The sequence below is a fragment of the Neltuma alba genome, unplaced genomic scaffold (genome assembly GCF_004799145.2).
Source record: "Neltuma alba isolate B1F8T4 unplaced genomic scaffold, ASM479914v2 tig00007415_pilon, whole genome shotgun sequence".
Taxonomy (NCBI): domain Eukaryota; kingdom Viridiplantae; phylum Streptophyta; class Magnoliopsida; order Fabales; family Fabaceae; genus Neltuma; species Neltuma alba.
Genome location: NW_021634777.1, coordinates 155249 through 222213, shown reverse-complemented (window position 1 = coordinate 222213; position 66965 = coordinate 155249). Strand labels below are relative to the sequence as shown.

General features: G+C 32.4%; 3 protein-coding genes across 3 annotated transcripts in view; 2 read left to right on the top strand and 1 right to left on the bottom strand.

Annotated features, from left to right (window-relative positions):
- The first annotated feature begins 18192 nt into the window (after positions 1–18192).
- Positions 18193–28766, top strand: LOC114752511 (trypsin inhibitor DE-3-like). The gene is made up of 2 exons (XM_028941242.1): positions 18193–18829; positions 28718–28766. The coding sequence occupies exon 1, from the start codon at positions 18193–18195 to the stop codon at positions 18790–18792; it is 600 nt and encodes a 199-aa protein (XP_028797075.1). The 3' UTR covers positions 18793–18829; positions 28718–28766.
- LOC114752505 (trypsin inhibitor 1B-like) lies at positions 23603–40059 on the top strand. The gene is made up of 3 exons (XM_028941237.1): positions 23603–23607; positions 38301–38381; positions 39467–40059. The coding sequence occupies exon 3, from the start codon at positions 39559–39561 to the stop codon at positions 39895–39897; it is 339 nt and encodes a 112-aa protein (XP_028797070.1). The 5' UTR covers positions 23603–23607; positions 38301–38381; positions 39467–39558; the 3' UTR covers positions 39898–40059.
- A 20766-nt stretch (positions 40060–60825) lies between these two features.
- The window catches only part of LOC114752506 (berberine bridge enzyme-like 8), a 7114-nt gene continuing 974 nt past the window's right edge, over positions 60826–66965 (bottom strand). Inside the window, exons 2-3 of the mRNA XM_028941238.1 lie at positions 62474–63435; positions 60826–61241 (exon numbers count right to left, since the gene is read on the bottom strand). Coding sequence (XP_028797071.1) covers positions 60939–61241; positions 62474–63379 — 1209 coding nt within the window. The 5' untranslated portion in view covers positions 63380–63435 and the 3' untranslated portion in view covers positions 60826–60938. The remainder of the gene's footprint in view (positions 61242–62473; positions 63436–66965) is intronic.

The following is a 66965-nucleotide window of genomic DNA, read 5'->3' as shown; positions in this document are numbered from 1 at the left end:
CATACATCACATACAATGCCTGGTGGCCTGTATTCGATGGCCTTCGTTCTTCGTATCTGTTACCAGAGTCTTTGTATTCAACAGCAGCAAACTTGAAACGCCTGTTCTCGTCTCTTACAGCCACGATTTCCATGTTTACTCTGACGCGATTACCATCACACAAGCAATCATCCATGGTGATAATCACCTTGTCATGGTTTGCTCTTCAGTAAAAGGTGCAAGATCCTGATGGGTATGAATACCCTTTTGCACTGTAAATGAGAGCACACTGCTCGCAGAATTCTTCATTTGACCATCTGTATTACTCAGAATCATAAATAATTGGGACTCCGTGAGTGCCCATGTTCTTGCCTTCACCTCCAAACCAACCTACTCAAAGCCAAAAGGTGGTTATAGGACCAGAGATTTGGGAGGCTTCTCGGATCATAGGCTCTGCTCAGTATAATGTATATGGTGGCTTTTATAAAGTGGCGTAAGTGGGCAAGATTAGCTTTTCAAAGGGAGAAATGAATTCTACCAAATAATTAATTGTCATGAATTTGAAATATTCGAATACTGGAGCTATATATTTACAGAATAACGGGACCGAATATGCTCATCTGTTGGTAATTAAAATAACCAAAATGGTATTCTGGTCTTTTACATTGGTAAGAAATAACACCAGTCTCTTGAAATTTTTCCATGGTTAACAAAATTAGCACACTCAAATGAGTATTAAATTTGCTCACTACCTCCGATCCTTAATGTAAAACCTAATTTAACTCAATTTAGTCATAAATATAAGACTTTAATCCATGTGTCTATCATATTTATCTCTTTTTCTAAAGTAGTCTTTATAGTAATTACACATATTAAATGTTCCATCAAATAGTAGTTCTAGTTAATATATATGATTAGCAATGGGATCTTAAAAAAAATATCCCTTTATTACAAATAACTAAATTAATTAAATTTTTTAATCTACTCAAATTAGTCAATTAACTCTTATATTAAGTACCGAAGGTAGTACAAGGGACTTGCTTATTACTTTCTCTATTTTGAACAAATTATCTTCTGACTGATTATGGTCCCCTTCAACCAATTTTCCTTCTATATGCTATTCGTTGATATTATTCACACGCACATTTTGAAAACACAGGCGAAGCTGCACGAGCTCTCCACATAACCATGGCGTGAAGGTGAAGTCGTGAGCTTAAAAAGGGAAGAAGCGTGGGCCGTGAGGCGAGGTTTCCTTTCAGGCGCGAAGGGAGGAGGACCTGGCTTCTTCTTTTTCCTTCCAGGCAGCGGGCAGTCCTCTCCCCCAACATCTACACCGTTTTGGGGGTAAAATGATGATGGGACCCCTTTTTTTTTTTTTTCCAAAGAGCATCAATAGCTTGAAGTGTTATTCCAATAGCATCTAATATTTTAAAATAGTTTTAATGTACTTAACATCCTAAAATATTTTTCTAATAGAGTTGTTGAACTAATTTTTAATGCAATTTTATCCTTAATGTATTTTCAGTACCAATAAATACCCTAAACTTAAGATGCCAAATGTTACTAAAAAAATATTTTAAGCTCTAAATGTATGAAAAGTTACTTTAAGATATTAGACGCTACTGAAAAATATTTTAGAAGCGTCTGGCTTCCCTCTTTTTCCTTTCAGGTCTGTTAGTCATCCGCCACCCCACAACTACACCATTTTTTTTGGGTAAAACGGGGGATAGTGGGCACTTTTGTTTTCCTTCTAAAGAGTATGTAGGAGCTTATTAAAGTATATTTTTAGTGGTAACCAATATATTAAAATAATTGTTAGTACATTTGGCACTTAAAAATATTTTTTTAATGTCATCCAGTATAGCTAATAGTCTAAAATATTTTTTCAATAGTACTTAGTATCTAGCAGTTAGCACCTTAAAATATTTTTCAGTAACATCTAGTATCTTGAACTAATTTTTGGTACATTTAGCAACAAAAATATTTTTTAGTAACACTCAATAATTTATGTTTAGAGTGCTCATTGCTACTAAAAAAAATAAACTAAGAATAAAATTGCACTCAAAATTAGTTTAATAATTCTGTTGGAAAAATATTTTAGAATGCTAAACTCATCAAAAATTATTTTAGAATATTAGATGTTACTGGAATAATATTTCAAGCTATTAGATGCTCCTAAAAAACAAGTGTCGCCGTCCCCATTTTACCCCAAAACGATGTAGCTTTGGGGTCTGCCTGTGAAAGGAAAAGGAGGGAAGCTAGATCTGAAGGGAGGAAGCCCTTTTTGAGATGGAGGGTATTCTTAAGCAGTCCCGATGAACACTTAATGCTCGTTCTTTAAACGGCGCCGCTGCACCAATTTCTTTTATGTTTTTTCAATTTACTTCTTTTAGAAAGGACAAAATGTCATTACTTATAATTAATTAGTTCAAACACCACAACTTCAGAGCTCGATGGGCTCAAACTTTTGCTGTTAATAAATCGCTTTACAATGCACCAAATGTTAAGATCAGACGGCTGTAGATTTTGGTGCTTAGACCTTGATAGCACCCATAGGATGGCTCCACGTGGACACTTCAGATAAGAGGAATGATCAGCATGATGTTTTCTCCTCCACAGTAACACAACCCACATGTGATTTTCATGTAAAAGGAAACCCAAACAGTAAGCTTCCATGGATTTTTGTTTCACTTTCTGGAGAATAATGGTCCAATATTGAAGACATGAAGCTGTAATTTCATCGGTCGTGTGACATCTAGTCTTTGACTGAGAGGAACCATTCATGCTATAGAAGGCCATATCAGTAAACTAAAACTAAAACTAGCTTCCTACCATATTTTACAAAAAATAAAGTAAAATAAAAAATTCAAATGTATTAAATAGAAAGAAAACTATTCTAATAACGATGAGCTAACATCGTGGTAAAAAAAAAAAAAACGATGAGCTAACATCTAATACAGATTAAAAAATTTTATTAAGTAATTATATACAGTACTCCTCAAACTTTAAACCAATTGCCTATAACTCTTAACAATTTTTAGTCTCTCAAATTTATTATCATTTAATTTTAGTCACTCAAGTTTCAAATTATAGGTTTTAATTTTTTTAAGTTTCTTTCCATTTAAGATATTAGTCTCTATAAATTAATAAAATATGGACTATTTTCCTTTTTAAGAACCAAAACCTATAATTTGAAATTCAAAAAAATAAAACTAAAATTTATACAAATTTGATGGGCCAAAAATTATAACAACCATACATTTAATCTCATTAAAATGTTATATCAAGTTAGTGAGCACGTATTGGTAGCATGGACTTGCCTTCATTTCCCATACCAAAACTTGTCATTATACATTACGTGTTTATTAGGAGATTTTTTTAGTGATTACATTCTTTTATCAGAACCTTAACGTGATCTTTCCACATATTCTTTTATTATGTAATCCCGTAAGTTGCCATTCATGTAAATCTGTTCAACTTAAAATATTAACTGGATCTTTTTTTTTTCCCCATAATATTTGTTTACACTTTAGTACCCTTAATTTTTAATAATTACACTTTGGTTCCTGTACACTTTGCCTCTTCTTTTGCTAACTTGAACCTTTGCTATTTTACATCTAGGTCCCTACTACCTTTCATTTTAGCCTTTGGAGTTTGGACTATTCAGGATCCGTTTGGATTAGCGATTGGAAAAGTAGCTCATTATCAGTTTCGCTTATAGAAAAGCGAAGTTGGGTAAAAGTTAAATTGGACAAGCTGAATTGTGTTTGGATTGGAGTTTAGAAAAATTAATTTGCAAAAGTGAGATTGGTAAAAGGTTGTTTAGATTATGGTTGAGTAAAAGTAAGTTTGGTTATAAAATAGCCAAAATAGGTATGAGTTTTAATAAATAATGAAATATGATTAAAAAAATGATTTTACATATTATAATGAATTTAAAATAATTTAACATGAAAAAGTGCAATTTGATGAGTGAACTAAATTTTAAAACTTTAGAGAAATCATAAAAAATATTTTAAAGATAAAGTGAAACATGATTAATTATTTTTTTGAACTAATTTTAGCTAATTAATTATTCTTACGTTAAGAGACTAAGAGTTAGTGGATGGAAATTTTTCTTTACTTTTCCAAATTTTTGAACGTCCGTTCTTCAAGTTTCATCCAAAAATAAAAATTAGACTATTAGAGGCACCCAACTAAGCATATGAATTGAAGCGCCAGGAAGATCTTTTTGCTCATTAACGAAGGTGGCGTTATTCTTTTCCAATTACATCTCACCACGTGTCCTAGTATAATTGGCAAAATGAGGTCAACGGAGCCAACACTAAGCTCCAAAATAAGCTCCTCCTCATAGCTTATTTCCAACCCACGGTAAACCAGCTTATTTTCCAATAAGCCCAATATATTTTAAGCCCTCCCAAACATCATCAAACTTTCCAACCGGGCTTCTGTCCAAAACAAGTGGTTTATGGGCCAATTTAAGCCTTACAATGCAGACACTCAGAGTCTTCAATTATTTTAAGCATTTCTTAGATTTATACTCAACTGGGTTTATCAGTATACTTAATTCATAAGCCTAAAATCGAATATACGAAATTTAATAGTAAAATATAGTATCTTTAAAATAGAGAAAAGGGCCATAGCAACTCAACGGTGCCCTAATATATAGGGCATAATTATTGTTCAATTATACTATGTTTTATTGCCCACAGAGCACAGTGCAGTGGTATATCTTGTTATCTTTAATTCTAAATATAAGATCTAGCTTATAATATAAATTAATTATAAACTGGGTGTTATATTTAGGATCAAAGGTGGTACTTCATTTGGACCCATATGCAACATTGAGTACCTAATCCACATACATTCAGTTCTTTTGACCTAATATTGAATATTTTAATTAACAATTTGTGAAAATATGCTATAATTAATTAAGTAATAATAAATTTTATCAGTCATTTATCCTGTTTTGTTAGTCATTCAGTCATCTAGATTCCAGAGACTAGAATTATATTAGGATATTATCTAGGATTATATTTGAATATTATGTTATGATATCTGCTAAGGATAAATGAGATATTAGAATTCGATTGGATTAGATAATATTTTAGAGTTAATTTATTAGCTTATAGTTTGTCTATATAAGACTTATTTGTACTCCTCTTATTTAAGTATTAATAATATTCTGAGTTCCTTATTTTCCTCAACTTTCAATCCTTTAAATCCTAAAAAATTTGATCCATTAACATTTTTATAAACATTTATAAGTGAAAATAAATTAAAGATGTTTGCTAGAACTTCTCATTTCAGGTGGTCAAAAAAAAAATCTCTTTTCAAGATCACTGCAATTTTTTAAATTCATCGATGAATGTTCAAAAATTGAGATTCAAATGAAAATAAAAATAGTTTCATATTAAAAAATTTGGTTAAATGATCAGCTCATAATAGACGAAAATATATTTATCTATTATGCATATCAGCATATATAAAATATTAAAAAAAATTTTTTTGCAACGAGATAGAAGATTTTTGGGTTTGAAAGTGACACTACTACAAAGTACTTGATTAGCGCCCCTTTTGTAGCATTTAAAAAGAAAATACTACAGCTAGTACTCAATAATATATTCAAAAGAAAGATATATTCTGTAGCACTTATTTAAATAAGTGATACAGTATGTACGATACTTGCTGTGGCACTCTCTCAAGAAAGCGCTACAGCAGTCCATTTACCTTTTAAAAAAATTAAAAAAAATCTTCTGTAGTGTTTTTTTAGAAAGCGCTACAGGAGGTACAGGACTTTTTGTATCGCTTTCTTTTAGAAAGTGCTACAAAAAATTATTTTCTTTTGAAAAAAAATTTAATTCGTGGAACTTTTTGTAACGCTTTCTGAAGAAAGCATTATAGAAGGCCTTCAATCTTTTTTAAAAAAGGGAAAAAAAGTAAGGGATTTTTTTTAAAAAAATTATGAAAAACCTGCCGTAGCGTTTTATAACAAAAACACTATATAAGTCCTTTTTTTATTTTTTCTATTTAAGTTAAAATAAAAACTAAAAGCATTGTTTTTAAAAATTATGAGAATTCCCTGCTAATGATATTTCTCCTTTTTTTTTTCATTTTCACAATTTAAGTGAAAAAAACCAAAATTATTTTTTTAAAAAAATTAATAAAATCCCCTATTCTGGCATTTGTTTATGGCATTCCCCCCCTTTTTTCATTTTCCCAATTTAAATTTAAAGAAAAAGCTAATGACATGTTTCCGTTCATTTTTTTTCCATTTTTCATTGATAAGTTTAAAAAAAAGCTAACAGCATATTTTAAAAAAATTTTAAAAAAGAAAAAAATATAAGGTACTTTTTTGAAAAATAATGAAAAACCTTACAGAAAACGCTACAGAAGCCACCTTTCTATAACATTTTAAAATAAAATGTTACAGAAAACCCCTTTTTAAAATTTTAATTTAGGTTAAAAAAGTGCTAAATGTTATTTTTAAAAATTATAAAAATCCTCTGCTAATGATATTTTCCTCCTTTTTGTTTTCATTTTCACAATTTAAAGAAGAAAGCTAAAAGTAATTTTTTTGTAAAGTTATAAAAATTCCCTGCTAATAACATATTTCCCTCCTTTTTTTCACTTTCCATTGATAAGTTTTTTTAAAAAAAGGTAACACATTTTTTTTAAAAAAATTATATAAATTACCTGCTATAGCATTTTGATTATAACATTTCCCTTCTTTCTTTTTCATTTTCCCTAATTTAATTTTGAAAAAAAAAGCTTAAAGCATTTTTTTAAATTATAAAATCCCCTGCTAATGACATTTCCCTCCTTGGTTTTTTCATTTTCCCTTGTTAAGTTTTTTTAAAAAAGCTAAATTCAATTTTTTTAAAAAATTAAAAAATATTTTCTATAGCGTTTTAAATTAAAACGCTATTAAAAATGCAGGTTTGAATTTTTTAAAAAAATTCCCTGCTATATAGAAGATTAGATGCTGTAGCGTTTTGTGTGCAAAACGCTATAGCAGTTCCCATGATACATGTAGTGATCAAGTTCATGGCGTAAGTGGTGCTTCAAATGAGTTTGGCACAAGTATATGTGATGAAGATGATGGTCTTGAAGAAATGCTAAATGCAATTGAAGAGGGTCTTCGTGATTATCCTAATTTATTTGAGTGGTTGAAAAGTGATGCAGAAAAACCATTATATGCTAGATGCACAAAATACACAAGATTGCTAGCGGTATTAAAATTATATAACTTGAAAGCGCGTCATGGATGGAGTGATTTGAGTTTTACTGTATTGCTTACACTTTTGCAAGACATGCTTCTAGAAAAAAAATGAACTTCCTACCAAAACATATGAAGCTAAGAAAATTTTTTGCTCTACTGGGATGGGTTATGAAAAGATTTACGTATGTCCTAATGACTGCATTTTATTCCGAAATTAGTATGAATCATTAGAGAAGTGCCCTGCATGTAATGCATTATGATATGGGAAGAAAGGCAAAAATCCTTTAAAGGTTCTTTGGTATTTTCCCATTATTCCAAGATTTTGGTACATGTACAGTAATGCAAAAATTGCTAAGTAGTTGACATGGCATGCAAATGAGAGGATTGAAGACACAAGTTTAGGCACCTTGCAGATTCTTCATAATAGAAAAAAAATTGATTATAAGTACCCTAACTTTGGGGAAGAAGAAAGGAACCTACGACATTGCATTGGCAACCGATGGAATTAATCCTCACGGTGTTCAAAGTAGTACTCTTAGCACATAGCCTGTGATATTGATGATATATAACCTTCTACCATGCTTAATCATGAAACATAAGTTTATGATGCTGTCCATGTTGATTTCTGGGTCGAGACAACCTAGGAATAATATAGATGTATACTTGGCTCCTTTGATTGATGACTTAAAGTTGATGTGGGAAACTGGGATGAATGTGCATGATGGGCATATGGAGGAAAGTTTTAATTTAAGAGCCATGCTGTTTGGCATAATTAATGATTTTCCCGCTTATGGTAATCTATCCGGGTACAGTAGTAAAGAATATTATGCATACCTTATATGTGCAGATAACACTCATTCAATGCGATTAGATCATTGTAAGAAAAAATATCTACATGGGATATCGTAGATTCTTACCTTCAAAACATTGTTGGAAGTGGAAAAAGGCTTTCAACGGGGACCCAGAAGAAGGTAGTCCACCAAAGATGTTGACTGGTGAGCAGGTCTTTGAGAAGGCGAAAGACTTGGATAGCAATTTTGGCAAGTATTCTGCAAAACATGTTACCACAATTGCTTGGAAGAAAAAGTCAATTTTCTTTGAACTTTCATATTAGAAGTTTTTGCATGTGAGACATTCTCTTGATGTGATGCATATAAAAAAAAATCTTTGTGATAGTTTAATTGGCACGTTGCTCAATATGCAAGGAAAAAGTAAGGATAGTGTCATTGCGAGGTTGGATTTGGTTACCTTGGGAATAAGAGAAGAGTTAGCACCAGTTGAGAGTGGATACCGTATTTATTTACCTCTTGCAGCTTACACGCTTTCAAGTAAGGAAAAAAATGCCTTTTATGAGTTTCTATATGAAATTAAAGTTCTAGAAGGCTACTTCTCAAATGTAAAGAACCTTGTATCAATGAAAGAGTTAAAGTTAAAGAACCTTAAGTCTCATGATTGTCGTGTGCTCATACAGAATTTCTTACCAATTGGTATACGGTTTACCCAAAAAAGTGTGAAACACTATTACTAAACTCTGCATGTTTTTCAAGTTGATTTGCAGTAAAGTAGTTGATTCAACAAAGTTGCGAGACTTACAAAGACAAATTATTTGTACTTTGTGTGAACTTGAAATGTATTTTCCACCTTCATTTTTGACATTGTGGTTCCTCTAACCGTGCACTTGGTTAAAGATGTTCAAATGTGCGGTCCAGTTTATTTGAGATAGATGCATCGAATTGAGTGTTTTCTGAAAGTTTTAAAAGGGTATGTCAAAAATAAATATCTACCAGAGGGTTGTATTGTAGAATGGTATATGGTTGAGAAGGCAAGTGACTTATGTGCTAATTATCTTTCCAATATTGAATCTATAGGGATCTCGAAGTCTCATCATGATAGGCAGAGATCAGGAAAGGAACAAGTAGGAGTCATGTGATAAGCATATCAGTGATTGAATGGGAGCAAGCTCACTTATGTATATTGCATAACATTAACGAGGTTAAACTATTTGTTGAAGAACACAAGAATATTCTATGAGGTATGATTGGTGATAGAAATGAAAATTTGATAACAAAATAACACAATCAACATTTTGCTAATTGGTTGAAAAGACGTATCACTGATGAGTTGGATAAGAATTCTAAATCAGTTTTTGAAAAACTGATATGGTTATCAAAAGGACCGAGCTTTCATGTATTATCTTACACTGGTTATGTAATCAACGGGTACACATTCTATACACAAGACTAGGATGCACATAGCACAATGCAAAATAGTGGTGTAACGCTTGTTGCTAGGTTGTGGCATATATCTAGTGCCAAAGACATAAATCCTGTCTATGCACAAGTGTCATATTTTGGTGTCATTGAACGCATATGGGAGTTAGATTATTTGATATTCAGGATCCTTGTTTTCAAATGCAAGTAGGTTAATAACAACAATGGATTATAGATAGATGAATTAGGGTTTATTCAGATGGACTTTTCCAAAGTTGGGTATAAAGATGATCCTTTCATTTTAGCCTTTCAAACAGAACAAGTGTTTTTCATTCCAGATCCTGCTAAGAAGGATTGGGTCATTGTACTTCTATCAAACAAAAATCACAAAAAAGATGGTATTGAAGGTAATAAATACATGAATATAGATGAGGATGAATAAGAAGATAAGGATGATCATATGTTTGAGACATTAGGATCAAAAGATTTTGATGTTGATGAAGATGAAGATGAGAGTGAATCCTTATATGTTAGACATGATCATAAAGAGGGAAATTGCGTCAATGTATCAATTCAAAGTACTAGAAGATTCAAGAGAAACACAATTTTAAATCAAACAAGAAAGAGAAGAAGAACATGAGTTTGTTAAATTTATTTGTATGTTTCATTTTATTTTGAAATTATTTTACTTACTTTTCTCAACTTTCTTATTATTAACTAATGTTTTGTCTGCTTCAATTATTTTGTAGGAAAATGGATTTTCCAACTAAAGATGATGTCGATATTCCTGAGGAGAATGAGGATAATGCCCCAAGTTCCTTTGCATATTAAAAGAGAGAGATATGAGCATGATGTAGCCCATGGTAGGATCATTATGGCTAAGTTGATATGTTGAGAAATAAGGGAATCAAGTTGTCAATTGAGTGGAATTCTAAGGGGCAACCAATTGGAGTCAATCGTAACAAATTTACTAGTTTCATTGGTACTACAGCTCAAGATAAAGTCCCTTGTACATTTGACAATTGGAGAAGAGTCCTGAAACAATATAAGAACTTAGTTTGGAATGAAGTGGCAGTAAAATATTAATTACTCTGACATTTTTATTATTTTTCTCATAAGATCACACTTTAACAAATTAAATATGGTTTTTTCTTGCAATCCTGTTTTGATATTGATAAGACTCGAGAGACGTATGTGCTAATGAAAGCTGGCACTCTTCTAAGAAATTTTCGTGTTGATCTAGTCAAATACTACATGAGAGATGATGATGAGAATATCATCCCAACAGCATCGAGTTTATGTGATGGTATCATCAATTAAGAACAATGGGATATATTTTCGGAGTCACATACAACTGAGCAACTTTAGGTAATAACAGACTTTTTCAACTATAATTTATATGTAATTAACATATGTTAATATTAATAATTTTCATCTAAACAGGAATTAAGTGACAAAAATCAGTCCTGAGCAATAAACATGAAATATCGCTATAGACAAGGACGAATAGCACATGAACAAATGGAGGAAAAATTGGTATATGCATTAATAATTGCTTCATATGTATAACATTTGTTAGAATAATTTTGAACTTCAAATAATTATAATTTGTAGATAAAGGAATCAAACTTAGATGCTACACAATTATCACAACATATGTTGTGGCTGGCTGGTTGTACTAACAAGAAAGGTAAAATTGTTCATGACGAAGTTAGAAGGGTTGCAGAGTATTGTGTAAGTATTAAATGTTCCATTAAATAGTTTTTATTTAAATGATTCTATTTTATAAGAAATAATTTTATCATTTTTTTTGTGCTAGCAATCAATCACACAAGAATCACTAGATGAAGCCTAACATATTGGAGGTGATGATTTGCTTAGTAGAGTATTAAATGTCCCTAAAGTTCCTGGTCATGTTCGGGGTGTTGGTTTTGAAGTTACACCAACATCTTATTTTGGACCCCAAAAGCACTGCAACAGAAATGAGATTTCACAACTAAAAGAGGAAATAAATTCTTTCAAGCAGCAAATGCAGAAACAATTTTTTGAACAAACTCGTGTATTGCGACAAAAAAATATGGAATTAATAGAGCAGTTGCAGAGCTACATACAACATAGGCTGGGACCAAGTATTCGCACATGTGATAGCCTACGCGTAAAGGACAGTTGTACTTTAGTTCCTAAAATCCCTCTTCCTCCGGTAAATTTTCTCAAGTTTTTTTCTCTACTTAATTTTTAATTTCTTTATAATTTCTTCTTTATTGACTTTATTTTTTTTTTGTAGGGAAACTCAAATTACAAGTTGTATTCAGGTCAATCTTTTAAGTATGCAGTTACTGTGGGTATTGTCTACAACAATGGTAATAAAATTCTACACAATTCACTATTGCCTCAAAATACACTCCATATAAGGATTGATGTTTGCACCAGTGAAGATGCTCAATTACCATTTCCTACTCCAGGTGAGCAAATAATGGTGAAAGATGTTGTGGGTGCTTATGTTGTATGGCCTATAGGTCTCATTAAGCCATTTCAAAAGATAATAAATTTACTTTTTTTTTATAAACTTTTCATATATCTTACTAGAAATTTTTGACTTAGTTTGATGATTTCTACTTGATATATTTGATGTTATCGATTAGCATGTGCTGAATCACATACTTCATCGTAGATGGGTTGGTGCTACGACTATTAACATATGGATTAGGTATTTCATCATTCTTATTATTTATCATTTAATGTTATTAGTTTTAATCTAATTATTTGTTTTTATATGAAGGCACTTGTGTCATGACGTATTGATGGACACTGAGAGATCAGTACAATTCTCATTTATCAATCTCTGTATGATAGGCCACGATACCTAAAAAAAAAAGACATTGATTTTCAATCTAACATGGTTAAAGAGTATTTCTCAGCAAAAGCAACTCGTAATATGTTGTTTCTAGCATTGTTCAATACGAGGTAAGTTATTGGATGTACTCTTATGAGTTATGATATTTGTTAATCATTTTGTTACTTTTGATTTAATTAAACAATCTTTAAAAAATTTTAGGCAACATTGGATACTGATTGTGATCAATCCAACGGCATCTTTGGATTCCCTTATTTACTATGTGGATCTTTTAGAGTATATGATCAACCAAGAGACCGTCCTGATATAATGTGGTTGTTTAATAGGTAAGTGTCTTTCCATGCTTGTGTACATGTGTATATTTGTATGATTGAATAACTAATTTAATCTCAACTTCATTTTATTAGCGCGTTGATTGGCTATCGAAGTTCTGTTGGATTGAGTTATTCTACAGATGCTGACACCTCAAAAAGCTACGTGTGGAAGAAAATTCAGGTATTTATTTCAATTTTTAAGTTTTGAAAATAAATTATTTGCATTCATAAATTGATGTAACTATTTGACAATATTGTTGCAGTGCCCTTTCCAACCCAATAATAATGATTGTGGTTATTATATTATGATATTCATGAAGAAAATTATTACTCATGATCACATTTTTATTCCTGAGAATGTAAGTAGTTTCATTTTCACTTTATATTGTTTATTAACTTTAATTATTGTCTAATACTTAATTTTTAGTTATTTTAATTGGCTATCTAAATTATTGAGCAGTATTATAAAGATGTACGTTACACAAACTACACTAACAACCAAGTAAATGAAATCATTGAAGAGTAGTGTAGATATGTGTTTGAACAATTCTTTATATGAAGTAGGTGGCTGCTTCTCTTTTATGATTTGGCTTTAGTTGTAGAATTAGAATTATATTCATTTTGTTTACCACTATTGTCAATATATATAGTGGTAATGTTTTGAGAATTTTATTGTATATATTTGATCTTTAAATTTTGCTTGCAGTTGAGAAATGTTAAATTCTATAAATGTGGTTTTGGAAACACTATATAATACTAATTAATTTTTTTTTAACAAAAAACACTTTTGTAAGCAAGCGCTATAGTAAGTAGAACTTTCTGTAGCGCTTTGTTAAGGAAGCGCTACAGAAGGTGGCAAAACTCTTGTAGCACTTCCTTTTTTTTTTTTTTTTTGTGAAAAACACTTTTGTAGCGCTTTCTTAAGCTAACGCTATAATAAGTAGAACCTTTTGCACCGCTTTGTTAAGGAAGCGCTACAGAAGATAGCAAAACTCCTACAACGCTTCCTGGAAGAAGTGCTCCAGGAGTGCCTTGAACTCCTGTAGCGCTTTCTCAGGAAAGCACTACAAGAAGTATATAACCTATAGCGCTTTCTCAGGAAAGCGTTACAGGAGGTCCCCTCCTATAGCATTTTGAAAGCGCTATAGCTTATATCCACACCCTTCCGTAGCAGGTGTTAATGTAGTATTTCGAAAATACTACAAAAATGAAAAAATAAGTGCTATAGTTAGTATTTTTTGTAGTAATGTGACTATATTTAGTAGAAAGATGAAGAATTATTTAAAGTTTTTATAAATCATGGTCAAAAAAATTTAAAAGCTTTTAAATTTTATAAATTTATAAAAGTTTTTATAAATTCACTGGTTTCGCTTTGTTTAGCAGCTAAAATTGATGGAGTATGAGATAAGGAATAATTAGAATTGAATTAGATTAATTATGCTATCCGTTAGGGATTTGAAGATACTCATATATTAAAATTAAGATTTATTATATCAACAAAAATTTCTTGTCATTTGTAAATTAAGTATCATAAAATAAAGTATTGTTACCAAACTTAATTTGGGATTAGTAATTTCCAGTTTCTTTTTTTTTAATCATTCTCCTTTTGTTTAATTCTTGCAATTAGTAAACTTTCGAAGAAAAGGAAATTTCTTTTGAAAATTTTGAACTTTCACAAAAAAAAAAAATCCCCGTGAGAATAACACATACTTATGACCCTATCTCCAAAGAACAATGCATTCAATATTATAAATCTGCAAAAAGAAAAAAAAGATTAAACAACCAAATATGTGATAATTGATCCAAAGTTTCAAACCCTCAATGCTTATAATTAGAGAGATATTGCAAATCGCAGATCGTCAATACAATATTGCGTGATTTATTTTAAATTTTAAATATGCAAATGGGTGCATTTTTAAATTAACATGCCCATGCATTAAACTAAATAAATCACGTCATAAACTGACCACATTAGTTAAAATGTTCTTATTAACAAACGATTTTGGCATCCAGTGAACAATAATTGAGTACCAACTTACTAAAGGCTCGACCATGAAACGTGGTTGAATTTAAAAAATATAAAAAGATATAAACAATTCAAATAAAATCTCGCTATAACATTTAGACGACGTGTGATCAGGTCAAAATATAAGCATATCTACAGAGAAGGCGACATGAAAGTTAATTAAAAGGAAAAACTGTTGCAAATCTCAATTATTATGTTTGTCATCTTCTGGACAGGACCTAATCAGCAATTACATTTCTTGATTCTCCCCTTCATCACGACAATTATATCATTCTTAATTTTATATTATTCTCGTACAGCTATTAATAACGCAAATGTATAGATCGCTTTGCTTATAATAAATTCTTGGCGTATATGATTTTGGATTAAGTAGCATTTAAATCATGAAGTATTCTTTTAGTAACACTTAAAATTTTAAATTAATTTTTATATATGTAATGACTTAAAATATTTTTGAATGGCATTCTATATTCTAAAATAGTTTTTTGTGTATCTGCTATCTTAAAATATTTTTTAACAGTGCTCAATATCTTAATTATATTTAAGATGTTTATTGTTGCTTAGAAAAATATTTTGAAAATAAACTTTTACCGAAAATCATTTTAACAAACTAGATACAACTTACAAAATATTTTAGGATGTTAAATGTATCAAAATTAGTTTGGATGTTTCAGTGTGTTTAGAAAAATAATTCCTCGTGATGGATCTAATCTAACTTTATAAATTTTTATGATTTATTTTTCTAGCATTGATATTTTCACAATGTGTCATCATAAATTATTGTACGGACCTGCTGGCCAGTACGTAGAAGTTACAAATTCACTAGATGTAACTCGGCATCCTTTCAATTTCATCAGAGATCGAAGGGACCGCGAGGTATAACTTGAAACATGCATATCAGTGAGAGCAGATTAATTTATTTATCCTATTAATTCTCACATACGTACTTGATAAAATATTTATTACTCCTATCCTAATCTACATTAGTAATTAAACAAAAAGCTACGATGAAGGTGATATCTTCCTTAACTGTAGTCATACTTTTAATCATGATTCATGAAATATAAAGTACGTATGGGGGGGTTTTATTTCAGTTTACATAAGCTCCAAACAAACAATACTCATCTATATTGGGTGTAACCTTTAAGTTATATTACTATCCTGCATGCTATCTTTTATATAAGTAATAATTTTTTAAGTATGAGATTACATCTATTTTTTCGTATTCTCTTTATAGAGAATTATAAAGAGGTCCCGAGAAAGAATTTAATTATCAAAAAGTTCTAATGACAAGTAAACCTATTATTATTCCCTACTCTGGACTCTTCCATCACTCGTCAAAAGGCAATTAAATATGTTCTTTGGAACCTGATTATAATCCTCCTTTTATTTTTCTCATTTACTTTTTCACTCACTCTCATAAATAAGGGTATCAAAAAACATATTTCTTACATATTTGTTTGCCTTTAATTAATTTTAATAATTGATTTACATGATTTAGTTATTATATTCAGGATAGGATAGAGCAAGGAATTTTTTTATTCTTCGTGAAAATTTCTCTCTAATTAACATAAAACGTCCTGGGTTTTCCTATTTCACGGCCCTTCATTATTATATGAACCACAACTGTTTGATTTTGGGGGGAAAAAAAAACTCCCAATCACTGCTTTTGCGAGCAAGAAACATGGAATGGAAAGACCACTATCACTAATAAAAGCTTCAGTCAGGTTCACATGTTAAAATACACGTATGTGCACTTGTAAATTAATATATAAATAATTATAAATTTTTGCATCAGAGTATAAATTAGATTTGTAATTTTTCATATGGATATTTGTTATTGTTAGTTGTTATACAATGCATATGTGCACTTATAAATTCACCTATGAAATCACTATTTAATAAAAGGCTTTCGGCGACAACTTTGAGATGTTACAAAAAAAGTCACTGTTAAAAGTCAACTTTCAATAGCAACACTAGAAAGTCACCGCTAAAAGTTGACTTTATGTAGTGACTTTATTTGTTGCAGTTGAAAATCGTCAGTGGTGACAAAAAAGTTGCCCCTGAAAGTACATCTTTTAGCAGTGGCACAAAAAGTCGCCTTTGAATGTGAGACCTTTAGTGGCAACATATTCTATCACCACTGAAGGACTCACTTTCAGCAGCGACTTTCTAGGATTGTTGTTGAAAGTTGACTTTTAGTTGCGACCATTAGTGTTACCGCTAAAACTCTTTGGGTTCTCCATTCAACCTCAAACTTTTAGCTATGACTTTCTAATGTTGCTGCTAAAAGTATAATATGATAATATATATTTTATTTTACAATAACAATTAGCAAATCTAGTCAACTCAACGGCAAGAAGATTGGACATGAATGAAGGGATGACAAGTTTGAACCTTGAAGAAGACACATTTAAGCTGAAAATATTTCAACGGTGACGTGGCAGTGAGTGGTGATGTGGTAACAATGTGGGATTTGACTAGTGATGGCGTGGTGCCGATAAAGCCAGTTTTTCTCCAGCATCACTTTCAGCGGTGACTTTTGGCTGTGACAGTTTGTTGCCATTGAAAATTCTTTTTAGCAGTGATAAAAATGTGACCGCCAAAAGCACCTTTTAGCGGTGACAAATGTCATTGTTCAAACTTACAAAAGTCACCATTGAAATCGTCTTTTAGCAGTGGCTGCTAAGCCAATGACTTTTTAGCAGCGACATTTTGTTGCTGTTGGAAATCAATTTTTTTTGTAGTGAATATAAACACTTGTTATTTTGCTATTGTTAGTTATTAAAATGCATATTTATTACGAACACTTATCTTTAAGATTTTTGTTGATTCTGATAGGATAGGATATGCTGAAAGTAATTTATAAATAAAATAAATACATGAATGCTTTGTTCCTTTTGGAAATAAATTGAAAGGATCAACTTTGGCCTTAATTTATTTGAACCAACGTGTGGAACTGGTAATTGTCATTGAAGTACATAAATTCAACCTCCTTGCATGGTAGCAATCCAGCTTTTAACCGTTGTGGTTGATTGATGGGAGAATCACGATAAGGTCTCAAAGAAAAAATATATTCATAAAAAGTTCCATAACAACTGAATAGAAAACGATGACAGGTTTCAATTGCTCACTTATCATTAGGGCTTATTAATAATTATCTTCCTTCTTTGTACCTCACACTAATTCTCCGTTGATTAATTCCCAAGTCAAGATCCTCATAGTTGAGGAATGCTGCTCTAGACTTCTTTGACACACAGCCATTCATGTGAGGATATTACAAAATATGTCAATAATAAAATTAAAGGAAAAGCACTATGGCAAATAATCTCAGTTATTATTATACATGTCATCTTCTGCCGAGGACCTAACATTTATACTATACTATTTCTTAATTAATTCTCCTCTTCATCATGACAATTATGTTATTCTCGTATGATTATTACTAACACATAATTTTATATTATTTTCTTACAATTATTGCACCATTATTGAATACCTAAAATGCCACTCATCAGGATTGAATGAGTTCTATAAATAGAAGCCCTCATCTTCTCGTTTCCTCACCACCACCAAGCAATATAACAATGAAGACTACCTTGTTTGCCCTCTTCCTCTTCTTCTTTGCCTTAGTTTCGGCCAAACCAGCTTTTGTTGACACTGATGGCAACAACATTATAAATGGAGGCTATTACTATATCCTCCCTGTTGTCTGGGGACCAGGTGGTGGCGTTGACATAGCCTCCACAAGCAACGAAACCTGTCCTCTTAGCGTTGTTCAAACTTCATCTGAACTCTTCAACGGTTCGCCTATCAGAATTTCTTCTCCCCACAAAATCGCTGAGCTCGAAACAAACTATATCTTGGACCTCACCGTGGTTGCGCCACCTAGTTGCGCAGACACTCCGGCGACGTTGACGGTTGTGAGTGAAGACGATGCGACAGCGAAGGTGAAACTCGCTGGGTATGGAAACGCAGTAAGTGGTTGGTTTAAAGTTCAAGCACTTAATGGATTTTGGATGAAGAAAGGGGTTTGGATCTATAAGATTGAGTTCTGTCCCACAGTTGGAAATAGTTGTGGAGATGTTGGGATTTCTTACGATGATAAGGGAAACAGGCTTTTGGCAATAAGTCATAATAACCCTTTCATGGTTGTGTTTGGCAAAGCTGAATCATCTGCTGAGTGAAAAGCCTATTGCAGTGTTGAAGCCACCGCTGAATGTAAGTCACTACAAAAATCTGGACTTTCAGCGACCACTTTCAGCGGCGACAAAGGGAGTCGCCACTGAAAATATGACTTGCAGCGGCGACAATAGTTGTCGCCGCTGAAAGTAGGCCTTTCTGCGGTGACAAGTATGTCGCCGCCAAAAGTGAGAGTTATGGCGGCGACTTATTATTGTCGCCGCTGTAGCTGCAACTTTCAGCGGCGACAAAATTTGTCATCGCCGAAAGTGTGCACTACGGCGGCGACAATTCAAGTCACCGCTGAATGTGGTTTTAGCAGCCACAGTTCTTCTTTCAGCGGCGACACTTCCTGTTGCTGCTGAATGTCGCTTTCAGCGGCGACCTTTTGTCGCCGTTGAATCCTCTTTCAGCGGCGACGCTTCCTGTCGCCGTTGAATATAGCTTTTAGCGGTGACCTTTTGTCGCCGCTGAATCTTCTTTCAGCGGTGACTCTTCCTATCGCCGCTGAAAGTTTTTTCACATTTTTTTAATCTTTTTTTTTTGTAAAAATTTTATATTATAATCTTTTATTTGCGTAATTAAGTAACTTTGATAATTAATGTTTTTTTATGTATTTTTGTGTTAGAGAGAGACTAAAAGAAAGATAATATGGTGTTTGAGAGAGAAAGGAAGAGGAAGAAAGTTTGGAGTGTGTGTTTAACACACATATCCCATATCCAAATGTTTGAGAGATGGAATAGAAAAACATTATGCATGGGAGAGAAATGAGATGGAGGCATGCATGAAAAAGTATGCAAGTTTGATGGGATAAGTAATGAAATATAGAGAGTGTGTGTGAGAGGGTGAGAGGGTGAGAGGTGAGAGGTGAGAGGTAGATGTAAATATTATTGGAAGAGAGATAGTCTGTATGTGTGTGAGAGAGAAGGATATTATAATTGAAAGAGATAACATAATTAAATATATGTGAGAGATTATTATAATTAAATTAGTGTGAGCATACTTAATTGACATAATAATATTTGATGATGAACATATGTATGAGAGGATTGAGAAATAAAATCATTAAAGGAGATAATATAATTAATTAAAAATGTGTGAGAGATATAGATAATAAAATCATGTATATAGTTAATTAAATATTATTACTATTTATATTTTTTAATTTAAAATGTGATTAATTAAATTTTGTAAAACATATACAGTTGCATATTATATATATATTTTCTATTGCTCAATGGTTTCAATTAAATTTATTAGCCTGGTTGGCCACGCTTGTTCGTTTCAGTGTAGAGGTCCTGTGTTCGAATCTGGAAAATGCCCAATTTTTACACATTAATTTTGGCTCAAAAAGGTTAAAAAACACATTTAATGTTACCTAGCTGGTCCAAACAGGGGACCTGGTAATTATAATAGCTAACACTCCCCCTGCCACTGAAGCCACGTGTGTTATTGGCAAGGCTGGCACATTGTTTTTGTATCTAAAGTTTCTTATTTTGAAACCCAAAACAATTTAACCCGCCCTAATCTTCTGAAAGTTTACTTTTCCCTCGCTCTCACCAGACCAGCGCCGCGCACACAGAGAAGTTTCAAGCATCTAACTTATTCCAGCATCCATCTGTGCTTAGTCCATCACTTCCAGTGTTCTTTCTTGCTGTCATCCATGTAAGTACGCTGATCTTCTTCTTCGCTTGAAGTCTTGTAGTGCTGTATTTTTTCCCCCTTTCTTGTTCTGTATTTTGAGATCCAATTTTTTTTCCTCCGGCATTAAATTTCACAGCTGAACACAGAAGGTTGCGAGAAGCGAGTGGATCCTCGTTGGGTGAAATCGTTGTTGGAGGCTTGCAAGAACAAAGATCCATTGCAACATTCTTCTGGCTGCAATCAAACCAACAAATTCTTCCCCAATTTTTGCGTTACCTGCTTGCAATTATACTGCAAATTTTGCCCTAAAGCAACCAATAATCACCCACATGAAAACCATATAGTACTTCCCGTGGGTGTCTCTGTAATTCTTTTATTTGTACATATATACTCTCCCTTTCAAGGTTACCGTGTTAATTAATAATTATTATGTGGACTTGTATTTTCCAGGTTTACAAGGCTTCGCGCGAGAACTGTTTGCATGCAAATTAGGTGTCTAAGTTACTTGATATCTCAGACATACATCCTTCATGTCAACAAACCAAGTCGAACGATCGGGAACTGCCCTTGGTCGCGGAGTGCACGAGCTCCGAGCGGTTCAATTGTCTGTCGTAGGGAAAGAGTAGTTCTGCCTCTGAAGGTTTCTCCCTTGGGCTCGTTGCTGGTGGCCTGGTCGATGGCAATATTGGCCTCTGGAATCCTCTCGCTCTGATCCGGTAATTGGGCTTTGCTCTTTTGGGTTGTTTACCTTGGATCTTTGAGAATGAATGTATTTGGGGTGATGTGAGTTCTGTGTGATTGGACACCTGCTGGGAATGTGGTTCAACTGAGTGAATTTGGAACCGTGGGAACCTCGTTGCGACATAGGTGATGGATGGGTGCTGAATTGTTTCGGGGATTTTGAATAATTCCACTGACTTTTAGATGGAGGGTGATGAATGATTCAGTTTCATTCATTTAGGAAACTGAGTGGGAGAAAATCTTATTATATAACATGATTTATTATAAATTAAAATCAACTTGTTATTGTTGTTTTCTAATTTCCTTCTCTATTTGATGCTGTTAATCATGATTGGTTCGTATGAGAGCCCTGCCAATTGCCACTTTTCCATAAAAAAGAATGAAGTTCAAATATTCCAAAGAAAATGCAAAATAGTGGGAGCCCCATGTTGATAAGGACTTGATATAAATAGAGAAACATAGATTATGGCTAAGTTAGTAAAAGAAGGGAAGGACCTTTGTGTGAAGTGACTTGTGATTAACTATCTCATCAATGACAGCTTCGAAGAAGATGAAGAAGAAGAAGAGTAGTACAGAAGCTTCTTGTGTTGAAATCTTTTTTATGTATCATTTTACAGTTTTCAATAAAATTGTGATGAAAGTGTTAATTATTGATGGAGTAAATTGGAAGTTTATTGATACTGTTACGTTAATTATATGCATGTTAACAAAAAGTTGTATATTTGGACCTTGTAGGATTACCAAAACTTGCATGAGAAGTATTATATTATATATATACACACATATATATAGAGACTAGTATATTGTTTTATGTTTGGTTTCCAATATCTTATAGGCGGATTGCTTTTGCTGTTCAAGATGGGAAACTTGATTCCTCGGGAGAAGACTGGGAAATTTTAAATTATCATAAGTGATTAGCAAAACCTGAGTACTGTTGTTTATAGATGCTTTTTATTATGATATATATAATGATCTTCATCCATTCCAATTTGACAGCCTGCAAGAAACAAATAGTTAAGCAGCTTTGTACGTTGCAGAAAATTGTTTTGGAGGGGGATATTACAACAGAAGATGATAAGACTTAGCTTGTACATTTGATTATTACGAGATCTCTTAATAGTGCAAGCAAAAAGGATCACTAGCTAGGGCGAGTAGTAAAGCTCTTGTCACTTGTAAGTTAACAGTTTATCATCTTCACCTTGCGTTTGCGTTGACTCTGTGATGCTTTGTTAGTTTGGCTTATATACTGCGTTGAAATGAATCAGCTTTTTAGAAGTAAGATACATATATATCATATATAATTTTCTTTTCTTGGTCAACTCAACCTTATTCATTTCTATTTATTTCTTGCACTTTAATATTTATTGTTTTTCCTTTTCTTACATTAATCTTCAACTTTTGTGAAATAGAAATGGATAAAAGTTGGTTAGATATTAAAGACAGAGGCAACCTAAGATATATTAAAGGAGTAGATGGTTTTCTCGAATGGGCTTTTACTCAGAATGGAGTGACAAGCAAAATACGATGTCCTTGTAAAAAATGTATGAATGTCATATTCAAAGCGAGAAGAGATGTCAGGGTTGACTTATTGAGTAAGGGTTTTTGGGATAATAAGGTGTGGGACTTGCATGGGGAAATTATTAGATGTCAAAGTGATTGTGAGACTTCAAGTACAGCAGCAGAACATGATACTTATGGGGAGAACCTTACAAGGATGGTATGTGATGCATATAATGTTCCTTCTATGAATGATATGAACAATGAATTAAATGAGAATGAAGAGCCTAATGTGCATGCCAAAAGGTTCTACGACTTATTAAAGGATGCAGAGACAGAACTTTATCCAGGTTGTGAGAAGATGTCAAAAATTGTCTTTTATTGTAAAATTGCTTCAATTAAAGTGTCTTAACCATTGGAGCAATAAATCTATGGATGCATTGTTGGCCCTATTGAAAGATGTTCTTCCAGAAGGGGCTTTAGTGCCAAACTCATTTTATGAAGCTAAGAAGATAATTCGTGATTTGGGTTTAGATTACAATAAAATTGATGCTTGTGGAAATGATTGCATATTATACTGGGGGGAACATGCAAATGAAGAATCATGTCCTAAGTGCAAGATGTCTAGATGGAAGTTGAACAGGCAAAGAGGAAAAAAAATTGCCCAGAAAGTCTTAAGGCATTTTCCGATAATACCTAGGTTACAAAGGCTTTATATGGCAAGAGACACTGCTAAAGAAATGAGGTGGCATAAGGAGAAGCACACAAATGATGGTGTATTGAGACATCCAGCTGACTCTCTTGCTTGGCAACACTTTGACCAACAATATCCTAGCTTTTCTACTGATCCAAGAAGTGTTAGATTAGGTTTGGCAAGTGATGGATTTCAACCTTTTGGGAATATGAGTGCCAATCATAGCATTTGGCCTGTAGTTTTGGTACCATATAATTTGCCACCATGGCTTTGCATGAAAAGCCCATATTTTATGATGACACTTCTTATTCCTGGTCCAAAGTGTCCAGGTAATGAAATAGATGTTTACTTACAACCAATGATTGAGGAGCTGAAACAATTGTGGGAAGTAGGGGTGCAAACATATGATGCATTTTCTCAATCAAATTTTATGATGTATGCAGCAGTGTTGTGGACGATAAATGATTTTCCCGCATATGGAAATCTTTCAGGATGGTCAACTAAAGGCAAGTTTGCATGCCCTTGTTGTCACAAAGACACGCATTGCATTTCATTAAGGAGCAAGTTATCTTATATGGGTCATAGGCGTTTTCTTCCACAAAATCACCCATGGCGCAAAGATGCAAAATCATTTGATGGAAAAGAAGAACTCAGAGCTCCACCAATTCCATTAACTGGAGATGATGCACTTATGCAATTAGAACAATTGGGTAATATATCATTTGGAAAAGGCCAAAACGAAAACGCCCTACAGATAGTAAGGCTTATAATTGGAGGAAAAGAAGCATTTTTTTCCAATTGCCTTATTGGAAAAATTTGTTGATACGACATAATCTTGATGTGATGCATATAGAAAGAAATGTTTCTGATAATCTTGTATCGACAGTGATGGATTTACTTGGAAAGACAAAGGACACATTAAAAAGTAGGTATGATTTGGTGGATTTGGGCATTAGGAGTAATTTGCACCCGATTAAGAATGGTAATGATGTTTATAAGCCTCCTGCTCCTTATCCTTTTGTAAATTCTTGGCTAACTTAAAAGTACCTGATGCTTTTGCATCTAATATCTCAAGGTGTGTCAACATTCACGAGCGAAAAATATTTGGTTTGAAGTGTCATGATCACCATGTGCTATTGCAGGAAATATTTCCAATTGCAATACGTGGGTTACTGCCTCCCCAAGTATGTGAACCAATAATACAATTGGGAAGATTTTTTAAAAATCTTTGTTCAAAGTGTTTAACATGTGAAGAACTTGACAAACTTCAAAGTCAAATAGAAATAACTTTGTGCAAGTTAGAGACCATATTCCCACCTGCCTTTTTTGACGTAATGGTTCACTTGCCTATACACTTGGCGGGAGAGGCAAAAGTTGGTGGGCCAGTTCAGTATCGTTGGATGTACCCCATAGAAAGGTAATTCGCTTTAACAAGGTTACTTTACAATTATATTTATAATCTATCATTTAAAACCATTCAATAAGGCTTGACTTTTTGTTGTAGGTATTTGCGAACTCTAAAGTCATATGTTGGCAATAAGGCCCAACCTAAAGGATCAATTGCAGAAGGATATTTGGCAGATGAAAGTCTAACTTTTTGTTCACGATACTTGAAAGACATTCCTACTAAATTTAATGTGCAGCATCGGAATGATGACATCAGTGATAATAATATCAGTAATGAGCTTTCGGTGTTCAAGAAAAGTGGTGAAGCTAGAGGACATTTTGAGTCAGTCTCTCTTTCTTATGAAGAGTATTGTCAAGCAAGAATGTATGTGCTCCAAAATTGTGAAGAAACTTGGCCATTCATAGAGTACGTCAACTTAATTTAACAAGAATGAATTTGTTATAATTTATATTTTTCTCACTTGTGTAAAAACATGTAGGGAACACAGGAGAGAACTTGAAGCTCGGGGATTAATGAGTGAGCAAAAGCAATATAAAGAGTTTCCTGATTGGTTCCGTTCACGAGTAAGTTCTAGACTTTGAGCTTTGAAGTTTATATTAATAATATTAATGCATATTGAAGGAATGGTTCTTCTTTAATAGGTGATAGCATTGTCCACACAAGGCTTTGTAAGTCCTGAACTCAAAAGTTTATCAATTGGTCCATCGAGAGTGGTCAATCGTTACTCTATGTTTATAGGCAATGGATTTCGTTTTCATGCAAAAGATCGGGCAATAGGAAAAAGAACTCAAAATGATGGAGTCATGGCCAAGGGTGATGACACTGATGCTAATAAAGAATATTATGGTGTGTTAGAGCATATTTATGAGTTATCTTACATAGAGAATAAAAAATTATACTTGTTTAAGTGTCACTGGTGGGATGTCGCTAACTATGGCGAAGGATATAAGGTGGATAAGTATGGGTTCACAAGTATCAACACTCAATGTTCATTACAAACTAATGAACCATTTATTTTAGCATCTCAAGCAGAGCAAGTTTTTTATGTGGATGATATTGTTGACCCGGGTTGGATTGTTGTTGTCAAAACGAATCCACGTGACTTGTTCAATATGCCGATTGAGAATGTTAATGTTGGTAGTGATGTTAATATTGCAATGGTTGATGAAGAGCCTTATCAACAATTGGTGGTTGATTTAAATGCAAGTCTCATACAGCATGATATCTTTATTGACTTGTGTGGAGATGATGTACAACCCCAAACTTTCATTCAAGTAGGAGAACCATCACAAAGAAGTAATATGGAGACTGGATTTATTGATGATAGTGAATCTAATTCACTAGTTCATGATGATAGTGATGAAGAAGATGTGCTTGATGGTAATGATAGTGATACTGAAGAAGAAAGTGACATTGAAGGTGAAATAGAAGATGATGATACAAGTGATAGTACCACAGAGGACTCAACAGAATGAAACTACAATCCTTATAAATGGTAGTTTTTATTAATATATTCTTAACAAGTTAGATTTTGTAATTTTTTTAATATATACTATCTTCATAAAGAGTAGTTTTATTAACATAAAAAACAATCTAAATTTTGTACATTATTGCAGGATATGTCAGGGCTAAAGAGAGGACAGGGTGGGAGAAGCTCTTCCTTCACACGACATGGCAGCACAAGTAGTGGAGGTATTAGCTCTACCCCTACAATTAGACATACCATTTCACCTCGACCACTCCAAGTACAATTTGAGGAATTGCCTGCCGACTCTCCCCCTACTCAAAACAGTAGTGCAGGTAAATTTTCTTTACTTTTATATAATACAAGTAACTAATTAGCATCACATACTTTTGACTATATTATTTGTTCACTTGAATGATAGGCTCTTCTAATATAATTAAGAAAGGTAGAGGAGTTTATAAGTCGCTCAATGTGGACTTAATGACTAAATTTGGAGGAAAGATTGAGCTTACTTTCACAGATGACATGACAAGAGCAGTAGGGCAAGGAGCAAGAGAGCTAGCTAATTATTGTGGTTATGTTATTAGAACCACAATATCTTTGAAGGATTGTGCTGAATGGAAGAATGTTTACACAAATTATATTGATGTTATGATTTTAAAAGTGAAGGTACAATTTATGTTTAGTAAATGTATATCCTAGTTTATTTATGCTTTCAAAACAAGTACTTATGCTGATATTGATTTTTATTTTAGGAAAAATTTCAACCTGCTGTTGCAACAGATGAAGAGAAGTTCCAAAAAATGATAGTGACCACATTGCAAAATGCTTTCAGAAATTGGAAGACCAACTTGCATACCCACTATAAGAAATTTGACACTGATGAAGAAAGGTTGGCAAATCCACCTCAAACTGTAAGTTTTGAAGATTGGGAGTGGTTATTGACATATTTTCAGTCAGATCCATTTAAGGTATCTTACTAAATACTAACTATTTAAATGAATAATATAATTATATCATTCAACATACTTAGTAGTTACTCAAATTTGATGTAGAACAAAAGTGCTAGAAACACACAAAACCGAGCAAAACAAGTAACAAAGCATACATGTGGTCCCCGATCATTTGCGGAGGTTGAGTTCTCTGTAGTAAGTTGCCTCTTCACTACACTTTATTTTTTTATCCATTTTTTTATTTTTCAAGATTTGTTATTTTTGTATATTATGCTTTATAGAGAGACCCCACCACTGGACAGCCTGCCCCCCCAGATCAGGTTTGGGAGATAACACATACTAGGAAGACTGCAGATGGCCAGTTAGAGTGGGTGGATCCGCGATCTGAAGAGATTCATGTATGCATAATATTTGTCCTTTATATTTAATTAAATAATTATATTTTTTTCATTAATGTAATTTGTAATTTGTAACTATAGGATCGCATGCATGAGCTCGTTCAGCAGCAATCCTTAGAGAGTGATGCTCGAATGACCTCTGATGAGATATTGACAGCTGTTCTTGGTGAGAGGTCAGGATATGTTAGAGGAAAAGGTTATGGAGCAGAGCCTCGGAGGAAGAGACTTCACACTCAATCTAGTGATTCACTTGAGAACGTACGCACCCAATTGTATGAAGAGTTTGAAAGAAGATTTCAAGAGGAGCGAGAAAAGATGGAAGCAAATCTTGCTGCAGAGCGAGAGAGGATGGAAGCAAAACGTGCAGCAGAGCGAGAAAAGATGGAAGCAGAACGTGCTGCAGAGCGAGCAAAGATGGAAGCAGAGCGTACGCAACTTGAACAAAGGATGGAGCAATTGATGGAATAGAGAATACAAGCTCAGTTCACTGCTTTCATGCAAAAGATGCAGTTAAATGCTCCTGCAGATACCCCTACTTCTAGCGTCCCTAGTATTGATCCCTCTACGTAATTTTTCTTTTGTATTATGTAATGTATCTTTTAATTGAACAATTTTTTTTTTAGTTAGAGACATAAAGAACACTTTGATGGTTATAAATCTTATTATTTAATATACTATATTTGTGTGTTAATTACTTTATTTTTATTAAACCTTTTAATAATATTTATCAGCAATATAAATAAAATTTTTTGCATAATTAATATATTATAAAAATAATTAAAATGACAATCAGCGGCGACATATGTCGCCGCCGAATCAAGCTTCAGCGGCGACCACAATGTCGCCGCCGAAGCAACCTTCAACGGCGACAACAATGTCGCCACCGAAGCAAGCTTCCACGGCGACATTAGTCGCTGCCGATTCTCATGTTTTAGTGGCGACGTTTCTGAGTGGCAAACTCATCAGCTTTCAGCGGCGACTTTTTTTGTCGTCACTGATAAGTTTCAGCCACGGTCGCTATGGCAACGACTTGGTGGCGACAAAATGTCGCCGCTGAAGCTTTTCAGCGGCGACTTTTGGACTTTCAGCGGCGACATTTGTCACCGCTGAAAGTCGAATTTTTTGTAGTGAGTGCAAGTAGTTTAGATAACTCCTTGCACTTCTTTAAGTTTAAACGAAGTTCATTTTATCTTTTCCAAAATGCCTAGAAATTGGGACAACAGAATAGTCCTTTTTCGCTCAGTTGCCTTAACTTGTCTTACATACTTCTTCGATTCACTTCAGCTGCCATTCATAATCAGACTTCTAATCTCTCTAATTCTTATTTTTATGGGTTCCGAGAAATTATCGTTTACGAGATTTGCTTGTAGAAAGAGGGAAAGTGTCACCTTTGTTATATGAAATATATCCGAAGAATTTATATTTGATATTGTAAATATGTCTGTGTGTGTGTGTGTGTGAAAAATTCTGTGTATTTGATGCTTAAGCTACGTGGGTTTCTTATATTTTGAGCTGGTCACACCCAAATTTTCGAGGCGTGACAGTTAATCTATTTTACTCTTACGTTTAAATCCTCCTCCATCCTATCATTGGTTACAAGGAGAGATATAATTTTGCATCCTCATGATAGACAAAAGTTCCACATAATGATAGAGGGAAAAAAAAAGCTTGCATGGTTGAATAAAACAATGGGTCATGGGCTATCACTCTTTTTTTTTTTTTTTTGGCCTTCCAGCACATTCAAGTTATCAATTTTAAACCGGAAATGTGATTTGTATCTCAACAATATTTGATCATCTTTAACCTCTTTTGTACTTCAGTATATTTTCTCACCGGGGCCATAATGCGGGGCCAGACACTTTCTCAGTAGGATCAGATTCAGTGGCTTATGCTTAGATTCGTATTTATTAGGGTCAGATTCCTCAGTCTCAATGCTTGTGTGCTTGGATTAGCATTTTTTTATAAGTAATTTTATGTTATATGAGATAAATATGTAAGATGATATTTTTCCTGTAAAATGTAAAAGAATTTTTGTTAAGCACTTAAAAAAAAGTTAAGAGTTAAAACTTTTCTCACATATTTATCTTGTATGACGTAAAATCACTTAAAATAAGTTAATCCAATTATACTAATGATGTCTTCTTATTTCAGTTTTCTCCTAAAGAAAGATATCATGTGTATGCTTAGTTTTTAGACAAATTTTTGCCAATTAATTAAAACTGTACATATACTTACTAAAAACATTAGAAACAGACCCAAACATGATCCAAAATAAGCAAATAGCACACAAATATCTAGATCTTGAATTTAGGAGGCATCATGAATAAGTTGCACCCCCAAACAATGTTCCATGCTAGCTTGATCACGTGCTCCAAGAAAAGCCAAAATGAAAAACAAATGGAGAAATTAAGAAATTATATGGGCCTCTTTGTTTCTATTTTTTGTTTTTTCATTCTTAGAACAATTTTATAAAATTATTTTTGAAAACAGGTTTTGGAAACAAAAAAGCAAAAAGTCTGTTTGGATAATTATTTTAAAAAATTAAATTTGAGAATAAACATACTAAGATCAGAGAGTGAAGTTTCGATGATAACTTAAATCCTCAAATGAAAAAATAGCCATTAAATAAAGATGAAAAAGTTTCCAATTTTTCTCAAAAAAAAATAATAAATACTGAAACAATAAGAAAAAAATAGTAAAAGGTTGTTTTGGTTTATTAGTTTTTAAAAACAGATTTTTGTTTTCTTTTATTTTTAAAAACACTAGACTAAAAACAAATTGGCAGATGTTATAAATAGAGAAGAAATAGAGAAGAAAAGAGGATCACCAAGATAGAATATTTCTTATTCCATTTAAGAGTGCTCAATATATTATATATGGCCTGTATTTATAAGCACAGCTTTACATTTTTAATAGAATCTACATATTACATAATAATGTGAGACAATTGTGAGATATAGAGATAATGAGAGATATTAGAAATTATAGGAGATATAGGAGATAATGAGAGATATATAGACATTCACAAAAATATTATTATATTTATAACACTCTCTCTTGGATGTCCAATATATATGAATGTGCCTCATTAAAAAACTTCGACTAGAAAAAAATGTATGGGAAAAAAACCTAGTAAAAGAAAAAGAGTATATTATTTATTGATATACCATGCAATACTGCCTCATTAAAAACATTGCCAAGAAAACCCAATAGCACAAAATCATAGACAACGAAAAAAGAGTACAGCGTCTATCAACTTCCCTTCTTAGCAACATCAATTGACATCTTTGAGTCTGCAAAGTCTAATATAACGAACAAGCCTTCCAAATATTGTAGTAAAATAAAAACGTCAAATATGAATTTTATAATTTTCTAAAAATTATGAGACAAATAGTTCTTTTATGGTTCATCTACACGCAGATCATACTATGATCTCTCAACATGATGATCAAACAAAAATACTTTATCTATATAGCTAGTAAGATTAGTCTTGGGTACCTTCAAATAAAATAATATTACCTCCACAATACCCTTAGGCTGTGTTTGGTAGGAGGGATTGGTTTTGATGGAATGGGAATGGTAATGGGATTGGGAATGGCAATGGTAATGGGATTGGGAATGGGATTTTTATTTTATGTTTGGTAGGAGGTAATGTGTGAAGGAATACATGCATTTATTTTATTTATAATAAGACATATAAAATTAAAAAATTATAATACCCCTTGGTGTTTTAGAGCTTGGGACTCCAACCTTATACACTCCTCTTGTAATAAAAAGAAAACCGCTTGATCATATATATTGTTTTAAAAATAAATACATCGTATCTCAACAAATTTATATACAAAAAAAAATAATAAAAAAATAATACTTCCTTAAAATTTATCCTGACGAATTATTAATAATTCCTTAAAATTATAAAATTTTTATTAGAAAAAGTTATCACTAGGTCTTTAAAATTATAATTTTGTTAAAATTTAGTAATGCGCTTTGAAATTAATAATATGTAAGATAAAAAAAGAAGAAGCAAATGACAGTTGTTACTGTAATTTTCTGTAATATAAGTTCAAGTAAGATAATCCACATCTTACTTTAAATAGTTATTAAAATATTCCTATCTAAAACAAAATATTTTAAGTCTTTAACAAAATATTCCTGTCTGAAATAAAATATTTCAAGCCTGTAACAAAATATACATTTTGTCTTAACATTATTGTAATATGGGTATTTTTGTCTTTTATACATTTTAGTCCTAGGATTCAAACGCATTACCGGGGGGAAGGTGGGATTGTATAATCCCACTAATGTGGCATTGCTCAATCCTGGTAATCTTTAATCCCTCCTACCAAACATGACAAAATCACCCAATCCCTCCTCCAATCCCATTCCCTCCCCCTCAATCCCTCCTACCAAACATGGCCTTAAAGTAACGAAGAATATTTTTTTAACTTCATTTTAACATCTTCATGTTGATAAAGAATTATATCATGTTAATTAGCAAATAATATATCAGGTTTTATGTGGTTAGATAGATATATATGTGCTCCAATGATACTAAAATATGGTACTTCTAGATTGAATATTTATTTATCAGTTTCAAGATGTCTAAATGGATCTTTAGTCTACATTTCAAGATCTTACAGCTATCGGAGCACATAATAGGTCCGGCTTAATTTCCACATAATGGATGTGACTTATCTATATTTATTCTTCCCAAAGCTTTCATTTCAAAATTCTTTCTTTAAGTAATTCTTAGCTTTTAAAAACTCATTAGGAGTTTCAATACTATCATCATAAATATCTGGTCTTTAATATATAACCCAATTGACTGATTTGAAAAGATTAATAAAACTAAATAAATTACTTAATTATAGTATATATTACATTATCTTTCTAAAATATTTATAAGTATCATTAAATTATGTATCGGTTTACAAGTCAGGTAAATTAATTTAAAAAAATACAATAAATATAAATATTTTAAAGGAAGGGAAAAAGACACTCTCAAAAATATTAAATGATAAATGAGGGTATCTGAATTTCAAAATTCCAATTCAGACCCCAGGTATTTTTTTGGAATTTTTAAATCTTGTAAAATTACATAAATGTCCTTTACTATTTTTTTACCTGTTTTTTTTTAAAATACTGCCACCTCAGCAATTTCGGGTGTCAGAGCTCCGACGCCGATAACCCTATCGGCGACCAACCACCTAAGCTCTAGTGACTACTCTTTCTTATGTATTGACTATTCTTTTTTAGCTATTGACTACATTTATTTTTAAACTCCGATGACATGTTACCGAACTCCGGTGACTACTCTTTTTATGAATTGACTACTCTTTTTTAACTATTAACTACATTTACTTTTAAACTCTGATAACTACTCTTGTTAAGCTACTGACTACTCTAGTAATGCGATTTACTACTCTTATGTAGTCAATAGCTATATAAAAATAGTCACCGGAATTTTGAAAACAAAAGTAGTCAATAATTAAAATAGAATAGTTAATAGATATATGGAAGTAGTCACCAACAGTAAAGATAATGTTGTCATTTTACAAGATTTGAAAATTCCAAAATAGTACCTAGGGCCTGAATTGAGATTTTAAAATTTACCTATACTAATTTGTCATTTAGTAATTTTGAGGGTATTTTACTGTCTTTTTCTCTTAAAGTAATTTATTTAGTTTTTTTTAATATTTCTAAATTAATCATCTGTGTCTTATATTGATAATGTAATAAATTCCACCCCCTCTCATAACGCCTTGTAACACGTGAGCTCCGCCCTCCGTAGCGAGGTCTCCACTCCCCCACTTTAAAGTTTAAACTTTAAAAGTAATTGGTGAGACCTAATTTTAGGGCCTGTTTGAGTGTCTCAAAACCGTGGTTTCAGAAGCACTTTTTCACAAAACGAGATAATCTCCTCCACATATTTACTTCGTAATCCGTAAAAACACTTCTGAAACCATGGTTTAATTTCTATCCAAACATCCCCTTAAACAGCCCGCAGCAAACCCGTTGTCAAGTTGAAAAGACCAAATTGGTCGTGAAAAGATTGTTAAAAGAGCTGGGCCGCTGGGCCGTCAAAGCTTTTTTGCTTGAAGACAAACACACTGTTGAAGCAGATTGGAGTGAGCAGAGGCGAAAGGCGCCTTTCTCACCAGATTGAAGCACCATATTTCGAAAATCATTTCCATTTCATATAGAAACATTTTTTTTATTGATATAGATATCATGGAAAATCATATTGAATCTATTTTTATATGAAATAAGTTTTACTTCAAAAGCATTTATAGTTTATGAGACATTGTAAGAATATTGATCAGAGGTCAATGCCGAAATGTTTCTGACCTTTGCTCACGGTTATGATCATATCTTTCACAATATAAAGAGTTTCTAAGTAAATCTTATGTATTAGAAATTAGATTCAAAGAGCATTCTAATGATAGTTCATTTGTCTTATTTGAGCTTAAACTGAGAGTTATCACAATTGGAATTTGACCTTTAATTTGAGAAAGGCTGGCAAAAATTCGAATTTGTGGGGGCAAAAAATTCGAATCTAAGTGCTAAATTCGAATTTGAGCCTCCCCAAAATATTAAACTTCGGCAATAATTGATTTTTGATGCCGAAAGATAATTTTCAACGCTAAGTAAGTAATTAAAGAACTTGATATAAAAACATTCAAATTATATTTTTAAAATATTAGTATTTAATTATAAATTTACATAAAAAATAAAATATATGGCTACGTGTGATTTGAAACTTAACCTTAATATCTTTTTTTTGAAAATTCAACTATGAGTTTTTTTTTGGGGGAATTCTTCCCAAAATTTATTGGAATTTTTGGTATTTTATATTGGTATTAATGTACTTTAATGGACGAATAGTTTGCTCACGCGTTACATAAATATCGTCGCCGAAGTGATTAATGTGCGGCGACACCAATTATCGACCAGCATTCTTTTTCTTTTTTGTTTTTTTCTCTCCTTTGGGCCGAAGACTGGCGTTCCATCTGGATTCTGGATTTCCGGTGTCACGTCTCTGCTCCTTTATCTTTAATCGATGATTGCAGTAATGGGGCATTATCAGTACCAGGTGTGATTTTTTTTAAAAGAGCATTGCAAGAAAATCTTAAATATCAGAATCTTCATTAGATTTTTTTTCCCCCGGCAGTTTATTCATTAGATATTTGATTATGGGTCTTGTGGCTGTGTTTAGTATATTTAAATTTATTATACCCCTTCCAATCTTAAATATACATATATATCATTTTCTATCACACGTACCAAGAAAAATATTTTTTTGCCAGTATTATCAAGAAAAATAATAAATTACACTATAAAATAGGTCTTATATTTAGGATGGGAGAAGTATATATGATAAAAACGTTAATTCTCCAAAAAGCTTATAAAGCAACTAATAAAGGGGGCTAAAATATCTTCTAGAAGGTTACTTATATATAAAAGAGGAGGGAGCTATAAAAGAGGAGGGAGTGCTTTTTATGATAATCAATCAAATAAGTACTACCTTTAATACTTAATATATTACATAACTAATTTAAATTTATTAAGAAAACTAATTAAATTAATCATTTGTTAAAAATATATATTGGTTTCTTTAAAATACCTTTTTAAATTATTTGCATTACAATTACCGTTTGATGCAAATTTTCTTAACATGTACAATCAATAAGAATAATTTTTAAGAACAATTACAAACATGGGAAACAAAATGGATTGAAGTATTATATTTAGAGCCAAACTTAACCCTCAACCAACTCTTATATTAGGGATAGGAGGTAGTAACATTTAAGTCTTGAAAAACGGATTTTATAACACTTATGTCTTAAAAAATTTTAATGAAAAGTTACAATTATGAATTTTGGCAATTGAAAGTATACTAGTCTTAATTAAAAAAAGCAAGCACTTAAATAATTTAAAGGTTACTCCTATTGATTTACAATTTCAGACACTCATATTTACAACACTGTTTAATATAATATTTGCAACTGAGCTTTTATCAAATTTTTTTTATTACCTAACTACCGTTAAAATCATCTTTTTTTTTGGTTGGTTGAATATTAGATTCATCTTTTAACGCTAAGGTCCCGTTTGGTATGAAACATTAAGATTGAAGATAGGAATTGTGATTAAAATTGAGAAAATCTATTAAAAGAGAGTTTAGCATGAAAGATTACTTGTTACATAGTATTAAACAAATCCGTGTATGTAGAATTGAGAAATACCATAGAAAAAAGTGGTGTTTTCCGGTCCAACTTTCATGAGTTTGCTTAATTTCATATAACAAACAATTATTCATGCTAAATATCTTTTATTTATTTTTTTAATTATAATCTCAATTCTGATTTCTTATTTTTAATATTTTGTATCAAACGAGATTTAAGTGTTATTCCCCTGAGCTGAGTTGGACCCAAATGGGGGGGGTTCTTCCCATGAATTCTTTTTCATCAACCGATCCTAAAATTTTGTTCAAAAGATATGCCTCTTATTGCTAAATCCAATCTTTTTTTGGATGGCGTTTATATGTACTATTAGTTCTATGTTCCCTCTCTCAGCTTAAAAAGGATTTGACTGAGCCATGGGACTTCTTTCATCCTTTGTAGTTTGATACCACCCGTAATTAATACAAGAGCTGAATAACCAATTTAAGCATATTAAGAAAATTAATTAAATTAATTAATTATAATAAATATTTTTGATTTTCTTAAACTATTCCCTCTAATCATGTGCATTAGAATTACCTCTTGATGGACTCCTTATAATCAATAAAGATATTTTTTAAAAAAATTATAAATTTAAAAAATAAAGTGAATTGAAATTTTACATTTGACTAGTCTTTGCATTAAAAATGGGAGTAAGTAGCCTAGTAGTACTTGATGTTTCTGTTCTCTCTGCTGTTTAATTTGTTTCTCTTGTAAGCTGTTGTAAATATTCTTTTTTCCAATATATTCCTCATTCAAAAAAAAAATGGGAGTAAGTATGTTGGAAATGCATTGACACGTGTTACTACTGTGAACAATATTCCTACGACAGGGACAGGAATAAGAACGGGGTTGTCTTCCATAAATGTTCTATGCATAAGAACAAACAGATCGGCACGTTTCACTAGTACACGCGTTCAACATAGGTTTCTTCTAACATCGATACTGGTCCCTAAATATAAAAAGACAATTATTATTTCGAAACATTTCTATTTCTTCCCTTCCATTTTTGTTTGTCACCATAATAATTGACACATCCATTTCGATATCGTTAGCTTGAGCATTAGTGGAGGAACAATTTTGCAAGAGATAATGATTTAGAATTAATCACATAAATTTTTTTGGTCGAAATTATATAGATCTTTATCCCGTTTTTCAAAAATATATTGTATATGTTTCTTCAATTAATTAAAAAAATTATTTTATAATTTTATCTTTTTTTTTTAATGCAAACCAGGCTCAGAAAACGCTTATAGACGTACTTACAAATTGCCTATTAATAAGGTATTCACATCGGCAGTGAGGTTTGAACTCACATTCTTGTGTGTTATAACCAATTGAACCAACTCATCATCACTTAATTTTCATGTACTCCCTCCTGTCCAAAATATAAAGCACTTTCAATTACTTCATTATGAGGAGCTAACACACTAAATCTGTCTTAAATTAAAACAATTTTCCGGCGTTGCTTATGTTTAAATTTAAATCCGTCTCCTCTCTGTCCTCTTTCTCTATATTCAATGTGTATCACCAATAAATGGGGTAAAATTGAAAAATGGAAATTAATAACTCTCTACGTAATCTGTATAAAGAAGGTAGCTTATATTTTGAACCACAGAATGCAATGTATAAAGAAATGCATATGGTTAAAGATTATAGTACATAAGCCACATGAGACTATAACTTAAGCGGTAAGGGTCGGGTGTATTTAGTTTGAAACTAGGTATTGAAAATCAAACCAGTTATTGAAACGGATCAGGATAGTAGTTCCATGTCAATGGTCTAATTGTGATTAATCTGAGATCAACCTAATCATGACTAAAATAATATAATTCAATTAAAGCATACAAAAATATTCATATATAACTCTAAATGAAACTTTAATGTTACTACATATAATTCAATATAATAAAACAAGGTTACCAAAGTATAGACAAGACAAATTGCTAATTTTTTTAAACTAAAAAAGATGTCATTTTAGCCTCAGCAAAGGGAGGAAAAAAATACAAAATCCAGTCCAATCGATTCGCCTAGAGCTCTACAGGATTGACTAAAAAATTGATTCACTGACCAGTTTATTTGTTTGATGGGTCGAGCTAGATTGTGTTTTAATACCATAAACTTCAAATCCTATTGATATGATAACATAAGCCACAAAAAGAATAAGAAACACAAACCTCAGCTTTGAAGTATCTCATATTTGTTTATTTGTTTGCTATCCAAATTTTGACAACATCCACACAATGGAGATCTCTTTTTGATAAATATTGTCATTTTTCATCCAATGCATATCTACGAGTACCATCCACTCACAAGCATTGATGTGCATCTATAAATAAGGCTTCATCATCCTTTACCATTCACAAACCACCACATCACGCAAAACTAAAGCCTGTCTCTCTCAATTAATCAATAATAATGAAGAACGTTACCTTATTGGTTAGCCTCTTCCTTCTCTTTGCTTTCACTTCATCAAATTTTGCTTCTGTTGCAGCTGATGCAGTGCTTGACTCCGAAGGCAGCCCGCTTAACAATGGTGGCTCATACCATATCGTCCCATCTCTGATCGGAAAAGGTTGTGATATGAATGCTCTTTTTTTTTAAAAAAAAATTATTTTATGAAGTTTTGGTTTAGTAATTTGACTTTTTTTTTTTGCTTTCGTTTTGATTTATATTTACATCATAGATGACTATATATGTGTTTTTAGTTTTAAGGAAGTGTGCTGAAATTCAACTAAGGATTTTTTTTAAAAGAAAATATCATACGTTGATCACTATTAATTTTTTCTTAATTTTTAATTTGGTTTGACTGAATCCTTATTACAATCCACTGGAATTTTTTATTTAATATTTTTGCTTTGCAAATAGTTGTTAAATTTCGTTAATCTAACTGATTATGTTATTTAATACCTTGAACTGTATAATTTATGGTAATAAAAGTGAAAAAAGCATTTCTACCCACAAAAGTGAACTATGGACTAAATTATAATAAAAAGCACTAAATCGAGAATAATTCAAATGATAACAACGTAATAATAAATTACAAACCAAATTAATAAATTGTGCAGAATCATATGGCCTTAAAATATGGTTCTTCCTTTCAGCCAGACAGGCTTTTCTCTATAATGCATAGGATGTAAATTGAGCCATAGGTTTATAAATATTATAGTTTATCAGAAAAGGTTATACTATCTTAGGTTCTTAATATAAGAACTAGTTTAACTTTTAATTTGGTCATAAATATAAGCCTCCAATCTACTTTGTTTCTCATGTTTATCTATTTTTTTCAAAGTAGCTCTTATAGTAGTTACATATGTTAAAGAATCCATGAAATACTAGCTTTATCTAATACACATTATTAGCAAGGGATAAAAGACAACATCTAGTTATTACAAATAACTAACTTAATTAATTTCTTTAATCTTTCTGAATTAACTAACTAGATCTTACATTAAGGACAGTAGGTAGTACATATATATATATACACACACGTGGGCAAATAATCTTAAGACCATATGTATAATTAAAAGCGATATTTTAAAAGTCAGACTCGAATCGAAAAGATCAGCTATTCACGGTTCCTATCATCCAACCAATTAGAATTATATAATCCATCTGTGATAGAATCGTAAGAACAGTGATTAAGCCCTTTGGTTTCAGGTGGTGGTCTTGGACTAGCAGCGACAGGGAACGAAACCTGCCCATTGACGGTGGTGCAGATACCTTCTGAGACTACCGATGGCTTGGCCGTGATGATTTCATCTCCGGCAAGACTCGCTTACATCGCCGAGGGTCTTCTTCTGAACATGGCATTCACCGCCGTTCCAACCTGCGCAACCACGCCGTCGAAGTGGACGATCATCGAGGAAGATCCCGCGGGAAAGTCTGTGAAAATTAGTGGTTATGCCAATACGGTGGACGGTAAGTTCAAGATTATTAAATATCAGAGCCTTTTCTATAAGATTAAGTTCTGTCCTTCTGGTGATCCTTGTGGAGATCTTGGGCTTTACTACGATGAAACTGGAAATAGACATCTCGTAATTGTAGCTAATGAGACTCCACTTTCTGTTGTGTTCAAGAAGGTCTTGTAAACTATATATGGGCAAAGATTAAATTAAGATGCATTTTATATGTGAGAATTATTGGCTTATAATTCCTGCTCAAAGTGTGTATAATGTGAAATGAATAAACTTGGGATTTAAGTTGTATATGGCTTTCTTTTCTTGTATTGGGGACTTATCTTTCAATCAAATAAATAAATAATTGTTGTTCCATGTAAGTTATAGTATACAGTTATCTAGATATTAGTTTATATTTTTAAAATTTTAATATTTATCTAGTTGATGGATGTTTAATCTAGTTTTAGTTTCTAGTTATCCTGAAATGAAATAAATATAAACATTTTTTAAGGAAGTAAAGTGCCGTCTAAACAATCCCAATTTAATTTGAACAGTTCTTGGTGTGAGCATCTAAGTACTAAATCAAATGTCAACAACTAGTTATCTCAGCACTAACGCCTCTTATCATGTTTGGATGAAGTTCTGGATTTAAGCCCAGAATTGACACGTTCGTGTGCGTGTGAGCTATTAATTTTATTATATCTGAAAAAAAGTGCCAAATCAAAGGAGTACGGAAATAACCTCTTAACTACGTTCAGTTAAACAGTCGGGTTTAGTCTACCTGCGTTCAACTAGCTAGTGCAAAATTAAAAAATATCCAATATTATAAATACAAAGTTAAATTGGAAAATTAAAACGATACATCCTCCATTCCCAAATAATTGTCATTTTAGATGTTATGTTTTGTTTTAAAGTTATTGTCACTTTACAAATTACAAGAAAGTATTAATTTTTTTTTTTTACGATTTTACTTTTCAGTAAACAACCAAGAAATGTTTATCTTAAGACATTCTCATAAATAAGGGTATGACAATCAACTAACACTATACTTTGTTAAAATTTAGGCTACTTATTAAATTTAAGATATAATCTATGTCCAATTCTAAAATGACAATTATCAGGTACCTGAGTACCTATAATTTTCTTTGATTTTTTACTTGGCACCTGTATATTTTTGTCTCCTAAATAAACACTATAATTTTGTTCTGTTAGTGTAATTAGCTTTTACACAAGGGCTAACAGTACCAATTGAGTAAAGCTATAGAAGCTAACAGTGCTAACACAGCAAAATTAGAGTAATTAAGAGAAAAAAATACAAAAATATCAAATTAAAAATTGAGAAAAATTATAGGTATTTGCAAAATAATTTTTCCAAGTAATATAGTAGTTGATATTTAAATAAGATTCAAAGAAGTTAAAAGGTGAAATGGCACGGAATCCAAAATAGAGCCAAGCTGATCCAATTAGTAAGGAAACGGCTCCCCGCACAGCTATTAAATAAACTGTTTGAATAAAATATAATACAATCCACGTATGAGTTGGAAAACAAAAAAAGGATTACCATAAAAAATCACAAAATTTCGACTTTTTGTTGACAAAAAAGCTTATCGACCGAGCATATTGGATGGTGGAAAACAAAACCTAAAAACTTATAAAAACAAAAGAGGGAAAATGACAAAAAAAAATACAAACCTGAATGAAATATATTAAATAGAAATCTGAAACATCTCAAATCGATACCAAATTTAACCTAATGATTCATGGATTGACACCTAGCATATTTACGTTCACTTAAAATTTTTGCACTTAGCATGGCCTATTAGCCACAAGTTATTCTATACTAACTCATAAATTAAGTATTTCATTTATTCTAGGCCTACATTTCGTACTATACAAAGATATATATTGCTCCATATCACGCACCAAAGCTCAGCTTTGAATTTCCATGCAATTGACATAAATAAGGTTAATGTACAAAAATGTGAATTCTTTATAATGCAGTCCCTATATATGTTTTTGATTTTCAAGTAGTCCCTGCATCATTTTTCTCTATAATATTCTCACCGATGCGTGCACAAGGGCCGTTTTAAAGATGTTACAAGATCGCCCGATGCCACTTCCCGACAAGGATTGTTTCTTGGTGGGTGTTGAATGAGGTGTATGAAGGTGAGTGACTGGGGGAGGCAACTTTGATTTATATATACAACTTTCGAAAATATATATTGATGAGATAAACTAGCATATATGCATGAGAATAACTTTTGAGAATGATTTGATTCTGTTCAATAATTAATTGAAATCCCGTTTGATTGATAAAAATATTCTAATAGTAGGCACACCAATGAAACATCAATAAATCATATTGCTTGTGTCTCAAATTAGGGCAAACGCATAATTTTCAAAAGACTACGTGTGAGAAAAGATAATTTTAGAAATTAAGTCCAGAATTTTAGGAAAAATTCCTGAAGACCGAGGAAGATAAGGAAGTGATGATTGAAACCATATTTGAGGCTTAACTGAAGTAGCCCCTCTGGTTCAAAATAAAAAGATGACAGGTAAAATTGCATAAAAAATAAATAATGGGCAAAATTACACAATTAAAATTTAGAGTGCTTGGTGCATCTAAAAAATAAGATCAAGGATAAAATCACACATTTATCCTATTATATTTATCAAACACCTAATAAGAACTTCATTTCCAAGGATCAAATTCCATACAGACCGATCACATATGGATGCATGAGACGCTTCATGTATATTATTTAGAGTACACAATAAGATCCATTCCGATTGCTCTAAGATAATCTTAATGTGTCTAGTTCACACAGTTTCTAGACTAACCATAACAGCGTACGGTAAGACTAAAACTTACTTAAAAACAACTCTAAAATAAGGGACACAGGATATTGAAAGACATAGACTGAAATGAAGAACCAAAGTGGTATTAACATCCATGGACTGCTTCACTCCTCCATCACCTCCTATATAGTAAATACATTGAGAATGATATTGCAGCCATTCAACATACCTTGAGCTCCTATGTTCATAATAGCGTTATTGTTTTTCGTTGATGCAAGAACAGAAGCCACATCATCATTATTGCCTTGCTTCTCTTCTTTGGACTGATCACTGATCTGCTTTCGAATTTTATCGAATGTCCCGGAAGGAACAACGTTTGCATCTTTTAAAACATCATGCTGAGGCATTCCTGATATAAAATCAAACTGAGATATACCAACTGCTAACCGTTCACGAAAGGATTCACCATAGGCATAGTATGGAACACTAATACTCAGATCAGAGCCTAAAGGGTTCCATGGTAAGAGAATAACATAAGCAAGAGGTGATTTCTTGGCCTCACGCCGTGTACTGAAATGAATTTCCATGCTCCATATGCTCTTTTATATAACTTTAACATATCTACTCGTGTCCGGATTTGTCTTGATACTTCCAATTGTACTTTTCTGGTTCTTCTTTTCATCGTGTGAAACTCGCACCAGATGCTTCCATTTTAGTCGGGACATAAACGACAACCCCATAGCCATTCCTTTTCCCCTCGAACTCAATGCCTACTCTTACTTTATTACCTACGCACAAGCGATCATGGAGTATGAAACATACCTTGTTGTGATTCCTTGAGATAAAAGAAAGGCAAGTGAGTGATGGGTCAGAACGCGAAGTGTATATAAGCGCAGATTGATCCTGTGGGATTTCTTGATTTGATCATTTGAAGACCTAAACTTTAATTGTAGGGTCTTCAATCCTAGACCACAGAGGATAGCGCAGTTAGTAGTTACTGTTACCCATGCATGCACTTGCATTCACAGATTCTTCAACTCGCTAAACATTAACAGGGAAGAGAGGTGTGTATATAGATATGTGTGTGTGTGTGTGTTGTTGATGAGATAAACTGGCATACATGCATGAGAATAACTTTTGATAATAATTAGATTCGATTTTAAGTAATTAAATAAAATACCGTTTGATTGATAAAAATATTCTAGTAGTACATATTTAATGATGAAAGGGATTACCTAACATATTATATAGAATATTTTGTTATCTTTTTAAGATATCGTCTTAAAGGATTGCCTAACATATTATTAAATTAATCCACTTGCCTAAGTTAGAGAAAGAGATATCCAAGCTGTCAATTAAATGCCAATAATCGACTTATCAGGGGAGCAGTTGAGACGTCACAAACATGGGTCAGCATTCCATTATATTCCATCTAATCAAGTAGTAATAAAAAAATTTCCACAACGATATTAGAGAATCTCTAGACGCGACTAAGCACTTCCACAAAAATGGATCGATTCCCATAAACAAATCATACAAGAATTTTCACTGATGCAACGTTGTCAAAACATCTATTCCGTAGTTCTTTTCAATAAACTGATAATCCATCATTATATTGCTTGGTCAAAAGAGGCAACAAAAGTGGTAATGAATTATTCCTGTTACGTTGTGTTGTAATATAAATTAACTGATGTTTTCTTGATTCCGAGCTCTTTCCCAACTTTGTTGAATTTATAGAAATAACAAAATTCCCTGTATGACATGAGAGAATCAAAACATGCCACTTTCACAGAACTGATTCTTGAAGTGCACGTTTCTAAATGTCAATAATTCAACGCTTTCGAAAGGTTTGTTCGGCACAAATCATTCCCAAAAAAAGAAGATGAAGAAAAGCCAATTTCTACTACTACAATGGAGACTTTTTACTTTTGTTTTGGATGACCTTTTACTTCTGTTTTGGGAGGGACATAAAAAGTACCCCACCTTTTACTTCTGTTTTGAATAGAGAAGAAAAATGGTGTTATTTACGTTTGTTCCTAATAGAAGTAAAAAATCACTCTTTTACTTCTGTTTTGCCATAAAACAGACATAAATGATGTTATTTGAACTTGTTGGAAAGTGGCTATTGAGAATGTATTACATGTTATTTATGTTCGTTTTGCTGTAAAACAGAAGTTAAAAAAAGGATTTTTTTTTACTTCTGTTTTCCAAAGCAGAAGTAAAAAGTTTTCCTATTTACTACTGTTTTCTTAGAACAAACATGAATATGCTCTTTTTTTTAAAAAAAAAAATTCACTTCCTGAATACCACTTGCCATACAATAACTAACATGTAATACATTCTCAACAGCCACTTTCCAACAAGTTCAAATAGTCTAACATTTAAACCAATCAATATTTTCAACCAACATATATCAAAATCATGATTTCATCAATACATTAACTAACTAGTTAAAAGAACAAATTGCAAAAGTCAAAATTGATAACTTAATAATACTAAGTTACCTCTAAACATAAACTTAATCAATCCCTAGACCACCATTCTTGAAGCGATTGCAATGCCAAAAGGTCTTGGAAAAAATCAATATCATCACGGTATATGAGCAGTCATTATTCAAAATTTGTAAATTGACAAATGAACAAATTTAAACATATGAAGAATAAGTAACAATTCAATTTAAAAATTCAACAACGATTACAAAACTAAAATTATATTTACTTATCTCTTCAAATTTTTTAGTACATCCACTCTCAATAATTTCAAACATGTAACAGATAATGTAGTATCCACACTCTGTCGACCCTTGTTGCTTAGAGCACTACAAATCACAAGAAAATGGTACAATGCAAATATATATATATGAAATAAATGTTATCAATGAATGAACTTCAGTTCAAACTACTTACATTGGGATATATCCAAGTTGTTGGGTTTTTGCCTACATGCTTCCCAACTGTTATATAATAAGTCTTTAAAGCCCTATAAGCAAATGAAAAACACAAGTTAAACAATTTATATTGAAAACCAAATTATTGCTCCCCTTTAGAGTACTTATGTGTTGAAAACGCCCTTCATCTCACTGGTTCGACCATGACCCAAGGATCAAGCCAGTAGATGATGTTGTCGATAGGACAAGGAACACACAAACTCTAATAATGACTGCAACATAGAGTAGGATTTATACATTATTGGATATCACAATAATTCTTAGCAATTTGAATATGTATAAATAAATATAATTAAGCTACTTGCCCTTCAATAATTGGTGCCAGATAACAAGGCAATTTGATGTCTCCAATTATATTGCCCACATGTCTCATTCTCTTATCTAGTGGGTTATACTTCTTCTACACAGTTGCAAGACATAAAAATCCATACAAATGTCTTTTCTCCATTGATGACATGTGTTTGTTATAGAAGAAGCCATCATTAAATTGAAATAAGATAATAATTAGTAACTATGTGCAAAGTAAAAAATTAGAAGTTTAAGTTAAAAATGAAAAAAAATAAACTTACATAATTGGTAATTGAACCCATGCTACATCCAACTCCTTCATAGATAAGAACTCCCTAATATCTTTGTTGTCCAGTCCAAAGGAATATGATTCTTCTTCACCCATAATCCTACAGGCATCTTTATGTTGACCTTGTTAATTATTTTATAGTCCTCATATAATTGTGCCAAGTGGAGATATCTATTAATGGCTTTATGGCCTAATGAAACATAAAATAAAGATAAGTATTATAAGTATTACGTTAAAGAAAATTCATGTAATATAGCAACACATTTTCTTACCATTGCAAGTATTATCTCCTCATCAACAAAGTGTCTAGGCCAAAGAATGAAAGTTCCTATTACCTAGCCTAATTTCACGACTCCAACAGTCGAGAATGGCACATCCACACCTACCCTCTCCCTCTCAAACATCCATAATTGTAACCCTCACTTGGTCCTCTTGAATTTGTTGGTGATGGATAGTGTTGCCTTGATTGCAAAGGAGAGCATCAGCAACAACACGCATCCTTGAGACCTTTAAACGAAAACAATAAGGTCGTCCACCATCCGGCATAGGACTACTAGGATCATGCATTCCCAATGCCCTATAGTGGATTACAACTATCTTTCGTGCTTTGAAAGCCGAGGGAATTCTAAATGAAAGGAGTGCAAGTATGAAATTAAATAAGAGAAACGTTAGGAAAACTCAATATTAATTTAAGTGAAATTAATTACAAATCTGAGATGTGCATTGTTGTTGAATTGTCCCAATTTGCATGCTAGAGACCATAATTTCATCTCATCATGAAGCTCAGCCATAAGCTCTTGTCGAAGTGACTGGCATAGCTAGGGCTCAATCTTTACTTCAAGCTGGGATTGGAGCTCATCACGAACTTGGTCTCAAAGTTTAGCTAATATCTTATTAGTGGGTTGATTTTGTAGAGAAGTTCATGAAGTTTGTCCAAAATATTGAGTAAGACCAATTGTCCTCCCTTCTCCTTTAACATGTCTGGAGTGATCAGGCTTCCCAGTCATCATCACTAAGATGTCTATCCTTCTGCTCTGACTAAATGAATCTTCACTACTTTGCTCTTCAAGTACCTCCTATAAAATTTTAAGTAATGATAGAAAATTAATGACAAAGTATAAGGAATATTGACATAACTTAAAGTTATTTGAATTTTACAACTTGCAAATTTGTTTAGCAATCTCAGCAACTGTTGGATTAACATAACCAAGGAGGTAGGTTGTAAATCACCAAGAGTACTAGCCTTGCACTATGTGTGCTATTAAAAGTACCATAAGGGTTGATTCCATCCGTATAAAACCCAAGGCGAAGGTTTCTTGGTTCAAGCCCAAATTTTAGAAACATTTCATTTTAACTTCTTTGCTTTTGTTGCATTAGCAAATAAGCATTTAAATCGTGGTATTATTAGAAGATACCACAACACCTTCAAAGGTTGCCTTTTACTTATCTCATCACAATCATGGTTACCAGCACAATTTATGTTCTTTTTCACTTTTTATTGTGAAGTTTACATTTTGGATACTCATTTAGACTAGTATACTCTTTTCTATACAATACATAGCCATTAGGACAAGCGTATATCTTTTTATAGCCCATACCCATCCGAGACAAGATTGTCATTGCCTCATATGAAACATCCTACCTTTAACCCCTCAGAGTACGCATTCGTAAGTGTTATGGTTCAAGTAGGTCAAAACACAAGCCCGTGGATTAAAATTTTCAACATAACTACTTGGATTACTTTTCACTGTTTACAATCAGAGTTCAGGTCCAATTTTGAAAAATCATAACTAATTCTATAAAAAATGGTATCTCCTTATGTGCACATCTAATTGAAGTGATTTACCTCTCATTTTAAAGTTTAGGATGTGTACTATGAATCTGCCAAATTTTGTGGCTTAACTCATTCATTTGATAGGTCAAATTGGAGCTACAAACTCACTGTTCCATGACTTACGTTTTATCCCTTAACCTCTTTTCACTTTGATTCTTTCTATTTCTTTGGCATACATAAATTGGGTTTATGCTTTCCCAATCATCCTCATACATTTATATTCCTCCCATAGACATTGTAATTAAATACATGGCATTATTGGCATCCATAACATAAATTACATAATAGGAGAATTACACATTGAATAATAACATCATTCATTAACGTGAATAATTCTCCACTTTTTTCTCCTTGCCTCTCATGCCATTATTGCCCACCATTGATTGACCTAAATAGTAAGTTAGGGAGGGATGAGATTCGAGAGAATCTCAGTAGCAAACACTACCCATAAGCATGCAAGACATAATGCAAATGCATGACATGTTATAACATTAACACATGAATGCCATGGAAAGTAAGCTAAAGCATTTCATGTTTTCATAACATATTACCAAATACATGACATGTTATAACATAAACTTGAAAACATAACTTTGCAAGCATTTCATCATAGCTTAGTCAAATCATGGCAACACAACCACATCATGCAAGCATACATATCAAGCACACAATATAGGTAAGTTCACTACCTTGTAACATAGATTTCCTCTTGCTTTTCCTTTGATTCCCTTGTCTTTCCAACCCTATGGATTTTCAGTCAACACCATTAAACATCCTCTTGGATGTTCCAAGATCCTAAACACATCAATATATGATGCAAAACAATTATTAGAATCAAGTCATCAACTTATCTCTACTTGATTCTTTCTTGAACATACTTGAACTCTAACTTTTGAGTTTCAATTCCAACCTTCCTAAAATTATTTCCACATACTATCCCCATATATTTTTGTATGTAGAATCCATTTCCAAGCTCAAAACAATCAAAATCCAATTCTAACCATTCAAAACAGTCAAGGTCGAATAGAATCACAGACTAAGGGAAAGTTGGATTTCTTGCAAAATCTGCACAGAACCACTTGATTCTTGTTGTTTCCAAGCTTTTAAACATGTTTCTAACATCTATTTCATCTTTCCCTAACCTCATCAATTTCTTGTAGCACCTCTCCAAAGGATTTCAATCATAAAAAATCTAATCAAACCAACTACAAGGCTCAAAAATAACAAGGGAGGTAGAAACTACATAAAAAACGGCACGCATACCTTGTTTTAGAGCTTGATCTGGCTTGGGATCACTTGGCCTTTATTTCTCCCTCTTCTTTCTCTCTTTAGAAATCATTTTGCAAGAGCTTCCCCAAGGTTTCCATGGCTTAGGACGAAATGAGAGGGAGGGGAGGGGTATTTATAAAAAATAAGACTGAATCTCGGCCATTGATCTTAAAAATACGTGGCTTGATCTGGACCGTCCACTTTCTCTTTTTATCTTGTGATGAGACGTGTCCTATGACATCATGCTTACCTCATCTTGATGACATCATGCTTACATCATCAAGCCACATGTCTTTAATCCAACCGCACACGTGTCTTGGATCTGACCGTACACGTAATACCTTCTTTTTCCCATCTAACCATACATTTGTCTCTTCCATATTCCTTCATCATTTTGGCATTAAAATAGGGAGGAAGTTGATGTAAAATTTGTGCAAAATATAGCCCTTAGGTATTCCTCTACCTATTTGGCCATTTTGCACCATATCGGGTACTTTTTCTGAGTCCTGACTGACCCGGTACCACTGAGACATGTTTTGGTACCATTTTCTTATCTTAATTAAGTACATATATGGCATCATTTTAGAGGAGCATAGATGAAGATAATTACCTCTACTGACAAGCTACTTAACCTTACTGAGTCACGCAGTAGAGATTTCACTATAACAGGTAGACAAATGACTATCTAAAATATTCCCATACTGTGTTCTGATTTTTATGCTGTCCATAAATATCTTCTGCTGACTCAGCATGATGACTCGCAGGTGTCATGATTGCATTTGGTGACTCAGCATGATGACTTGTAGGTGTTATAATTGCATTTGGTGACTCAGCATGATGACTTAGCGCCGTCATGATAGTCTTTAGATATTTTCTTTCTCTTTTTTTCAGAAATATTATTAAATAATACTTAATCAAGGTTACATTCTCTAAATTCTTTCTATCAGCTCATAATTCTGTTGATCTATCTCTGGGTTTCATTCTTTCCCTTTCATCACGAGAAATTCCTCTAATTTTTCTCGAGTCAAAAGTCAAACTCTAGACAGCTATTTTGACTTTCCCTGGATAAGGTATAAATAGGCTTTAAATTTAATTAAAACTAACCTTGTCAGTTTCTAGGGACGAAATTAATTTTACAATCTGTGTAAATTCCTCAACTACTGTTCCCCAATTTTTCCTGATTATTTAAGGCTATCTCATAGCTTATATACTTTAATTTAAATTACTATCTCAAATTTTCCATGACCCTAGAATGACTTTAGGGTATTTTCATCATTTCTAGCCTTATATTGGCTCTGGGATCCTATTCCCATTTTTCTGGAATTTTTCTAAGTCATTTGGGCCCTTTTTGCTAACTCTGAGCATTGGCTGACCAGAACTTTTATTATTTACAATTAGGTCCCTACTTGGCCTAGGAATCTTTTCTTTGCAATTTGGTTCCTCCTTAGGCCTAACCTTCGGAACCATCTCTTACAAGTTTCTGACATAACCTCTAGCCCTTAGTTGTTTCCAATTCGTCATTCTTTAGTCCCTGAACACTATTGTTTTACACATTTGCCCTTGAAAAATCTCTTTTTCCTTCCGAGGGATCTCTGGGACTTTCGTTGTATTGGACTTAATAATCATCCTTTCCTTATACTATTACTTGTATCTATGAGCCAAAATTTGGGATGTTACATCATACACACGATTTGGAAGAATATTATTAGTTGGAAGCATGTCACTAATCAATTGAAGCAACTCCGTGAAACTTTTGCCAATCCACCCATTAATTGCTTTTAAATTGAACAATTTCAACACAGCTGTCAACTGTGTATACTTAGAACACCCAGGGTATAAATGTATCTTTGCATCACTCTACAAGCTATCATTTACATTTGATTGGGCAAAGAACTCTACCCTTACATCACGAATCATATCGCTCATTCTATCACCTATGTCATCCATAACTTCCTCTTCTTCAAGCATTGAACTTGTTCCTACTTCACCATGTCATATTCATCTTGTATATCAAATATTTATACCATCACAAAGCATGTGATCCCTGATATCGTCAATACTCAATTAACTTTCATTTAAACACTTGACACGGGGCAAAAATAATACATTCTTTTTGGACTAAGAGCATTCTTTTTAGCAAATTCAATAAATCATTCTACCTCCTTCTCGTATTCGTTACTTGTACTCAAAGCACTCATCCAACTATGATCCATTGTATTACTACCTAATGAATTTTGGACAATTTAATTCAAGACTAAATTTAATAAGGAATTTTCAACCATTTAAGACTAATTCAAATCAATTTTTTTTAAAAAAAGCCCCTAAAACAATTCAAAATTAATGATGGCAATTTAATACAATTCAGTCAAATTCCAACAAAATCAAACCAATTCAAAACTAACTTCAACATCCAATTTTGAACAATTTATGACAAAATCTGCCAATTTAGTCACAAATTCCAAAAAAAAATCAAGCAATCCAAATCAATTCACCAATTTAATTCAACTCAATCCTAATAAAAATAAAGCAATCAGCAAATCCAATTCCAACGAAGTCAAGCCAATTAAACACTAATTTTAGCTTTTTAATCTAATTCAACAATTTTATCCAACAATTTATCAAACCAATTCCAACAAAATCAAGACTAATGATAACAATTTTATCTAATTAATTAAGCTCAATTATTTAATCCAACAATTTAAAGCAATCCAAAATATAAAAAACTTACCAAAATTTTCAACTTTACAATCCCAACCATAATTTTCAAGTCTACTCATTTTGGAAAATTTTTTTCCAAAGGTTCCTTTTAAGATAACACATCTAAAAAAAATATCAACTTGCTATCAAATAATTAACCTCTCAAGTTCATCATAACTATATTACCATTCTAATGCAATACCAATATATGAAAAGTTCTCTCAAGTATTTTGACAAACACCTTCTATGCATCAATATTCAAACAGGTTTAACAAACTTTTTAACCTTTAAATCCACTACACAATCATGTTTAAAATTTTCTAAATGCAATTCAAGAGTTAGCAGCAACTTACATAGACCCCCATTCTATTTGCAACACATATAGAAACCAAAAGGAGGAAGGTTGCTTTTCAACTTACCTTATTCAATGGAGATATGGCATTGACTTGGAGAGGAGAAGAGAGTATGCAAGTGAGCTCATTGAATGTGGCTTTGACAGTGAGCTTCTTTCTTTAATGGGGACGCTAACTTGGAGAGGAGAACCACACCGTTTATTTGCTGACAAACTCAATTATTTTTATATATTTTGATATCTTTTATATGAGTTTTGTCAACTTAATTAATCCTTTTCGGTCTTAATTGATTGTTAATTGATTTATTGTGTTTTATTTTGAATCATCATTTTATAGGGGCAAAATTGTCATATTTTGGTTTAATTTTGATTAATCGATTTTTAAGGACAATTAATGCTACCTTATTCTTGAATTTTGTTTGCAGGTTTATGGAAGATTTTGAAAATAAAAAAAGAAAAAAAATAAATTAAAAATAAATATATTAATAAAAGGGGGAGCAAAACGCAACGTTTTGCCCCCCAACCTAATATACAAGAATTCAATCTTCTTCTTTATCTTGGTGGAAGCAGAACGCGAGGGGGGCACCAGCGACGACGGAGAAGAGAGGGAGAACGAAGGGGAGAGAGGCGACCGAGAGTGAAGGACCAGAGCTTAACAGCGATCGCACCTCCAGATTCTATTTCTTCACTTTGAATCATCATCTTCCATATTCACCGAAATCCATCATCACTGGCGCCTTCACCTTCTTCTTCTCCTGGGCGCAGCAAAACCAGCGAGCTGACGGCACAAACAAGAAAAGCAGAGATTCAGCGTGAGCAACAACGACAAACAAGAGAGCGAACCAAGAAAAAAAAACAGTGAACAGAGGCGCTCGAGAAGCAGGCTCGACGGCGTCGTCTTCTTCTTCTTCACTGTTGCCAGCAACGAAGAAGAAAGAAATCATTCATCGTCCATCGTCCTCCATGGAATCCTATAGCAGAGTTCTGAATATAGCAGTCCTCATGGCAATCCGCGACTAAGGCTGTAATTCTCTAATTCAACAACAATGGCAAGAGCTCGGATAATCAAAGGGAAGTTTAGTTACTTTAATTTCCTGTCTAATAATTGTTTAACAATTCCTAGGTCTTAGGATAGTTATTCTGATTATTAGAAAATTTTTATTGTTTAATCAGATTATATTTGGAGATTACTGTGATTAGATTATTGTTTAGCATTTGACATTGAGCTGTTTATAATTTTAATTTCAATTATAATATTGTGGTTATGACATTTGTATTGATTTTAGAGTTAATATATTGTCATTTTCTGAGGTGGCTTAGAATCTTAGATTATATTGTCTCTTGCTAACTTTAATCCTGTTGTTTTGAATTTAAGAGTTATTAAGCATTGGTTTTTAGCATCCTTAATCCCATTTTATTATTATGGTTGCAGTTAGTAAGTTGGGATTTTAGGAAAATATTTTATGGCAATTCGAGGTAGCTCGATTGTTGGATTAAAAGTTTAATTATAATTCTAAATTCATTGTTTTGACTCCCGTATCTTTTAGAGTGAGGATTGCCTGTGTTGTTGAATTGGAGGATTGATTGTTATCATTGTTATTTGTGTGTTTCATTTTCATTTCTTTAATCTTCATTCATTTTGATCATTTTTATATAAAAACAAAAAAAAGTATTTTAATTTCAATTTAATTCATGGTGTTTAATTAGAAATTATCAAATTAAGAATCCTTTTTATAGTTTAGGTTACTTGAATTTATTTACTAGGATTTAATTTTATTTTCGACTCCTCAAAGTGAATACGATCCGGATTGTGCGCTATATTGCATTAATTCAGTTAATTTTTAGAGTAACTCCAAAGCGACAAATTAAGGGCAGTTATCTTCACTTGTTTCGTGCTACAAGCTGGGGCGGGCTGTAGTTGGACAAGCTGGACGCGATAGACGAGCTGGACCTAATGTGAGCTAGACGAGCTAAGGACCCGATCGATGCGAGCTACACGAGCTGGAGGACCTGATGCGAGCTGGACGAGCTGGACCTCTTCAAAGATGGGAGGGAGGGAACCGAGGGGGCGTGAGCTGGAAGATGGGAGGGGGGAACTGAACTTAGGGCAATTTTTTAAAAAATTCAGGACCCTTCTCGTCTATTATAATGATAACAGACGAGAAGCAAATCTTCTTGTTTGTTATTACATAATAGACGAGAAGGAGCTTCACTTCTTATCATGAATGAGGGAGGTAAAAAGTATATTTTCTTGTAGTGTTCTCTAAGCCAATTAGACAACTGTTCAAGAAAGGCATTAGAAAATAGAGAATGTCTTGGCATAAAAATATAAACAAATACTTAAATTAATTAAATCAAGGCAACACGTGTACACACTGCTTAAAACTTAAGCTATGTTCATGTTCTGTAGAGAGAGAGAGAGAGAGAGAACTACCAAATAAATGAAGTTAGAAGTGTTAAAATATATTTTTCTGTTATCCGAAAGTGATTGATGATTAATTATTTTTCAAATCAATAGCTATAGGAGCTTGATTTTCATTGTGTTTTCTTCACGGTAAGTGCTAGTTTTATTTTACAAGAACAAACAAGGGCTAAACTCCTTTTGGTGTTGAGAAATTATTAAAATTATAATAATAATTATTATTATTATTACTACTACTACCACCATCACTACTAAGGATCAAATTCCATTCAAACTGATAATCATATATGCATGAGATGTTTCATTTATATTTTATAGAGTACAATAATAAAGATCCATTCTGATTGTTCTAAGATAAATTTAATATGTTTAATTCACAATTTCTGGACCAAGCATAACAGCCAACGAAAATTAAAACAAATCTAAAATAAAGGACACAGGAGCAAGTCCTTTGTTGCTTTTCCATATTGAAGAAGCCAAGTAGTACTAACATCCTTGGACTGCTTCACTCCCCCATCACCTTCTATATATTAATACTGCCTCTGATCTTTAATATAACATCTAGTTGACTGATTTGAGTAAATTAAGAAAATTAGCTAAATTAGTTATTTGTAATAAATATGTAATGTCTTTCCTAAAATATCTTTATTAATCATATGTATTAGTTAAAATCACTATCACTAGAATAATTACCTTGGAAAAAAGTAAATAAATATGAGAGATAAAATATATCAGGATCTTATATTTAGGATTAAAATAAAAGTCAAATTTGTTCTTATATTAAGAACTGGAGGTAGTTTTTTTTTTTCCAGCAAAACCTTCTATATATTAATATTCAAATTGACATTAGAGCCATTCAAAATACCTGGAGCTGTTCCAGTGTTCACAATAGTGCTGAAGCAAGAGAAGCCCCATGATCATTATTGTTGCCACCTTGCTTTCCAATGTTATCGGAAGTCCCCGAAGGAACAACATTTGCCAGTTTTAAAACATCATGAGGAGGCATTCGTGGTACATAGTGACATAAACCAATTGATTGTTTATAACCCAAATGATCAACATATTCAAACCGAGGATAAGAAAGATTCACATCAAGGCCTTTCGAAGGATTGAACAGTAAACGAATAACATAAGCAAGAGCTGAATTCTTTCCCTCACATCTTGTTCAATTAATATATATATATATATATATATATTGACACACACACTACCTCCGGTCCTAAATATAAAAGTTAGTTAACTAATTTGAGTAGATTAAAGAAATAAGTTAAATTGGTTATTTGTAATAAATATGTGTTCTCTTTCTTAAGATATCCTTACTAGTCAAGTTTATTGGCTAGAATTATCATTATTAAAAAGACTATCTTGAAAAAAATAGAATAAGTATGAGATACAGAGTAGATTGTGGTCTTATATTTAGGACCAAAATAAAAGTCAAATAAGGTCTTATATTAAGGATCGGAGGCGGTATAAATTGTTGATGAGATAAACTACATATATGCATGAGAATAACTTTTGCAAATAATTTGATTCAACTAAATAATTTAAATCCTGTTTGATTGATAAAATATTCTAAATACTTATGTATAGTGATGGAAGGGACGTCCTGTAGTGTAGTTGCCCTTTGACAAGTAGTGTTCCCATGTGATACCTAACAGTCAGTCATTGATCCTAGTGAAAAGGGATTTAGCACACCGCAGAAGGTTTTAAGTTCAAGTCCTTGTAAATAAGAAGATTAAAGTCTAAAAACTATCTAAATTTAATCTGAATAATTCATATAGATGAACAGAGTGAAGCATGCAAATTCCAAAGTCCATCTTCCTCCATTGGGTTTTTTTTTTTTTAAATTACGGATATGTATCTTCTTGTTGGAAGTAATTTTATTTGAGAAACTGTCAGATACTAAATATGAATATCTTTTTTAACGAGAACTCAAATCTTAATTCATCATATTATAGGAGATTAACTTCTTTTTGGTAGACTCAATTCTGCTGTTATTGTTATAAAAGTTCTGATGATGAATACATTTTATGGGCCTATAATCTTGGACTAAATTGTCCCCAGTGAACTCTCTGAAATGATCCATTATGTGCTGTTGGGTATTAGAGATCTTGCTTTCAATGTCCAGCACCTTCTTCCATGCGTCCCCTTAAACGGGCATCCAACGCAGTTATCGAAGAGATGGATTTTCCTGTAAATAAGAGATCGCAAGTCAATCATGCTTGGAATTTTCAATCATTAATACTTAGTCTCTTTCACTCAAAAAAAATACTTAGCCATTAAAAGGGAGGGAAGGAACGAAAAAATTTGAATAAGCTTGGTTTAAAAAATTAGAGGGGTGGGCTATAAAATATTGATAAAAAAATTTAACTTAAAAAAGAAAAATTAGTTAAAAATTTTTAATCTCACTTTTTAAATTTTTTTAAATGAAGCTTACTGAAAAAAATTTCTCGTTTATTTATTTATTTATTTTATATCAAACCCACCCTTAGGGTGTGTTTGGATGAAACCAAACCATAGTTTGGAGAATATCTTTTGGAGAATAGATTTTGGGAAGAATAGATTTTGTAAAAAAGTGATTCTGAGAAGTGAGAGTGTTTGGATAGTTGTTATTAAAAGTACTTTTTATATATACAAATTACTAAAAAAAACATAAGTTAATATGATAATTATATAAAAGATAAATTTTATGATATATTTTAATTTGAAGGAATAAAATTGTTAATAATATATTTTTTATCAACATAATTAATAATACTTAAGATAATATAATTAATTAATAATTAATATGTGTATATATGTTTATAAGATATAATGTTAAATATGTTTATAAAAAAATAATTGAGAAATGTTAAAGTCATATTATTGTTGAGATCTACTCTGACAAATACAATCATCTCTCCAATTTGAGCCAGAAACAGAATGAATTCACTTTTCCTGAAACCATGGTTTTGGATTCCAATGGTTTTGGTCCAAACCATAGTTTCAGATTATTGATTCAAAATTGATGCTGTTTGGATGACATTTCACCAAAACTATGGTTTTACCTCCCAAACCATGGTTTTGAGGGTCACCCAAATAGATCCTTAGTCTGTCTAAATTAAGAGAAATGAGATCCATACTGCACATGGCATTGCCAGATATGCACAGAAGGGTGACCGGCTTCTCGCTGTCCTACGCAGGAACTTCCTGAGTCCTGACAACTCCTGCGCAGGGGAGACCACAATTTCAGTTGGTTGATGGGATAATAATTTAGAAATATTGATCTACATAGCTACTACGCACTTGATTATATTATATGGAAACCGAGAATTATATTTTTAACTTAAAACTTATATTTATAATAAAGACTCCTAACTTTTTAATTGTTTAAATCAATATTTATAATTTAGCTTTTAAAAAATTTATTATAAATGTAACCATCATCAATTCGTTCTTTAAGAATTTAAATTTCATTCTCCCTGTAGCCCCCTGGATATTGGATTCTTTTTGTGAGGACCGGAGTGAGTATCTTTCTAAACTAAGAATGTTGAATGGAATATGCCAACATCGCAATCCTAAGATGTTGAGTCTGCGTATTTATTTCTTCAAATTGATTTTCAATTTAAACTTTCGAAATATATATAACTTTTAGTCCTCTTTTTTTTTTTAATGTTTTCGGGGACAACTTTTTCCAGTGCTATCTATGCTTTATCTTTCTTTATCTTTTTTTTTTTTTTTTCCCCGGGTATCATTTATCTTTACTTTGCCTCAGCATGTTTTGCCGCCGAAATAGATACTGCTGTTGCAAAGTTCGCAACAAAAGCATAATGATTCTCCTTTCAACACTTTGTGGACATTGAGGTTTGGCTTGGAGGATTGGAAAAAAAGGGGATGAAAATAAGGGCAGATCGAGGATATTAGGAAAAGAAACTTTTAAAAATAATACTATTTTATTATTTTTGAGAACTTTTTCCTAGTATTTTTTTCTCATCCAAATCAAGGGTTAGATGATAATTAATTAAGATTTTCTTACTTTATTCCTATTACAAATTATTAGAAGGAGAATTTAATTCTTATTGAATGTTTTTATATAACTCCTAAAATTGCTATGTTTTTCTCTGTCTTTTTTATTATATTATCATCTAAAGTATTGTTTTGGTTTTTTTTTTTAGGATGTTGAACATTTCTTAAACATTTTTTTTTAAAACATTGAATACTACAAAATATTTTAAATTGTTGATTGAATCATAAAATATTTTAGAATGCAAAACATACTTCAAAAAATACTCCATAATGCTAAATCTATTTCTTAAATTATTAGGATGCTAATGAGAGTAGAGAATATCAAATTTTTATATTTACGCTGGCAATTCTCTGATGCTCCCAGTTTTCGGCCCTCCATGTTCCTATTTATATCAGCCACAACTTTTATTATTATTTTTTTTGAAAAAATTTAATAAAATATATATATTTAAAATTTTAAAATCTCAAATCAGGAATGATTAAAAAATGTGTTGTTATTTTTTTTCCCCCAAACGGCATCAATGTTTATTAAAATGTGGTAAATAAGTCTGATTTAAAATTTTAAAATTTAAAAGTATTTTTTTGAATTTTTCTTTATTGTTTTTTGGGGGAAAAAAAAGAACAACCCCTGCTTTTTACTCACGACAAGCAAGCATTGAAAGGCGAGCATCACCGACAAAAGGTTCAGATTCACGTGTTGCAATAAATTGAAACTCCAATAATTGAGCTTAATTCTGATTTCTGAGCTACAATTAATGGAACCCCAGGACTTGAATGTCGTTGTTAGAGGTAGAAACAGGGCAGGCTTCACCCTTAACAGACCTGGTCTGTAGTGAGGCCTGTTGGCTTGAGTCTGGTCTGCGGCCTGTGAAAGACCTTTTAATAGGCCTGAGCCTGGTCTGTAATCAGGTCTGGCCTGGCCTGTAACCTGTTAAGATGCCTGTTTTTTAATAAATTTTAAACATACATAAATCAATTCAAAATTACAATAATTCAACCTAATTTATCTAAAATACAAATAAAAAAATATGAAATTATCAAGTTAACACGATTTATAAAACATGTCCCCTTAAGCTAAAAAAAATCTAATATGAAAAATTATTAGAAAACATAATTTCACTTTGATATAAAAATATCACTTCATCCCATCTCTGGTATAAAAATTAGTTGATGACTAGATCTAGTTTAAAATATGAAACATCCTTAATTCCTTTTATATTTAAATTTATCATTTATTCAAACTAATTTACTAACAAAATGATATTTGATCCTGTTGTTATTACACATGGTTGTTTATAAAAAAATGTTACATTTATTATAATTTATTTATTTATTTAAATTAATTAGGCAACTATTATAATAAGAATTATATTGAGCACACATATATATAGTCTAAAACATAATAGGTCAATTCTATATATATATTCTATATAAGATTAATATGAAAAGCATGGATCAAATAAATAAATGATGCTTTTTTTTTAACGCACTTATGTTTTCTTTCTCTGTTCAAATATGTATAATTATACATACATCAATTATTTTTATTATAGATAATGAAAATTAAATGAAGCATGCAATAGGCTCTAGATAACACATTTATGTGGATGGAGTTTTCTCAATTAACCAATCAGAATAGTAGATTCTCTCCTATCAATTTACAATTTTAACCTTAAAAAAAAAAAGATAATAGGCTCAGGCCGCCTGACAGGCCTAATAGGCTTAGTATCAGGCTTGAGCCTAGCCTGATAAAGTAAACAGGTCTTTTTACAGGCCTGAGCCTAGTCTGATATCTAAATAGACCAGGCCACAGGCTCCTGACAGGCTGCCTGGCCTATTTCCACTAATCGTTGTTGTCATGTTTGACCGCATGAAACCCAAGAGTTTCCCCACTGCAACTCTACTCATGTTATGCCTAATTGGATATACTATCTTAAACACTTTCCCCCCCCCCCCCTATAACCCTTTGGGTCGCTTGGGATATTTTTTTAAAAAAAGGTGGAATTTGAACCCAATTCACCCGCTACATGATGTGGCTAATCTGCCACTGGACCAAATACCTTTGGATACTGTCTTGGATACTTTCTTTCTTTTCCTTATAAAAGATAATTAATCAAATTACAGTGATAAAAAATTAATTAGAAATGAAAAATATAACTTTTTTTAAGAATACCCTTATTTAGAGAGAAAGAGAGAGTACGTAAATGAGAAAATAAGCAAATCAATATGAGGTGTCTAATGCTTTAGCCCCCACTTTTACTGAATGATGTTTAGTTTTCATAGCCTTATGACACTCTTAATTTTCGAAATCATATATGAAACTGTTTGGTATCAGAGTAGTACAGGGATGCTTTGTTCATTTCGAAAGAAATTGAAAGGATCAACTTTGGTTTTAATTCGAACCAACCTATGGAAGTTGTCCATGAAGTAATTCACACCATAAACTCTACCTTCTTGGTAGCAACTTTCAGCATGGTGGTTGATTCCCAAGTCAAGATCCTTATAGTTCAGGTATGCTGCTCGAGGCCTCTTCGAAACATAGTCAGTCATGAAGTCATGGAGTTTTCTTGTTAGTTCTACGTAATAATCTTCTACCTCTTTCCCTGCCTCATGCCAGTTCCCTTGATATTGTATCTGCTCAATGTATTATACAAAATAAGTACAGAAATAAATCACAAATGATTTATAAATAATGCAGTATATTATAGATTTGATATCGAATAATCATTGATAAAGAATCATTCATCATCTTCATTTTAGATCTTAATTTTTTATAGTTGAAATAGTCTATTATTTTACCCAGAGACAAGGACTCGTGACATCAAGTGAGCCCCCACCTGTCTTTCTCAGTGCAACTAGTGTTGCGTGACCATAGAAGAAGCATGTGGATTGTCTCTGTTTTTTTCCCCCCTAAAAGAATTCACCTATAATAGTACTCCTTCGGTCCTTAATATAAGACTTAATTGTTGAGTTGATTTTGATTCTAAATATAAGATCTATTTATCAGTTTTTTCTAAATTATCTCTATTGATACTTCCTCAAGTATAATAAATTAAAGAGGGAAGAAGGATATTAAGGAAGATTATTATAATATTTTAGAAAAAAACACGTTATATTTCTCATAATTATCTCTATTTGATAATTATATTGGACCCCAGCTAATTTAGTATCATGTGGGCCAATACTGACCCACGGCATCATATATTATGCTGATACGAACAGATACTACACTTGTCCCTAGCGAAAAGGGCAATAAAGGAACGCATCCCAACTAATTTGGGTCGTGCTGTGAGGACCACGAAAGGTGAGATTTTTTTGTTTTTTTTGACCAGAACAGGAAAGGTGAGATTTAGTTTTGGTGCTCATCATGCTCTTCATTTTTAATGAGCACTGAAATCTGATCCATCAAAATTAAATTTCAATGGTTCAGATTTAATTTTTTTTATATCTTTTGGGAAGGAAATTTTAATGTGTACAAAATCTAAATCCAAGATAAAAATAATATCTTGATTGTCATTGTCTAAAAAGATGATTTTTAAAAAGTAATTAGTAAAAAATTTTAAATTCAAATATTTTCGGTATAGATCTCATTATATATAGTGAATAACACCATCACTTAAACTAACTCGCCAGCAACTGAGTTTAGTGTTTGTTAACTAATATTACTTTCTGTTCTAATTATAAAACTTTATTTATAGTTTATAAATGAGGTCTTATAATTAGAATCAGAAATAGTAGTATATTGTGCACGCACATGAGTGGAGAAGACATCTATTAATGGTAATTATAATTAAATAGTTAAAAATTCCATCTATAAGCATAGCTTTTTGAATGGAAAAAATTACCAAAATAATTTTTAAATGTACCTTCCATAGGTACCCAGCTCGATGAGGGAAAGGAATTGCAGTGGCTGGAATCTCAGCCATTCGTCCACCATAAGGATTAAAGTACATAACAGCGTCCTTCAACTCAATCATCTTCTTCCAAATCTGTTCAAAACCTTCTTTGCTAATAGGTTCCTTAACGTAATCAGACTTCCTTTTCAAGTAATATACTAACTGAGGTGTCCTATCAAGTAAAATGTCCAAAGGCTTTGTAATATTAATGTTCGCCCAAAACAACACCGATCTAAGCCAACTTGTTTCTATACAGTCCGATTGCTTCAAACCCAGTTCGGGAAAGCTCTGGTTCATAAGAGAAAGAAGCCTTTCGGAGTCCCCAAGGAACAAGGCTATGAATGTAATCCTCACAGTCTTGTTCTTACCATTTTCACTAGCATTAATCACTTCAATAATAACCCTGATGAAAAGGTCATTATCAATACTTGGAGCAACATGTTGCCACTTGTATGATATATCCGTGGCATTTTGTTCTAATGTCCTAGCAACTTCGAACACAGTGACAACCTCGGGGACTCGTACGAGCTTCAATTTGTACGAGATTACAACTCCGAAACTAGCTCCTCCACCACCTGTAATGGCCCAGAAAAGATCTTCGCCCATAGATTTTCTATCAAGTAATCTTCCATGAACATCGACTATTTGTGCATCGGCAACGTTGTCCGCCGACGTACCATATTTTCTCATCAGATTCCCATACCCAGCGCCACTAATATGTCCTCCGACACCAACTGTGGGACAGACCCCAGCTGGGAAGCCATGGATTTTGCTCTTCTCTGCTATTCTATAATAGACCTCGCCGAGAGTTGCTCCGGCTTGAACCGACGCCGTCTCGGTGTCTATATCGACGTCGATGGACCTGAGATTGAACATGTCGAGGATGAAGAAAGGGTTGTCGGATCTGTATGACGCGCCTTCATAGTCGTGTCCTCCGCTTCGGATCTTCATCTGTAAGTTGAGCTTTCGGCCACAAATAACGGCCGCCTGGACATGGGAAACATGTAAGGCAGTGAGAATAAGGTATGGTTTTCTGGTATATGAGTTGTTGATGAAACGGAGGTTTCTGATGTAGGCTTGTAATACTGTAGAGAAAGAGGCATTATCAGGAGTGAAAATCGCCGGAGTTATACGATGAGAATGATCGGAATGATTGAGCAGGCAATGTATCAAATCGTTGTGAGAGGAGGAGGAAGAGGAGGAAGAAGAAGAAGAAGAATCTGAGATTTGTGATGGTTGGTAAAGAAAGATGAGGATGGAAAGCAATGAGAGCAGTGGAGTTCTATCACTCATTTTGTGGGGAGTTATCTTATCTGAGTCATGTAAGGTTTTAAATGGGTAAACTTTTTCAAATATATATTTTACATTTACGCAAATTAAATTTCAAATTTTGTGCTTATATATTAATTTTTTAAGAAAAATTAATTTTCCGATCTTATAATTTCGATCCTATTAAAATACAATTTTCAAATCTTGACTGGGAAACTCAGTTTTTACAGTTTTAACCATTTAAAATATTAATTCTTAAATTTTAAATTAATAACTGAATTACATTCAAATTAAAATTATAGTATAGTTACATAAAGTCAAAGTTCAAAAACTAAATTACAATCGAGTTAAAATTATAAGAAGTAAAATCTTAATTTTTTTTATTGTTAATTGCATCTATTCAATGTTGCTCTAAACCACATTTTTGGCTTTAATTTTGCAGCTTCAGATCTTACCTACCCTTTCTTCAAGCCTTTAATATATCATGCACCTTCCAAAAGGCAAGGGAAAATTACAGTTGATTTTTTTATGATAATTACTTTTCTTTTGTTTTTTTGTTCAAGAAATGTATATTTGTAGAGTCGGTGGCTAGCTGAGACACTTTTGCGTACCTGCCTCCACAAAAAAGGGGACCAGTCCCACCATTAATTTTTTTTTAATTATTAATTTAAAAAACAAAATTGCACGTGCCACAGGCTCCGCCACTACCTTAGGTCCTACATGTAATGAGCAACGCTTTGAAAATTTTAGAACGATGGTGCTCAATTTCAAATTTTTCGTTCAACTCTTCGCTACTTTTTGTGTTAATATCTAGATTATTTCAATTTTATTTTATGTTTCTTTTCAAAACGAAATAAGTGTGAAAAAATAGACAAGAATAAAACGACAAATTGCGAAAATTTAATACTACCTCCGGTCCTAATTATAAGATCCAGTTGACTTATTTGAGGATATTAATGAAGAAAGTTAAATTAGTTATTTGTAATAAATAAGTGTTGTTATTCCTAAAATATCTTTGCTAATTAAGTGTATTAGCTAAAACTATTATTATTAGAAGGACTATCCTGAAAAAAATGTATAAATATGAAAGACAAAATGGATTGAGATCTTATAATTAGGACCAAACAAAAAATCAAACAGGGTCTTATATTAAGGACCGGAGGTAGTATATGTTTGTGTGGGTCCAAAGTAATAGCCAGCCATTGAGTGCCACAGCTTATGAGAATAGAATCAATTTTAGATGCATTATATCCATTCAAATATATGTGGGGCCTACGCTGGATCAATTGTACTAATGAAGGATAATTTGGAGAAATTCTCAAGAGCTTTTGGAGGATCACATGATGATCCGTCTTCTTTGGTGATCTAGTGATACTAAATCGCACAATGAGGGCACATACATAAAAATATACATTTAATGCTAGGATTTTAATTTTCAGTTAATTTCATTCTCTTCAACTCTTCGTCAAAACATATTTTATTAAAGAGATATGGTCAATTACATATGATTTGAAATATATTTGGCCGGGCAAAGTATATATGGATGACATGGTATTACCTGAGAATAATATTGTCAGATAATGTCATTATATTTTGCAATCCTGCAAATTGTGAGAGTATTATTGACTCTACAAAGATCCAGCAACATAAATTAAAACTCTAGTTTGGCATTATAAATCAGTTTTGCCAACTTCTTTTCCTTTTAAATTGTGTATTGTGTATTATAATGCCGCCACCAATGATTTCTTAGGGTCAATGTCATGACGATGCTATTTTTTTATTTTTTTTTATAAAACCTAAAGATGATTTGTATTATATTAATGATTTATATAAGGTCTTTAATTGAATATTAATCATCAGGAGATCTTTAGTATAGACGAGTGTCATTTGTACTACTGATGTACGTTTTCTTTGCCAATTTTATGATTCCCGAAACCAGTTACCCTTGGCCTGGTTCTATTTATAAAACAGAAAGGAAAGATTTTGTGTCTTATTTATAGGTTAAATGATTAAATTTTTAACATGAATATATTATTTTATCATTCATTTATTTTTGCTACATTGTTATTTTCCTGAAAATTGTATATACTAAATAGGGATAAATAGAGATAAAGTTGAAAAGCTATCAAATTTAAAGTAAAATTAATAAGGTTTAAAAATTTTATTAACTCTAATAAAATTTGTTAAAAGTGACTTATTGATATATATATAGGTCGACGCAATTGTCTTACAATGACATTTATGATAGATTCTACTTTGCTGAGACTAGACAAAGTCTCTAGGTGTATTAATGGCAAAATAGGTCATGCCTCTCATGTTGGGCTCCATAGTGAATGTTAATGGGCTTATGTTTAGTGGGTCTATTACAGGTAGGTCTGCTCATTATATTTACACAAAGAGAACTCACAAATTCTTGTCTTAATTTTGCTTTTGTGTGTACATGTATGTCATTGTTGTGTTGCTATTAAGGTCCAATTTTGTTTTGAAAAGTTTTTGGGTTGGAACTCTAAGTATCCAGAAGTTTTTCTATTATTAATATCATTCCAAAAGTTTAAAAAAAGGGAGCAAATTTGTCCTAATCGTTAAAAAATTAAAGGTCAAAGTCTAATTTTGTTCCGAAAGTTTTGGCTCAAGAGTTATGTGTATCTTGAAGTTATTTCTAGCTCGATGTCACTTTAGATGTTTCAAAATTCATGGCCATGTCGCCGGCCACCTATCAAGTTACCTGCCTCTCACTTTCCTTCCCTCCTTCTTCGGCTCTCATCTCAAACTTGACAGACTCTATGGATCTTAAAGTTCTGGCGGCTTGGCGTTTTAAAATTCTATCATCAAAGCCACTAGCTTCCATGCTTTGTTTCTTTATCCAAAACTCAAACTGCTATATTTTCATCCTACAAACACTACAAAGAAATGACTTTCAGCAGCAATACAAAATGATACTACTAAAAATGTGACTTTTACAACAACAACAGGCCTTATCCCACTAGGTGGGGTCGGCTACATGAATCACATGACGCCATCGTGCTCTATCAACAACCCAATCCTTAGATATGTTGTTGATTAGGAGGTCTCATTCAATGACCTCATTCAGCGTTCTTCTCGGTCTTCCCCTGCCTCTTTTTATGGGACTCCATCTTGTTTGATCCACCCTCCGCACCGGGGCCTCCAAAAGCCTTCTCTGCACATGTCCAAA

Coding starts and splice junctions, on each gene's coding strand:
- LOC114752511 (XM_028941242.1), top strand. CDS start 18,193: ATGAAGACTACCTTGTTTGCCCTCTTCCTCTTCTTCTTTGCCTTAGTT.
- LOC114752505 (XM_028941237.1), top strand. CDS start 39,559: ATGATTTCATCTCCGGCAAGACTCGCTTACATCGCCGAGGGTCTTCTT.